Genomic DNA, 71,446 nt, shown 5'->3' on the forward strand with positions numbered 1-71,446 from the left:
AGGGATAGCAAACTTCCCAAAGTGTTTTTAAGAGGATAAAGGAATCTGAAAACGCCGAAAGCAGATGACTTTCGGTGAGGAGGAGGCTGACTTTTGAAGATGATGATCTTGAGGGAAATTTTGCTGATGGTTTCAATGGCCGACCGCAATCATGTTTTGACCAAGATGATCGATTTTATAACCAAGATTACTTTTCTAGAAATAGAGGCCGTAGAACATATCGGCCACTAGTTACTCATGACAACAGGTGGTATGCCGAGCGGCCAGAGATCAACTATTTTTCCCTTTGACTAAAACTCAAAAGAGATGCATGCAAAGGGAAGTGGTGGCCGCAAGGTAGCAAGGGTCAGAAGGGCGGGAAATTAGACGCCCAACTGAGGCAGATAACAAAGAAGCTTCCATAATAAGCTAGAGAGGACTTTCACAAGAATTCAAGATAACCTATGGAACTTGAAACCATCGGTGACCAGTTTGAAAACGTTCTTAGCTTTCCAAAGCTTACTCATCTGCGGTTTACTGAAGGAGAGGTTAAGGTCTTCAAACATCTCAACCCTCCATTTAAGTTGGATGAATGGAAAAAATGAGAAAATTCCACTAGAAACATTAAGCCCTTGCAATCTTTGGGCTTCCGAGGAGTCAAGATTATATTATCAATACAATAATAGCAAATTCTGATGCAGATCATGATCTGGTTCGGCAGGGTTTCCATAGCCGATTCATTACACCTGGTTTGAAAGCTTTGTACCAAGCACATTGCAGAGGAATCCAAAAGAAGGATGTAGTCGCTCAAATTCCAGTTTCAGAAGCTGACTTTCATTTCCTTAGATGTTTTCATAGAAGTTACTCGGTTGAAGAAACCTATGGCATAACGCCAGAAGAGGTTTAGCTCGCAAGGGAACTTGATGACTATTTAGAGAAGAAAGACTTCGCAAATGAAGAGCAAGCGACGGCCGATGCCAAAGCTAAGGCTATTGAACAACAGAAGGAAACATAGAAGGTGGCTAAGGATAAAACACCAAATGGTAAAGTCCCCACCATAAGAGTACTGAGAGGACAGGATCCGCCATTCTCAAATCAAGATCTGGGGATGATGAAGAAATATCATAAGATATATTCAGCATTAGACACTTATGGCCTAACTGAGGAGGGAAGCGCGATGATGAAGATGTTGGAAAAGGTTCTGTCTTCAGAGTCATACCTCATCACTGAGGATTCTAGCATCGGCTTAAAGATTAGTTATCAAGCAATGGTGGAGAACTGTAAGTTGGAAGCCAACACTGATAACTTGCCCATTTCAGATTCTGACCTTGCTTACCTTCACACTTATCATAAACAACATTCGACTTCTGAGATGTACGGATTCACGTCCGCCGAGAGCAAATTATTGGATAACTTGTCTAAATACCTGTGGGCACGTGAAATTGAGTGGCAAGCCGAGACATAAAAGGCAGCCACTAAGCTGACAACTAGAGCTATTGAAGAGTTAAAGAAAGAGCAAGCCAGTCTCAATCAGCAAAATAAGGATGAGGAAATGGTAGACGGTGCTGCCACAAACAATGGCAAGCAAGATGATTTTGGAGACGATGGAGATGAGGAAGTTGACTATGGTGAAGAGGAAGAACAAGGTGATTATGATAATGAGACTGGAATTGACTATGACATTGGAGACGATACAGCTTTTGATATAGAAACGTTATCCTCATTTTACAAAGGTGAATCAGCATTTGGAAAAGGAGATGGTAATACAATGGACATTGGTTTATGTCCTACCTTCAGAGCTCAAAGGTCAGCCAAGTCAGTATAATGAACTGATCAGCGACTTTGTTGCCAATCAACAACCTCGATTTGAGATTGATGAAGTTGATGCCCAGTTGAAGGATGAGGAAGGCTGTGTGGTACTCACAAAACCAACTGCCAAATTGGCTCAACATTTGAAGCCGTTGTACATCACGGCTTACATAGAAGGATATCTGATATCGAAAGTTATGGTAGACAATGGCGCAGCAGTTAATGTGTTGCTTAAAGCTATCATGAAGAAATTACAAAGAACTGAATTAGATTTGCTCCCTTCAGACATTACAGTGAGCAACTTCTCTTGAGGTAAGAGTAGGCCAAGAGGTATCCTCCCACTTGATGTCACCATGGGGGAAAAGACAAACATGACAACTTTTTTCGTGGTCGACTCATCGGCTCATTATAGTGCATTGCTTGGCCGCGATTGGATTCACCAGAACATGTGTGTACCTTCTTCCCTACATCAAATTTAATCTTCTGGCATGGAGACAAAATTGAGGTCATTCCAGCAGACAATAACACATTTCAGGCATCCACTAATGTAGTGGAATCAAGGTTTTACGAGGAGGACATTGGATATTTTACTTTTAATGGACGAGATAGCAAGGGCCGACCTACCTAAGTTATGGCCAAGAAGATTTTCAACCTAGTGAGTGAGGATGTTTTGCAAGACGCAGAGCGTCCAACCCTGGTTGACCTATTCAAGCAAAATATCAATGTCGAGAGACCCAAGGTCTCTAGAAAGGAAGGCCGCAGTCCGATCTATTTTAGGACTTTTGCTGGCCTATTGGGCCGACATGACTACCAAGTCTAACTCGGCCATCAACTTGATGGAATATATTACAAAACAAGAAGAAGAAGAAGAACTGCAGTTAGAAGATATCAGCCCAGCCCCGGCTGAATTAGAAGATACTGAAGCCGAAACTCAAGATCCCGTAGATCAAATTAACTTGGGAGATGATGATAACCCTCGGCTGATTTCTATCAGTAGACTTTTCGAACCAGAACTGCGAATGGCAATAGAGGCATTATTACGAGAATACAAGGATTGTTTTGTATGGGAGTACCATGAAATGCCTGGACTGGATAGAAATTTAGTAGAGCATGTATTACCTCTTAGAGATTATTGTAAACCTTATAAACAAGCTCCTTGGCGATGTTCCGCCGAGGTACAAATCGAAATGAAAGAAGAAATTGAAATATTGTTACATGCCAAATTTATTAGACCTGCTAGATATGTGGAATGGGTTTCTAACACTGTACCTGTAAGAAAGAAAAATTGCAAGATGAGAGTATGCGTTGACTTCAGAAACCTAAATTTGGCAACTCCAAAAGATGAATATCCTATGCCAATGGCTGATCTCTTAATTGATGGAGCGGCCAAACATGAAATACCATCTTTCATGGATGGTCATGCCGGCTATAATCAAATATTTGTAGCCGAAGAAGATGTACATAAAACTGTCTTCAGGTGCCCAGGCTTTATTGGCATCTTTGAATGGGTAGTGATACCTTTCGGTTTAAAGAATGCCGGAGCAACTTATTAAAAGGCCATGAACGCCATTTTTCTTGATTTAATTGGCAAAACTGTGGAGGTGTACATAGATGACGTAGTTGTTAAATCAAAAGCCCAATCGGGGCATCTAACCGATCTTGAGCAAACATTAACGTATGCGAAAACATAAACTCAAAATGAACTCCAAGAAGTGTGTTTTCAGAGTCTTAGCGGGAAATTTTCTAGGTTTTCTCATTCACCAACGGGGAATTGAGGTCGACAAAAATAAGGCTAAAGCCATTATCGATGCACCTGCTCCTTCTAACAAAAAACAACTACAATCATTCCTTGGTCAGGTTAATTTTCTTGGACGATTCATCTCTAACATAGCCAGTAAACTTCGGCCTTTCTCTTCTCTACTTAAGTTGAAAATTGGAGATGAATACAAGTGGGAGCTAGAACATCAAAAAGCTTTCGACGAACTCAAGAAGTATCTAACACAACCCCCAGTGTTAGTACCTCCACAGAGAGGAAAGCCACTGAAGCTCTATATCGAGGCCATAGATGACTTAATTGGGAGCATGTTGCCTCAAGACAATGATCAAGGAAAAGAGTTTTATGGAAGAATTACCATGAACAGTCACTTTTACAATTTTTTACCATAACTTTCGCATATGAACTCCGACTTAAGGGCATCTCCAACAATGGAGTCAAAAGCCAAAGCTATTTGCAAAATTTGACTCCCCTAAAGTCATCACTATTCATTCTTATTTTGCATCTCCAACCATGTTTAGTCAAAAGCCAAACTCATTTAATAATTTAATCATTTTAGTCAAAAGCCAAATTCAGTATATATATATATTTACTTTTTAATGTTTGGAAAGAATTAATCTGGGCCTTTCATTTTAAATAGAATTAATGAAGTTGAATCTGGGCCGTTCGATTTCTAACCGTTAGATTTCTTCAGCTGCAATTGCAGCACATGCAGCTGGGGCCCACCATTTCTCTCCCCTCACAGAAATGGCTTTCGTTCTACAAAGTTGAGTCATTTTGACTCGGCTTTTGGCTCATGAGTCAAAATGGCTCCACATTGAGCATGGTTGGAGATGGCTCACCCAAAAAGCCAAAGCCATTTTGACTTATAGCTCAATGGTTGGAGATGCCCTAAGCATGTCATGTGTTAACGGACTCGGTTTGACGTCTTCTACAACTTCCGTGAAGAAAATTTTCTCAAATTAGGAATAAAACGAAAAGTCAACTCTTTTTGGTCCACTGAAAGTTCGAAACAATGTAAAAAGTGAAAGTAATTGTCCTTTACCGTCTAAATGACTAGCAAACTGGTAAATTTAGATACGGGATGTAACATCCTTCTATCTAGATCCTAGCAACAAAGAGTTCAAACAAGTCTTAACACAAAGGGGAATTTTTTGATTGAGAGAGAGAATAGGAGTCTGGGAGGTGTGTTTATGGTTATGGTTAGCAAAAAACTCGAATCTATCTCTCATTTTACTTCTATGTTTTCTATTTCAAGCTTGGTAACTCCATTCATTAAAGAATGTCACAGGCAAAGGTGGAAAGGAAGGGGATGATATATATATATTTTTTCAAGCTAGTTTATTTGTGTTTAGTTTTTTTTTTTTTTTATATTCCATTTTTCATTTTAAATTTCATAATTTATTCTTTCTATATTTTTGATTTTTGTGCCTTAGAAATAAAATGAGCATTTTCTTACGATTATTTCACTGTGTGGCTGCCATGTACATGGTAAGTAAGAAGTTAACTAAAAATTAGACGAAGTTATTCATTGGATGTAGCATGTACACTTAACTACTATCTTCACCTAATTAACCTAAAATTGCGGAAACTAGATCTAGTTTGTTTTACAGATGCTATGTCTACCGGGCTCAATTTAAGATGGAGGAGTGGAGCTCCCTCTTAGGAATCCATCATATACTTGGGTCGCCACAAAACAAGCACCGAAAAGCAAGGTCTTAAAAATCGATAATTTCGCCGAAATATCGGCGAAATTTTCGTTTTTTCAACCTCCCGATATTATCGGGACATACCACGAAAATTTCGTGTTTCAAATTGTGTTCAAATCCATATAACATCAAAAGTTTAGATGTATTAAGTTAAATGTCAAAAATCTTTATTTTGTCAGCACATATGAATTTATCTTATTTCACTACAAATCCATATGCAATGAGTTTGCTCACCATTTTATTGATATAAATACAAGAGATAATTGATCAAATAAGCATTTCTTAAAGCTTCATTTCAAATTTCCATATTTTTATATAGATTTCTGTTGTTTTTTTCAAATATTTACCGAAATCAATATATCCTCGATATTTCCATCGAAATTTCCGTTTCCGGGACCATTGATATTTCCTCGAAACTCGATATTTTGGTCCTTGCCGAAAAGAACATATAGAACCACGGAAATGTAGTATAAGCAGGAACCACAAGGGTAAACTGCTCGGGGGGAAAACCGCGGAACTAAGCCGCTAAGGGTAACGCTCCGAAGAGCGAAAGTAGTGATAGCGATTGAAGACGAAGATACATCGGTGGAATCGGTGATACTTAGAATCATGTAAAGGGATGGATGGTGGACAAGAGACAGAGAAGAGATTAAGAAGATGGAGAATAAGTGGAGGAACAACAAGAGAGAAAGGAACTGGGAAGAGTGAAGGAAGGGTGGAGAGTGATGGAAAGCAAGATAGGGAGGGACCATAACAAAGACAACAAGAGGAAACAAAACCACACACAGAAGAAAAACTAGCCGAAAGAGGCTAGAAGCGTCTTGGCTTGGAATTGAAAAAGGCTAGCCTAGCTTAATATTTTTCTCTCTACGGCTTTGCCTTTAGCTCCAACTCTACTTGGTACCTATATTAAGGTATTTATATTATCTTGATAAAACAAAAAGGACAAAATACAATCATAACACTTCAAAAAAAAAAAAAAAAAAAAGTCTCAAATAACACATGGAGAATGATGAGAAACAAAATTCTTGGGTGCTACAGCTCACTTACGATGAAGCAGCCCGTACTTAGAATTCCTCATTGAGATTAAGACCAAAAAAGAAGGTTAGGAAAGAAAAAAAAAAAACAACACGTGTCAGAATAGAGAAGCGAGTAAGAAGAGAGGAGCGAGTAGGTACGTGGTAGTAAATGGGCGCACTTATCCTCCATTACCCCCAATATTCCCGCGTGTAATGTGCAACACACACTAGACTCGCCACCTCGTGCGCTTCGGGTCGGGTTTAAAGTCAACTAGTCTCCCTTCCTTCCCACATTCATTCTTCAACGAATAATAGTAGATGCTCCATCATTTTTTTTTCACCCACCATTATTATTATAGTCTTCAGGTTTAATATAACAAAGTCGGAGACCGAACACATTCTGTTTGGTCTGGAACTGGCAGCATCCAACGGTTTAGATTCATCCTGACGTGCCCCAACACAACACTTTCTTCCAACTTCTGAAATTGCCTTTGCATGTCGTCTACCCGTTGCTTAAATTAAATAAAATAAATATAAGCAAAAGCAAGTCCATCAAACCAAGTAATGATTCTCCTTTTCTGGGTGTTTGCTTTACCCTATTGCCATTCCTTTCTTTACTTCAAGACTAGACCCCCTTTTCTCTTTTCAAATTGAAAAGGGAACTTTCCCTTCCCTTCTTCCACAATCCATATGCTCCTCAAAGTTGCCACAATGATCAATCCTGTAAGTCTCTCTCTCTCTCTCTCTCTCTCTCTGTATACTTGGGAGCCTGCAAGTGTTTACAGCTTCTTCAATCATTCCATTCAACACTACTCTACCTACCCAATTGATATCAGCACACCGTTTTTCCTTTTGGGTTTTGACAAGTTTATATTGGTTTGGAGTTTGAATTGTATTTTGGGTTGAATTCTGGTTGACCATGGCGTCCGAGTTGAGAATTCAAGTTTTTTTTTTTTTTTTGTTTAGCTGAGATTTTGTAAGTAACAGAAGGGATTGGAACTGGAGAATTTGCCAAATTGGAGACAGAATTATTGTGTTCTTTTGGGTCATAGTTGCACAACATTAATTTAGTTGAATTGATTCACTACTCCAAATTCTACTATTACAACAGAACTATTTCTCTCTGTTTTTGCTAATAGAGAAAGCCTGTTTGCTATATGTGAAAAGCTTGTGCCAAGAGAAAGACTCACAATTTGGAATTTTTTTTCCCAGCTGACCAAATTGTAATGGTCAATTCTATTGGTTCAAACGCCAAGAGTTGGAATTCCCACCTAAAAATAAAATGCTGGAATATTCAGGTTCAATAATTAACAAGAATTTCTTTACAAGTTAATAATTTTGCACCAGCTTAGTCCAGACTCTTGGTTTGTGGTCCTGATGATAATGTCCAATGGAATGCTCTTGATGAGATCAAATGTGGATACTTCTAAGCCTACTGCTCTGTGTTTTTGTCAGGTGTCTGTACTGTCAGATCCGAAGAATAGATCATTCTACTGCAGTCTCTTCATTGTACTTTCATTGATTTCCGGTGCTTATTTCATTGGTAGTGCGTCCATTTCTCAGGAGTACAAGGAAGTATGAAAGCCTTTCCGTTTCAGTATCATCTGCTTAACTTCTTTACTATCACATAATGTCATATTCGTAAATTATGTGCTTCTTTTGCAATTTAATTAAAAAAAAAAAAAAAAAACAACAAAAACATAACTTGTGCATCCTATAATTGAACTCATTATTATAAGTAGACAAATGTCTGAATAATTAGAGTTTACTGTCTTACATTGATTAAATAGTTCCGCAAATTTTGTTTGCAGAAATTAACTAGATGGAAAGTTATCTACAATATGCAGAATACAAATCTTGGTACTTGCAAGGTGAGCGTCTTACAGAACAGTTAAGTTTCCTTTTTATTATTGCACTTTTAGCTTACTTGTATGTTTGCTGATTTTTTCCCCTTTTTTTATGATTAGAAACGGTGCCAGCCGTCAGGGACTGAGGCATTACCGGAAGGAATTGTTGTCAAAACATCGGACTTGGAAATGCGGCCTTTATGGGGCTCCTCTATGAAAAATGTATGAGAAGCTATTGCTCGCTCCTAATGAATGTTAGAATGAAGACGTTAGTTCATTATATAGTTTATTAAAACTCTATACTATTGCTTGTTATTTTGTTGCTAAAGTGTTAAATGATAAGACCTACTCATCCCTATTTTTATTATGAAATTTTGGTAATTAATTGGTGTGTTTCCAATTTATTTCGGTGACTTCTATATATAATTAACCAAGTTTGTAGATAGCATATTATATTCTGCAAACTTCAATGATGATAAATTTGTTGTTGACATGCTGTAAACTCTTGCATGGCCTGGAAAATGGTCAGTCTCTAAAAATTTGGGTAATTGTAACTTGAGTTGTCTATAACGATTGAGTATGTGAATATATGTATTGTTGTTGTCATCTTCTACTTCTTCCTTTTCTTTTCTTTTCTTTTTTTCCTTCAATTTGATCTGAATCTGACCAACTTCTTATACAAGTAAAGTCAACAGCGTAACTCAGGTCATTTGCATCCAAAAACATTCATGTACAAAATTTTAAAGGTCTTGTCATATGTAATGGATTATCACATTTTATTTTATCTTATTTTTTCTCTAGAATATATGTAGACGCATGTTGTGAAGTTGTCATCATCTCTCATTTAGTAGCCTCAGATTTCAACTTGAGCTTTTTTTTTTTTTTTTCCTTCGGGGATCAACTTGATTGCAAATTAAGAAACATAACTCAGTGTGTAGCCTTAAACATGTGGAACATGGAATTTATGCAAGTGGTTAACTTTCAACTGCAATTGCGATCTTCAACTGAAAATTTATAAACTATGTTTCTTTACTATGGCTGCAAAAGCTTTTAGACTTCGTTAAATTAAGCAAGCTTGCAATTTCTTGTTCGTTTAGATTTCGTGGTGCATGTTGTGCGTGTATATGAAATTCTCCATTGCTCTCTTGTATTGTGAATGCTGGGATTGACTGCCTAAGAATTGCAATTTCTTGCGACAGAAAAACTCAACGCCTTCAATGAGCTTGCTGGCTATTGCAGTTGGAATAAAACAGAAAGAAATAGTGGACAAAATTGTTAGGAAGGTAATTGCCTCGACTTTCTTGATTATGACCTTTCACTCGAGAATTATATTTCCATCTTTGTGTTAAATATCTGTTGTTTGACTGTAGTTTCTATCAAGTGATTTTGTGGTAATGCTTTTCCATTATGATGGTGCTGTGGATAAATGGAGGGACTTACCTTGGAGTGATACTGCCATACATGTATCTGTGATGAACCAAACAAAATGGTATGTTAATCCTTTCACATAGTTGCTTAGATATGGAGCAACCGAAGAATAAGTTGGCAATTTTTGCATGGGAACAATCTATGCAATGTTTTTTGTTGAAACAAATACTGTGTGATGTTGTAGGTGGTTCGCAAAACGTTTCTTGCATCCAGATATAGTGACTGAATATAAATATATTTTTCTCTGGGATGAGGACCTCGGAGTTGAGAATTTTGATCCAGAACGGTAGGCATAACCAGCTCACTTTTGAGAATGATCTTAGCATCCCTATTGAGATCACTGTTATATTTCACATTATTTCTGTCTGCTTTCATGCTTCACAGAGAGAGAGAGAGAGAGAGAGAGAGAGAGAGAGAGGGAGTGGGTGCGTAAATTAAGTTTAATCTTGAGAGCTACAGAAGAGAAAATTAAATTTCCTGAGAGAGAGAGAGAGTGGGTGCGTGCATGCCTGCATAAATTAAGTTCTCCTTATTAAAATGAGAGGAAAAAAAAAAAAACAACTAGTCAATATCAAATTCTAGGTTTTTTCAAGGTATAAAACCATAAAATAAATGTTTCACTGATGTGGTATAAACACATATTGCATTGCATCTTAAAGATGTTGATTTCATGTAGATATCTATCAATTATTCGGGAAGAGGGACTTGAAATATCACAGCCAGCACTTGATCCTGTCAAATCGGAGGTGTATCATCCAATCACTGCACGTGCAAAGAAATCAAAAGTGCACAGGTTAGTGTAATATTTTGTGGAAAGTGAATTGTATGGTAAAAGGACAGTGTATGTTATAAAGAGGCAAATGAACTTCAGGTCCTGTTTAGTCCATAGGCTATCTTTCAAGAGAGGGAAAAAAGGAATAAAAGAAAAGAAAAGGGGGATGTAAAGCTGATATTTTGGCATTTGTTGGTGCTGTTAGGAATTAAGAGAAAATTTCTTCTCTGATACTTCTCCTCTGTCTTGGAGGAATTTGCATTGGTAGATTGTCTATGCCTAATCACTAGGAAGAAACATCTAATTACATCATCTATGACTAATTACTTAGTAAGCGCCTAATTAATTAATGGACACCTAATCCCATAATCAAAGCTTAGTTTACAGGATTGTAATGGATCAATACTGTCTAATAGATGCTTTGGGATCCTACTTTCTTGTATGAGATCCTTGGTCAGCTCTACCAAGACGGAAGAACCACTGTATCTCACTAATAATGTGAACACAAAAGGCAATCTTTTGACTACTTTGAGATCCAATAAGAAAAGGGAACCCTATAGGATTACTACACCATAAGATGATCTCACTAATGGCATGAATTGCGAAAATCAATTTAGAGTATCGAGATTACTCAGCTCCCTCATAGGTCCACGGAGTCTGATTTCTACTGGTCCTGCAAGGAGCCTCATAATAGATACGGCAAAGGCTAACCTAACTTCGACTTCTTTCAGCCAACAAGTCATATTCAAATTTAGTGCTCCTTTCAGGAGCAACAGCTGTATTCACCAGTCTGAATCGAAGGTTGTCCTTCTTGAATACATTCCACTCTTTAGTAGCTTTATAAAAATCATGGACATTTACTTTATTGTAAATTTATGTGATGTGCCAATTTAGAGTCTTAATGGCAATTTATTAACTGTCCATTTTGTTGAAGTGCGTCGGAACTGCTGTGGGCCCAGTGTCATGGATTTTTATTTTTTTTTTAATTTCATATTATTTTAGAGATCATCTAGTGTATTTGAGGCTCACAATTTTGAGTGTCAAACAAATAATAGTTAATTGTGAAATTTCTCATAGATTTTCATTGATGCATTGCAAACTATTTGTAATGTTGTGCTTCCTTTACTCCGTCGAGTCGACTGTTACTAGGTTTCTTTCATCAATTGCCTTCTACCACCAGTAGCCACCATTTGGAGTTCTTTTCATGACTTATACTATTCTTCTTGATAAACTCTTTTTTGCTATTTTAATATCAAACGATAGATTATAACGATTTACTTATTTATTTTAATTTTTGGGTTTGTGGGTGAGGAGGGCAGAGGTACTACTGCACAACTATCGTGTGATTGACTTTGATCCATATTTTTTTTTTCTTACAGAAGGTTTTATAAGTTCAAAGGCAGTGGAAGGTGCGATGATCAGAGCTCTGGTCCTCCATGTATAGGGTAAAAAATCTGTGTGCTCTATCACCTATGTTGATATTTATGATCAGTTATAATATTGCTGCAAAATTTTGTTTTCTGTATTTGATATAAACTGTTACAACAGTTGGGTGGAAATGATGGCACCTGTATTCTCAAGTGCGGCTTGGCAATGTGTATGGTACATGATTCAGGTACAAAAACCCTGGAAATAAACAACAGTATATGGCAGAATGAATGAAAGAATTAATTGGTTAAAAATTCAATAGCAATTAAGACCAAAGAATAAATTGTAGTACAAAGTACAAACCACCACCATTGAATGAAAAAGTATGTCATGGAGAATTCAGTTCAGTGAGTCAGGAGCCTGGCAATCCTGCACATAGTTACCATTGTATTTTAATGTAACCAGGAAATTGGCTGGGAGCACTTAGAATTCGTAACAAAAATCTGTCTTTTTTTTCTTATCGTATCTTTTTTTGTGGAACTTAAGTAGTTATAACTGATATTTCCTCACAGAATGACTTGATCCATGCATGGGGACTGGATGTGCAGCTTGGTTACTGTGCACAAGTAATATTCCTGCCATAAAGTTTCCATTTGTAATTGTCTTGGCCATACTTCTGACACCTGAACAATTTCCTTCAGGGGGATCGAATGAAAAATGTTGGTGTGGTTGACTCGGAATATATAGTTCATCTTGGTCTTCCTACACTTGGTGTCGCAGATGACAATAAGGCAAGTATCATCGCATCTTTGCCTACTGATAAGGATGTTGATCAAAATTGATTACTTGGAATACTTGGTTTGATGCAATATGCAAGATGCACTTTGTTATATGAATAGCAAATACCTACTTCTTAGCTGGCAAGCAGCTGTAGTTTAAGCCCCTAAGCCTTGATTAGTATTATTAGACGAGATGCTAGGCCTATAGCCCTAGCTGCCCTCTTTAGATCATTAAAGCGGACTCCTTGTTCGCCTCCCTGTATCTCGATTTTTGCTTTTTTAATAAGAAGCTGTTTCTTCTCAAAAAAAATACCTACTGATAGGGATACATATCAACATTGATTGCTCAACTTGCCTATGGTCTTGATTGTTCAATATTGTTGCACAGGGTATCAATGGCATGGCTCATTCTCACAAAGAGGGCTCAAAAGCATTGGTGAGTTTTTAATTCTTTGGTTCTTTTCCAGACTATTTAATGATATAAAATGAATTCATCTTTTGTAATTTCAGGCACCGTCTGGCCTCCCTCAAGCCAGTAATAGAGCTAAAGTAAGCCTTCATATTTTGTACTGTTTTAGTAGCTTTCTTCCATTCATGAGCTTAGATTTTAATAATCTTGCGCTCTCGTCTCTTTGCATAGCCAATTAGCCATGTGTATTTGTAGAAAATTTTAATTATTCGTATACATGCAATCTGCAACCACTTATCTGGTAACTGTAATCTGTTGGCAGGTTAGGATGCAGTCCTTCATTGACATGCGGATCTTTAAGGAAAGATGGAGGAATGCAGTCAAGGAGGATAAATGTTGGGTTGACCCATATTAACTATTAGCAAACCCAGTTATCCGTAAATTCTATTTATACAACTTCCTTCATGTGAAAATTCGAGGTGGGTGACCATTATTATACAAAAAGATAGAAGACATCAGATCAAATAGCCGATGACAAATATTTTGGAGTTCGACAAAAGAAGTTATGATGTGAAATGACATCGCTTATTGTACATGCAGTATATTGTTGTATCCCTGGCTGGAATGACCAATCCATCAATTTTGGGTTGTGATTGCATCACATTTTGTTGTAAATATCACCATGTAAAATTTATTGATGCGTCAAAACTTTATGATGTAATGAATATTGTTGACCCAAGCAATGTTATTCTTTAATTTCTGTGGGGAATTTTCATGCATGTGAACTAGCAACTACATATAAAGCTGAAATAGCAGAGGACATAATATACCCTAATCATTGGCTTGGTTCACACTCCATGACTTCTAGGCTTCCAGGAGATGGATCGGATAGAGGCTAGTGATTCTTATTGGTGAGAGTTCGTTGAAGGAAAGGTCAGAAATAATCAGTTTTTGACCTTGTAAATTAAAGAAAGATAGAGCTAAGAGAGAAATTGAGAGAGAGCTGAGCATGAAAATTTTATGATTTTTGCTTTCATTGATTTCATTCTGTTCTGTGTACAGGTATATATATACATAGAGATTATAACTCATCTCCTAACCAACTATTTCTACATTCTTCTGGATACGTTTACAACAGAATTCAGTCATGCTTTCCATGGTTGAAGAGTATTAATCTGGTGTGGCAGCTTGTGCATCTTTTGATTGGTTTTGATTGTCCACAGTAGGTGTATGCTCAATACAAAATATGGGAAGAGGTAGCAAATGGACATAAAGCGAAAGGAGCTCTATTTAGTTGAATGATTAAAAGCTTGCTCTGGAGAGAGAGATTTTCATTTCTCTTAAAAGAAATAAATAATACATGAACAGTATTGCAAGACAAAGACAACGAAAAAGTCCGTTACCTGCTATGAAATCTGAACCTTAATCTCAAGAAAAGCCAACACTGATAGTGCATTTGATCGACTTTCTAGAACTGCTGTAGGTGTTGGGAGGAGTTTGTTTTGAGGTTGACTCTGAGTTCTCCTGAAGCTGTTGAAACATTAGCTGGCCACAGCCACTCTCGAATTGTACCTGTTTGATTCAGACAGCCTTATGATATTTGAAGCTACCAATTCATCTTCTTACAACTCGACTCTCCGAAGAATACTATATGATATTTCTTCTCTTGAACTCCCTCCCAGTGTCCCAGGTTGCTTCTTATCTCCTATATATTTTACAGAGATTCAAATTCGGCTGCTGATTATGAGCTAGCTAGACTGGCTTGGTAATACATCATATATGGAGTACTCTTGGTAACTTAATTGGCGTTGTACCCAGTGATTCAATTATACAGTCTGACATACGAGTCTCTCTCAAAAAAGAAAAGAGAAAGGTCAGGACCCAATAATAAAATCAAGCTATTTTACTTGAGTTTTGATACGAACAAATTTGAACACTTTCTTATAACAAAAATAATGAAATTGCTGATCTACAACGATTACATAGAAGCTAGCTAGGTAGCTACCTACATAGAGATGACTCTAGATTTGGGAACGTCAGTTGGATCTAAAAGGTCTTGCTTGGTGGAGTCGAAAGCCATGTTAGCTAGCCTAAGCAAACTCCCAGTAGCCAAAATTGCCTTGGGATTGATGTCATGCATAGACCTCGCATACAGGCTCCTACACGCTTCACTCGCCTTATCTGTGAGCTTCTTGTTCTGATTAGGGCACAAAAGGCAGTGCCCTAAAATCCTCAAAACTGGTTGGAGCAATTCGCATGGCAAGGGAACCCTCCCCATCCCTTCCTTATCATTATTCCCCAAACTACCCTCCTCCTTTCCCTCGTTTATTTTGTTTCCACTACTCTTTTCCACGTCCTGTTTGTACATTTCTCCGTCCTGACCAGCCCAAACCTTACAAAACTCGCAGAAATCTATCTTGGACTCGACTGGCATTTCGTATATTTTGGTGTAGTACAATTCCAGCGCGACCCCGACGATCCTAGCCCTCCGTGTGGATCTGACGGTGCCGTGAGGTTCCAAGCTGGGAGATATAACGGCCAAGTTGAGCCCAGTGGCGTTGCTCTTGACGGCGGCGGCCTTGGTTTCGTGGTAGAGGCTGGGGTGGGACACGTCGGGAACGTTGACGGTGACGGAATGACCGTCGCGGGAGGCGGTCTCGTGAGCGTAGAGGGCCAGGAGGACGGCCTCGAAGCCGGCGAGGGGGATGCGGAGGGGGACGCGGGAGAGGTAGAGGCCGGCGACGAGGGGGAGGAAGCGGAGGACGAGGAGCTGGAGGTCGGGATCGGAGGACTGGAAGGTGTCGTAGAGCCAGCGGCAGAGGTTGTTGTCGCCGGCGCCGGAGTCGGGTTGTTTGAGGAGGGAGGAGATTTGGGAGGATGTGTGGGGGTCGTGGAGGAGGGAACGGGCAGTGGTGTAGGAGGTGGAGGAGAGGGAGGGGAGGATGGCGGAGAGGGATTGGATTGCTGCTGCTTGGGGTTTGGAGGAGGTGGAGGATGAGGAGGAGTCTAATGAGGTTGAGGCTTTGGTGGTGGAGGTTAGGGCGGTCGAACTGGTGGTGTCTTCTGGGATGGTGGTGGCGGTGCTGATGGTATCGTCTGTGGTTGCCGTGGTGGTGTCTCCAGCAATGGATGAGGTGGTGGTGGAGGGATCGTTAGACATTGAATTACTCGGGTAGAGAGAGAGAGAGAGAGAGACAAAGAAAGATATCAAATGTAGGAATGTTTCTTGAAACGAATGGGAAGTTATGGATGCAGAGATAATTGAGGAAGTTTGGACGGAGAGCTAATTGAGGAAGAAGTTATGGATGGTGATAGCATGCATTTCGAGCTAGCGACTTTTTTTTTTTTTTTTTTTTAGAAAAATAAGAAACTTCAATAATCCAAATGTAGAAGATATTTTTTTGACGGAACCAAATGTAGAAGATGGTTTTACTTGTACCAAAGCATAATAACCAGCATGCAGTTACAAATATTATGAGTCAAAATGATCTAAACTCTAAGTACAATTAATCGTCTTTTTTTTTTTTTTTTTTCTGAGCTACAAAATAACAACCTAATCCAAGAGTCTCGATATCTTCTTACAACCAATCTCAAGAACAAACTTACCCCATTTCGTACAGAATCCAAAACCACTAGGCAATGGTGTATGCAGCCTAGAGTGAGAATGTTCAATTAACCTTTCTCAATTTCAACAGCTTCAAACGGAAGATTTAACGGCAGTGAGTTAAGTGTAAGATAATGGTAAATCTGAGTGAGTTCAGTGATATTTTTGAAAAGTCAGTGAGTTAAGTGTCGAATGGGTCAGTGATCATTGGTGATTTTTTGCCTTTTAAAAAATAAAACCTTTATTAGCGTTAGTCATCAAATATTTGTCATCGATCGAGGTACCTAATCTGAATGGAAAGATAGAAAAATTTGTTAAAGGAAAAACATATTGTGTGCCTTCATCAAAGCAACTAACGAAGAGGGAATCAAGGAATCAGTGATTACCATCAATCAGCACAATTACGGATCAATCAGCATTTAGTATCATTAATGTAATCGATATTTCCGTTGTAATTCTATCCCTATATAAAGGGACTATGAAATGAAATGAGTAGACCAATTCCAATTGGCATTTTACTTTAACACGTTATCAGCACGCTCAGAGCCAATAGCCAAGAAAAAAACTCTAGTTTTCTTGTTTATTTCCGTCGAAAAAAAAACCCAAAACCCTAAAGAAGAAAAACTTTTTCTTCTTTTCTGCCGCTTTCAAAAAAAAAAAAAAAAAAAAAAAAAAAAAAAAAACAAAACTCTGCAGAAGCAGATCGACCTCCCAACCAAGAGAAATTGCTCTCTGCACCGCCACTACCTGCACAACCCAGCAGCCCCGGCGTCAACACCATCGGCCCCCATCCTCCAAATCCCCATTTCTCCTCCCCGCCGCGAAGCTCACAGCCGGCCAGACCCAATCCAAACCAGCCTCGTCCTTCGTCCCCGCCAGCCCACACGGGCCTCCAGCCCAACCCAGAAAACTGCAGCAGCGCCTCCGCCCCTGCCTGCACATCACAGCAGCGCCTCCGCCTTGCAAGTCCGGCGTTTGCAGTCGCAGCCCAGCCTGCAATACACCGGCCTGCAGCACACCACCGAGCCTCTAGCCTGCGCCGATCCCGCCTGCAGCAGCCCGAGCGACTGCCCAGCCCCGGCGATCCGTCGCAGCCCAGCTTGACAAGCAGCCACCTTCACCGATCTGCTCCCACCGATCACCTATCCCAGCAGCCCACCGATCACCGCTCACCTGCTGCTGCACCCAGCGCGCCTCCTCTGCAAACTAGAAGAAGACTCGAAGGACTGAAGGAGGAAGAAGAGAAAGGAAAAAGAAAAAAAACCGGCCCAAAGAAAAGGGACCCGGCCAAGAAAAAAAAAAAAAAAAGAAGGGCCTAAGTATACACCCGGCCCAAATCAAAAAAAAAAAAAAAAAAAAAAAAAGCAGGCCCTGCAGGACCAGAAACGAAAAAAAAACAGAGAAAGAAAAGAAAAAAAGGAGAAGGTCCAAAGTAAAGATCAGGCCCAGAAAAAAAGTGCTAATTCTCAGCCCAACAAATCAGCAGGCCCAGCAGAACCCGAAAAAAAACATCGCTACGCATGCCTGCATCAACACGCGCGTGCGCTAGGATCGTTTTATTTACTCAAAATCAAGTATGTTTTCTTTTATTTATTTAATCTCATACTATGGTATATATAATTAGGATTGTTGAGCATGTTTAGTTAAATAATTTTGATCATTTTAAGCATGCCTTATTATTTATGGTTTATATGATTATATTTAAGCATGATTTATAATTATGTTTAAGCATGCTTTATATTTTATTGTTTATATTTTAATATGAAATTTTGAGCATGTTTTTATTTTTTTTTATTTACGCTTATATAAATTATGCCTACGCATGCTTTGTATTATGCTATTGTTTACATTTTATTTTATGCATGATATATTATTGCTATTATTATGTGTAGTATATAATTTGTTGTGTATTTGTGAAATTTGAGCATGCCATGTAGTTTATTTTTATATATGCTATGTTTAAATATGCTATGATTAATTTTTAGAATGCAACATATAAAATCCGTTTTGCCATGATAATGAAAATTCATGCGCATTATCCATACACACTTACTGTGATAAAGTATTTTCACATAGCATCGAAAAAATGTGACCATTACGAATCTTGGTCTTGAAATCTAATTCATATGTTTGGAAAATAATTTACGTGGATGTCTTTATGACTGCGTAATTTATATATTCTCTCTTGTTTTATGTAGATGGCTGATCCAACTCGACCTGAGTTTGACATCTTGGACTCAGAAGGACTTGAGTACCATCGTTGGGTTTCCGATATGGAAACTGCCTTTGTGGCAAAAGACTACACTGCCACCATTACTGATCCCAAAGATGATGAACTATCTAATAAGGTGAAAGCAGATGCCTTAATTTTTCTGAGGCGACATATTGATCCTAGCCTACGCTGGGAGTACCTTCAGTTGAAGACACCCAAAGTACTGTGGGATGCCCTTAAAGGACGTTTTGGGAACATTCACGATACTTTGCTCCCAGGACTGGCTGTTCAGTGGAATGGAATCCGCTTTCTTGACTATAAAAAGGTCAATGACTTCAACAAGGACATGTTGCGCTTAAAGGCACGTCTCAATTTCTGTGGAAGGGAAATCACAGAAGATGATATGATCTCAAAGACTCTTACCACCTTTCCTAATTCAGCTTTTATACTAGCGAACCAGTATCAATTGGATTATGACAACAAAAGAATCACAACCTTCAATAAGTTGATAAGCCTACTGCAAGTGGCTGAGAGACAAAATAAGATTCTCTTGAATAACAATGCCAGGCCCACTAGGACAAAGAAAATTCCCGAGGCTAATTATGGAAAAATGAAAGGTGGAAATAACTCCAATGCAAGGGGGTTTAGACGTGCTGATCCCTACCCACGTGGCAACAATGCACCACGTGGAAAGGGACATGGGGATCATGGAAACAAGATGCCAAAGGAAAGAGTTGACAATGAACCATGCTATAGGTGTGGATTCATTGGGCATTGGTACAAGAACTGCCAAGCAAACAACAGAGTAGCAGCCAATTACAAGAGGTATAGAGAGTCTAAAGAACAAGAGGCTCACTATATGGAAGAAGGAGGTCATGACCTAGACGTCAACCTTACAATTGCAGACTTCAATGGCAAAGAGGAACTTGCTAAGTCAATGGATGCTCTCAATCTTGACTGATCTGCTTTATTCATTTTATTTTCCAAAGACAGTTATGAAGGCATAATGCCTCATTTTTAATTAGACTACTACTTGGTCTTAAAGTTTATTTCAATACTGGTTTGATGAATTAGAACAAGACCTTGATTTGATTATCGATGGCTTATTAATAAATTTTGAATTTTATTCTGAAGCACTGAATTTATTCAAATTTATTTACTATACACATATTTACATGGTTCCAAATTGCACTATAAAGATGTAAAGCAATACATCTAGATAAAGAAAAAATTATTTGGATGAAAAAAAATTATCATTCTACATAAATACAAATACTCTAAAGAATATGAGATACGCTCTGTATGCACCAAGAGCTAATCGAACCTTGTTAATGTTTCAAAGCAATTTGTGCCAACGATTATCATGTAAAAACACACCGTGAGAATGGAACTGAATACCTTGATATTACCTCTAATGAATGTGGAAGGAAATGCATCTTAGAGAAACTTATGAGTCAATCTAGTGGACTGTACCTCACTACGATTCGGATCATTGAATCCTATGTTGTCACCAATAATGAAATATGGGACTCTGACTCATAGAGGCTTTGGCATGACCGCCTAGGGCACCCCGGTCGTGACATGATGATCCGTATTTTAAAGAACTCATATGGACATCCCTTCTTTCGAGTGAAAAATAAAATGGGACAAAAATCCGTCACACTGCAAGGTGTCGGTCCTAGTACTGCTCAAATACAGTCATTGCCTTCTGAAGTACCAGAAGCACTACCTCCCTCCCATTATGCCTCATTGACTATTTCAAATGCATATCACTCGTTTTGCAAAGCCTGCTCTTTAGCAAAAACAGGATCGAGACCTTCCTATGCTAAAGATACAAAACAAAACATTCCATTCTTACAAAGGATACAAGGAGATATCTGTGGACCTATCCATCCAGAATGCGGACCATTTTAAGTACTTTATGGTTCTGGTGGATACTTCGACACACTGGTCACATGTCGCTTTAGTGTCCACAAGAAATGCTGCAAAACTCCTAGCATAGATTATACGTTTAAGGGCTCACCACCCTGATCACCCTATCAAGTCTATAAGGCTTGATAATGCTGGAGAGTTTACATCAAAAGCATTTGATGATTATTGCATATCCATTTGGATCGATGTAGAGCATCCTGTACCCCATGTGCATACACAAAATGGTCTCGCAGAAGCCACCATCAAAAGGCTACAGATGGTGGCTAGGGCATTGGTTATGCGCACCAACCTGCCTATATCTGCATGGGGTTATGCAATATTGCACGCAGCTTTACTTATTCGTTTCAGACCCACTGCTAGCTAACCATTTTCTGCGTACCAGTTGGTAACTGGATATGAGCCTGACATTTCACACTTACGCATATTTGGTTGAGCAGTTTATGTGCCTATTGCGCCCCCACAGCGCACTAAAATGGGTCCTCAGAGACGATTAAGTATTTATGTTGGATACGAATCCCCAACAACTATCCGCTATTTGGAAACCCTTGACAGGCGATCTCTTTACCGCTAGATTTGCGGATTGTCACTTTGATGAGACAGTCTTCCCGTCGTTAGGGGGAGATAGGAAAAATGATTTTCCAAGGGAACGACAGGAATTGTCGTGGTTTGTCCCCACTTTGTCTCATTTTGATCCCCGCACTTCACAAAGTGAAAGTGAAGTGAAAAGAATAATCGATCTTCAGAACGTAACAGATTCGATGCCTGATGCGTTTACTGATATCGCAAAAGTGACGAGATCACATATACCAGCTGCAAATGTGCCTGCAAGGTTAGAAGTCTCCAACAAGGGGCATGGTGTCGCAGATAGAGGCACTGCAACCGCACTTAGTGGAGGTGTGGTTGAGGCCGTGGCTCCCCAAGGAAGAGGGGGAGGCCACTTGGTTCGATTGACACTCACCCAAGGAAGAAGAGGGCGAGTAAGGCACAAACCAATCATCAATGTATAGAATCCCTCTCATGAGATTGCCTCTGATTATAGTTATGTCCATGAATCAATACTGGAGGACGCTCCGATGTTAAAAATGATTCCAGAGAACAAAGAAATCTCAAAGGATTATGAGAGTGCGTATGAGTTGATAGAAAGATCTTCCATACACATTGATGATATATACTGTCGCTCAAGGAAACATAGAGCACGATGATATCGAACCACGCTCTGTTGCAAAATGTCAACAAAGAGCAGATTGGCCTAAATGGAAAGAAACAATCCAGGCAGAATTAGATTCTCTGACAAAGAGACAGGTATTTGGTCTGGTAGTGCTAACCCCACCAAGTGTAAAGCCTGTAGGACATAAATGAGTCTTTGTCAGAAAGCGTAATGAGAAGAATGAAGTCCTGAGGTACATGGCTCGCCTTGTGGCGCAAGGTTTCTCACAACGCCCTGGAATTGACTACGAGGAGACATACTCTCCCGTAATGGACGTTATAACGTTCCGCTACTTAGTCAGCATAGTAATTTCCGAAGGACTGGAAATGCAGCTCATGGATGTGGTTACAACATATCTCTAGGGGGATCTAGATTCAGAGATATATATGAAAGTGCCTGATGGCCTTACATTACCCAAGTCAAGTGACTCTAAACCACGGAGTGCGTTTGCAATTAAGTTGAAACGCTCACTTTACGGAATGAAATAATCCGGGCGGATGTGGTATACCCGTCTAAGTGACTACTTGATTGGGAAGGGATATAAGAACGATGAAGTATGCCCCTGCGTATTCATAAAGAAAACAAGTTCCGGATTTGCAACTGTAGCAGTATATGTCGATGATATGAACATAATAGGTACTCTTGATGAAATTAGAGAAACCGCGAGCTATTTGAAATCCGAATTTGAGATGAAGGATCTTGGGAAAACTCGATTCTGTCTAGGCCTTGAACTAGAAAACCGAGTTTGTGGAATACTAATCCACCAGTCTGCATATGTCCAAAAGTCAGGCAATTTAACATGGACAAAGTGCATCCTGCTAGCACTCCCATGATCGGTCGAAGTTTGGATGCAAGGAAAGATCCATTTCGTCCAAAGGAAGATGACGAAGAAGTGTTGGGAGCTGAAATTCCCTATCTAAGTGCAATAGGCGCATTATTGTACTTAGCCCAATGTACTCGACCAGAGATTGCATTCTCAGTGAACTTGTTAGCTAGATTTAGCTCAGCGCCAACGCAGCGTCACTGGAATGGTATCAAGAACATCTTCGATACCTAAAAGGAACCATTGACTTGGGACTGTTCTTTCCCTACAGAGAGACAAGAGGGACCGCAGATGGAACTGCAATCCCTAAAGGAAATGTTGATGGCGAAAGCGCCACTCCCTACACCGAAACGCCAAATGACGTTTTGGTTGGTTTTGCTGATACTGGGTATCTCTCTGACCCACATAAAGGTCGTTCCCAAACTGGTTATGTATTTACCAGTGGGAACACGACGATATCTTGGAGATCAACCAAGCAAACCCATGTGGCTACCTCCTCGAACCACTCAGAGATCATTACTCTACATGAGGCGGTTCGTGAGTGTGTACGGTTAAGAGCTATCATCACACATATTCGAGGGACTAGTGGTTTGAGTTCTACCACTGAAGAGCCGACTTGCATTAATAAAGATAATGCAGCTTGCATCGAACAGATGAAGCTAGGGCATATTAAGGGTGATAATACAAAACACATATCACTAAAGTTTTCTACAATCAGCAACAACAGGCCCTCCTCAAGATTCAAGTGAATCAAGTAAGGTCTGAGGAGAATATGGCAGATTTGTTCACCAAATCATTGCCTAAGGCCATATTTGAGAAACATGTGAAAAGCATAGGAATGCGAAGACTTTCCAAGCTCCCCTGATTAATGTAAGTATCAGGGGGAGGTGTAGACGTCAGGGGGGGTCTAACACACATATGTCATCCTCAAATGTAAAAGGTGCGTTGTGCTCTTTTCCTTCGACCAAGGCGTATTTTTTGTCCCACAGGGTTTTTATTGTTACTTGGCAAGGTTTTTAGTGAGGCAACAACTCATGCACCATTTCGCTTTGACTTGGCACAAGGGGGAGTGTTAAAGGAAAAACATATTGTGTGCCTTCATCAAAGCAACTAACGAAGAGGGAATCAAGGAATCAGTGATTACCATCAATCAGCACAATTACGGATCAATCAGCATTTAGTATCATTAATGTAATCGATATTTCCGTTGTAATTCTATCCCTATATAAAGGGACTATGAAATGAAATGAGTAGACCAATTCCAATTGGCATTTTACTTTAACAAAATTGACTTTATTAATACACTAAACCAATTAATATATATATTCTTGTTATCTTGTAATTAAGGTTTTCTTACTTTATCAATATTGCAATCCACCTTTAATTTCATTTAACCACCCGTTGGGCCTCTAAATTTAATATGGGTGCGTCTATTGCCATCCTACTGATTTCTTTTCTCACCCTACATTCAATATATTTAGCCTAAACTACCGATTTCACCCGTTAAATAAAAAATAATAAATAGAAAAGAAAAAAAAAACTGCAAAGGCTACGCTTCCACAGATTACATGTAATCTGTCCTTGCAACATACCCCAACTTTTATCCTTTCATGTTTCTCTCTCTCCCTTCTCTATATGGTGATTAAGTCAAGGTGAATGCATGAGGGGATCAAGCTTAAGAGAACATATACATACATACACTATATACTAATTAATATAGCAATACACCGATCAAAGATACGTACATGGTGCTCTGGGAGTTCAATGAAATATTGCTATGATATTATATATGACTGATCAAATCTGGAGGCCCATTAATTACCGCTTTGGCATTCAATTCCTGTTGTGGTTTCTTAGTTTCTTATATTATATGTGGAAGTTGAAACTTAGAGCATGAAGATGGAGAAAAAGAAATGAGAGGAGAGAAAGAAAGAAGGCCAATAGGAAACTGATGAAGACGATGCTGCTTGTTTTGTGGAGATTGGATTCAATTTTTTTGTTTACTGAAATCTTTTTACATTTTAGCTGCAAATTTTTTTTTTTTTTTGTTAACTATAATTGGGGGAAAATTTGGAAGTTTAGATCAAAATATTGGATGGTGTAAAAAGGAAGTGATAGGGTGGAAATAGCTCACCCATTTAATATTTGTATCTCTCATACTCATTAAACCTTCAATTCACTTTTTTTAAATATTTAAAAAGCTAAGTACACCTCCTTAATTTTATCAAAACATCTTTGAACAATTAAATTTGTATCTTCGATCAACCTTGCTAAAAACTTCACTATACAAAACAAATTATAGGCAAAAGAAAGCTCTCGAAAAGTCAAAGCCAAACGGAAACCTAAACCTAGGTTTTACGAGCAGTGCGGTGGCGCCTCTTGGCTTCGATCTACAACAGGGCTCTTCGGCATCACTCTTCTAGACGAGGAGAACAAGACTTTGAACTCAGGCGAGACGGTGGTGCGTTTGCCAAAAACAAGTCCGATTTTGGTTTCTTTTAGGCTCAGTTTGAGGTCGACGGCTGTGATCGGCATCATGCTTGCGGAGGCGACTTTTCCTGTCAAGGTATTGCTTTCAATCGATGTGAATCGGCATCTTTGAGCTGAAGGAGTACGGCTCGGACTTTACAGCGGGATGTGTTTGTATTGTAGCGGCGGCGTCTCCGCTTCCAGCTTAGACCAAAGGCAAGGTCTTTTCCAACTCTCCTGATGGTGGAAAGCCGCTGGCAGCCGCCGGAGCGGTGAAGGGCAGGGGCTGCTTCCCTGTAGAATTAGATCTGCCCGACTTAGGTGTTGGGAACGAAGGTTTGGGCAGTGGGCTTAGGCCTCTGCCTTGCTTGGCTGTAGAGCTGCAATTTGGTGAACTTGGCCTAACCCAATTCCCCTTTTTCTCTCTCACTTGCGTTGGGTGTGATTTGGGCTCTTCGGGAAGTGGCATCTCTCTCACTAGAGTGTACTGTGGCTGTGTTAAATGTTGCGACGTACACCAAGAGGGTCTTAGGCGTCAAGATGTTTAGGATAGTGGTTCCATTTTAGGACAGTATAGGGTAAGGGAGTTTTTAATTTCTGTATTTTAGTTTTCTGCAATTCCTTTAGGATTTTAGTCTTTTTGGATGTTCGTTTTTGGAATTTAGACGTTCTTTTTCCGAGCATAGATACAATATGAGGGGTATTCGGGCCCTTCTAGCTTGGCCGAGAGAGGTCGTATGATTTTCATCAATGAATATGTCTTTTGTTGCCCTAAAAAAAAAAAAAAAAAAAAAATCTGTATCTTCAACAATCCGTGCCCCTGGTAGCTATGCCACAAACAATATAAACTTGTTCCAATATTGTGTTCAATCAAGAAACATGAATTTCAAACCTTCCTTCCCTAATCAGCAGACCATGTATTTTCCCCTTGTTACCTTCTTAAGCTGATTTACAAAATGGGTAAATTCCTCCTATGGTACCTGAGGTATTGCTACTTGGACAGTTTGATACCTGATGTATTAAAGGGGACAGTTTGGTACTTGAAGTTAGACTCCTTTTGACACTTTGATACTTCTGTTAATTTTTCTGTTAAATGTAAGGATAAAATTGACATTTAGAATATATGTATAAAAACATAATAAAAAAACATGAGTTTGTGGGTTGATTTTCTTCATAATTTTATAGGTATGAATTAATGCTTATGAGTTATGTTGAAGGTGAAATATTCGAATTTTATGTTTAAGAAATATAGTAATCATATAGTGAACACCCATGAGAGTACTCCATTGAAACTAGTCTCGTACAACTAAATATAGTAATCATAACCCAAAAGCATTAATTCATTTTCATTTTCTCCTAAATGACCCAAAAAATGATGAAGACCTAAAATAATACCAAATAATATCATCGCATTGTGTTTATAAAGAGGAGGAAAATCCAAGTTTTGGAGGAAAAATCAGTGGATTCATAGAGAATAGTACAAAAAAATATCTGATTATTATATTTCTTTAACATAAAATTCGAATATTTCACCTTCAACATAACTCATAAACATTAATTCATACCTATAAAATTATGAAGAACGGCAATCAACCCACAAAGTACAAACTCATGTTTTTTTATTATGTTTTTATACATATATTCTAAATGTCAATTTTATCATTACATTTAACAGAAAAATTAACAGAAGTACCAAAGTGTCAAAAAGAGTCTAACTTCAGGTACCAAACTGTCCCCTTTAATACATCGGGTATCAAACTGTCCAAGTAGCAATACCTCAGGTACCATAGGAGGAATTTACCCTTACAAAATCTAGGTTTTAGAACATTCTACTATTTCCCTTGACATTAGGTTTTAGGAGGTCCAACTAGAATCAACCCTTGACATTATTGTCCCATAAGAGAGACCATTGCAGGGACTAGAGCATTATTCAGGTTTGCAATATATATACGCAAGTAGCAAGTAAGAAGTATCAAAGATTGATGCAGCCGCGGAACCTTCCCTCTTGTTACATAGAATAAATAAGGATTAATTCATGTTTACCTACCTGAACTTATGGTCATTCTTCATGTTAGTCCCTAAACTTTTAATTTCATCAAGAATACCCCTGGACTCCTAATTTTCATCAGCCGTGTCCAATTCTTGAAACTCCATCCAAAATTTCCGTCAACTGATGACGTGGCAGGAGACAGAAGGGCTAAAATGGTCAATTTACATTTCATCTGCTTTTTTTTTTTTTTATCTGAAGGGGATCATTTTCCTTTTCTTTTTTATATCTTCGACATAAGGACCAAGCTCCACATCTTCTCTGTCTCCGACACCAAGGATCTCCAGAACGTGAACCTCACTCTTACAATTCTCTATCACCGTGAGGTGAATCGCCTCCATCAGATCTTCAAAACCCTAGGGATCGAGTACGACGAGAAGGTCCTCCCTTCGGCAACCACAGGAAGGCCTCACTGCCATCTGCTTGTGAAGCTGGCATCAGAGTCGCGGTGGCGGAAGTGCTCGAGCGGCTTTGATGGTGGCAGTGGGTTCATGGACGACTTGGGTTGCCGGTATTTGAATTTCGTTGGTTGGGATTTTCTTTTTCTGTTTTGTTGCTGGGTTCAAGAACATAAATATCTAAAATTGATGGATTCAATTGTTACAATCTGGATTCAATTGCTGGGTTTTCTTCTAGCTAGATGGCTTCAATTATCTGTGAATTTTTGGTGTTGTGGTTTCCAATTTGGTAGTGGAGATGAGAGATTGAGGAAAGCATATGGGTTTAGAAACTTGCTGCAATTCTGAACTGAATTTAAGAATCTGTCGAAGAAAAATGCATGCTTTGGAGAGATAGGCTTGAGATAAGGCCATGGGATTAGATAGATTGACCGTAATATATAACTTAGAGAGGCTGCCAAATCTAGCACCATTCAATTTCCGATTCGATCGAGTGCGAGATGCGGAGATGTCCGTACACTAGGTCTGGGCAAGCTAAACTTGGCCGGAAAACCGAACCTGGAAGCCGTCAGAGTCATTTTGCTTCAGATCGAAGGGACTGGTCGAGGTTCATTTTCCAGGTATATGATGCAGGTGTATACAGAGAGCTTGTGTGATGGGGTTTGATCTGGGAATCACTCAACCAGAAGATAGGATATTGGGAGTCACTCACCAAAGAACAGAGCATAGTCTGAAACAAACTTTTAATAATGTTCATCTGCCCAACAAGGCCAATATTACATGATATATATGGAAGACACAACTTAATTGAAATTCAAGTTTCAATAGGACTCTCACTATGACCAAAGATTACTTGACAACTTTCCATACGCATGACTTGTTTTAGAGACTAGGAATTAAATTACTGTTGCACTTCCAATGGATATTAATTAGATTGAGCTGGACTCTTAAGTGATGCATCAATCTTCCCTTCCCGAAAAAAAACTCGTCCTCGAGTTTGGAATTCACCACTCGTTCCCATGTAACTTGATCAAGCTCTCGCAAGTCCTTTTCGCTAATCCATATGGCTTCAGACTTAGGCAGATTCTTCTAATGAACTAAATATTGTGTGTAAGTACCTCGACGAGTTGAAATGGATCTGCTATCAAGGACTTCCAGTGAATTAGTCTCCTTAGGTGTAGAGGAGATGTCAATGTCTTGAAGAGCTGTAGTAAGTGAATCTGGTTCACCATAAAAAGGATAGAGATCTGAGATGTTGAAAGTTGGACTGATGTTCAGGCTTGCTGGTAGTTCAAGTTTGTAAGCATTAGGTCCAATTTTCTTCAAGACTCGACAAGGACCAATCTTCTTCTTCTTCAGTTTGTGATAAGTACCAGTTGGGAATCTTTCCTTCCTCAAATAAGCCATCACCAAATCACCTTCTTGGAATTCAACATGGCGTCTATGTGCATCAACATTGCGTTTGTAATTGTCATAAGCCCCTTCCAGATTCATTCTAACTTGTTCTTGAACTTCCCGAATGTGACTACTAAATTCTTCAGCCTCCATGCTACTCTTGCCAATATTAGTAACAGGAACACGATCCAATATGTGACTTGGATTTCTTCCATATACAATCTCAAATGGAGCCTTGTGAGTGGAGCGATTCTTGGAACTATTGTAGGAAAACTCAGCATGTGGAATCACAAAGTCCCATTGACGAGGACTATCACTAGCAAGACATCTCAGGAGATTACCCAATGTGCGATTCACAACTTCAGTTTGTCCATCAGTTTGTGGATGACAAGTACTAGAAAATTGAAGCTTGGTGGCCAAAAGCTTCCATAGAGTCCTCCAAAAATGGCTCATGAATCTGGTATCACGATATGAGGTTATGGTCTTAGGCACGCCATGCAAGAGAACAACTTCTTTGAAGAAAAGATGAGTTGTGTGTGAGGCATCTGTGGTGTTTTTACATGGAATAAAATGAGCCATCTTTGAAAATCGGTCTACAACCACATAAATTGCATCATTACCCCGCTGTGTTCTTGGCAAACCCAATACAAAGTCCATGCTAATGTCTTCCCAAGATTGGCTAGGAATAGGAAGGGGTTGATAAAGCCCACTATTTTGCTTTCCCCCTTTCGCTTGCTGGCAAATTAAACACCGATTAACATACCTCTCCACATCACGCCTCATCTTTGGCCAATAGTATCTCTCTTGAACTGCAGCCAAAGTTTTGTCTCTTCCAAAATGCCCACCTCGGCCTCCCCCATGCAACTCACTGATGATTTGAAGTCTTAGAGATCCTTCTGGGATACAAAGTTGATTGCCTCTAAATAAATACCCATTCATCAACATGAATTCTCTACTTTGGCCAATGTCACATTCAACCAAAACTTTGCTAAAGAATGGATCAGAATTATAGTATTGTGGAAGCAAATCAAACCCAATAACCTCATAAGACAAAGTGTTAAGCAAACATACCCGGCGGCTAGGTGCATCAGCTGCTTTGTTTTTTGCACCAGACTTATGCTTAATAACAAATGTATATTCCTGAACAAAAGAGACCCATTTAGCATGCCTTGAATTGAGCTTCTTTTGAGCACTGAGGAAACGAAGTGCTTCATGATCAGAATATAGTACAAACTCCTTATGGATTAAGTAGTGCCGCCAGAATCTCAAGGATTGCACAATTGCATAAAACTCCACATCATAAGTTGAATAACGCTTCTTGGCGTCATTTAATTTCTCGCTGAAGAAAGCAATCGGACGTCCTTTCTGACTTAGGACAGCCCCAATTCCCACATGAGAAGCATCACATTCCACTTCAAACACTTCTTCAAAATTCGGTAATGCTAGGATTGGTGCTTTAGTAAGCTTCTGCTTAATTAAGTTAAAGCTATCTTCAGCAGACTTTGTCCAAGTGAATAGACCAGCTTTCATACAATCTGTTAGAGGAGCAATTATGGCACTAAAATTTCGAATAAAACGTCGATAGAACGTGGCTAGCCCATGGAAACTTCGAACCTCAGAAGTAGACTTGGGAAGTGGCCATTCAACAATTGCTTTAATTTTCTCATCATCCACTTTAATTCCTTCTGAACAAACTATATAGCCCAAAAATGCTACATTATTTTTCATGAAAGAACACTTCTTCAGATTGGCATACAACTTCTCCTTTCTCAGAATCTCTAACACTTGGCGAACATGATGTAAGTGTTCATTTGGATTCCTGCTGAATATGAGAATATCATCAAAATAAACAACCACAGATTTTCCGAGAAGAGGCTTCAATACCTGACTCATTAGTCTCATGAAGGTGCTAGGAGCGTTGGATAACCCAAATGGCATGACAAGCCACTCGTAAAGCCCATCCTTGGTCTTAAAAGCAGTTTTCCATTCGTCACCCGCATAAATCCTTATTTGATGGTAGCCACTATGGAGATCAATCTTGGAGAATACTAGTGCCCCATGAAGCATATCAAACATGTCCTCAAGCCGTGGGATGGGAAACCGATATTTCACCGTAATTTTGTTAATAGCTCGACTATCTATGCACATTCTCCATGAACCATCTTTCTTTGGTGTGAGAAGAGCAGGAACAGCACAAGGGCTGATACTAACCTGAATATATCCTCTCTTTAAAAGCTCCTCCACTTGCCGTTGAAGTTCTGCATGTTCCTTAGGACTCATCCGGTAATGCGATAAATTAGGTAGAGAGGCACCGGGAACCAAATCAATTCTGTGTTGAATATCCCTCATAGGTGGTAGGCCAAATGGTAACTCTTCAGGGACAACATCTGAAAACTCCTCCAGCAAATTATGAATACCTTTTGGTACTTTCAAATCCTCTTCTTCAGTTGTGTCAGGATAAGCCATGATAGCATAGGCAATACCACTTTCTCCACATGCTTCTGCAAATTCTTTTATGGACAAAAGATTGATAGCTGCCTCCTTGGGGACTGTTTCTTTAGATGGAGTTAAAACATACCTGACCCCTTTGAGATTAAGAGAGTATGTGTTGTTGTAGCCGTCATGATGAACCTTTCGATCATATTGCCATGGCCGCCCAAGTAAGATGTGACATGCATCCATGGGAAGAACGTCACACCAAATTTCATCCTGGTACTTACCAATAGAAAATCTCACCAAGCACCTTTCTTTAATTGGAACTTCACCACCTTTTTTGAACCAAGAAATTTTGTAGGGTCTCGGGTGCTTTTCGCATTTCAGTTGTAGCTTCTCAACCATCCCTCTTGCCACCATATTTTCACAGCTTCCTGAATCAACTAAAACCACACACTTCTTACCATAGGCAGTACAATAAGTATGGAAAATATTTGTTCGCAGCCAATGATCTTCCCCTTGTGACTTTGGTGCAGTCAAAACTCGTCTTATAACAAGGCTCTCAGCTCCACTATCAGGTTCACACACTTCTTCAAGAATTTCTCCCTCTCCATCAGTGTCATAAATTGGCAAGTCCTCGCACTCTTCATTGATCATGTTTAGACGAGCTTCTTTACTTTTCTTTGGACATTCATAGGCCATGTGACCCTCCAAACCACACCGAAAATAACTGACATCTTTTTTCTCGCGACCTCGCCAGCTACTAGCACGTTCAATGACATTCCTTTTATCTTCAAAGGAAGTTTGATTGAAGGATCTTGGTGCTCCTGATTTTTCTTTTGAAGTTCCGCTCCCCGGAGTTTTCACAAAACGCTTTAAAGATAGCCTTCTCAATTTTTCTGCTTTCAAGGCCATCTGATAGCACTCTTCCAGCGTGCGTAGGTGATGCAAGATGATCTCATCATGTATTTCTTGTTTCAAGCCACTCAAATACCTTGCAACTAGTTGATCATCAGTTTCTTGTAATTGCAGCCGCCTCAACAGCTTATAGAATTCTTCTGTGTAATCAACCACACTTTGGTCTCGCCTTTGACGAAGATGATGAAACTTAAGATATAGAGTTTGGTTGAAATCAGGGGGCAAAAACATGTCATCAAATTTCAATTTCATTTCAGCCCAAGTATTGACACGACCCAATCCCCTTCTTTCCCGACGTTGCTGATACTCTTGCCACCAAGTTAGAGCAGTACCTTGGAGCTTTGTGGCCACAAACTTCACCTTCCGATCTTCAGACATATCTTTCCATTGGAAGAAGGTCTCTAAAGAGGCAATCCAATCACAGTAGGATTCAGGATCCAGCTTACCATAGAAATCAGACACATCAACACGAATACTTTTATCCGCATTTTCTAACGCCTTTGCAAGGCGCTCCATTGCCCAAGCAGATTGCAATTGTACTTGTTCCGACGTAGTCGTACCGAAACTTGAGTCGTCAGAGCCTCCATGTTCTTGTTCTTCTGGGATATTGAATGGGTGCTGAATGCCACCACCAAAATTATTTCCACCGTCTTAAGCAGGGAGCCGCCTCAAGATCTCTTCCATCATTCGGTGCAAATTCTCATTGGATCGCCTCAACTCATCTATCTCATCACGTTGATAAACATCATCAACTGGAGCTGTTCGTCTACGACTTCCACGCCCCCGTATCATGATGACTAGAAAGAAAACGCACCCACCAAAAGTAGGCTTTACAGCGGAAACCCGCTCTGATACCACTTGATGCAGGTGTATACAGAGAACTTGTGTGATGGGTTTGATCTGGGAATCACTCAACCAGAAGATAGGATATTGGGAGTCACTCACCAAAGAACAGAGCATAGTCTGAAACAAACTTTTAATAATGTTCATCTGCCCAACAAGGCCAATATTACATGATATATATGGAAGACACAACTTAATTGAAATTCAAGTTTCAATAGGACTCTCACTATGACCAAAGATGACTTGACAACTTTCCATACGCATGACTTGTTTTAGAGACTAGGAATTAAATTACTGTTGCACTTCCAATGGATATTAATTAGATTGAGCTGGACTCTTAAGTGATGCATCAATATATAACTATATACGCCTTTGTTTAACTCGATTTGTTTATTTCTAGGATCAAATTCACAATCTTTAATCTGAAATCTCTGTTTCCGTTGATAGAATGAGGAATTGAAATCATGTCCATGTGCCGGATATAGAAAATCGGTGGGGAAGGGGATAGAGAAGCGCGCAGTGGTCGACTGAATTTTGAATTGAAGACTGAAGGACTGGGTTTTGGAGTGTGAGAGATTGAGACTCTCAGTCTGAGAGAGAGTTAGATCGCAGACTGCTGAAAAAAAAAACTGAACAAGACTTGATATTGTGGCTCAGAGTCTCAAAATCTTGGAGGAGATGTTGTGTTCATATAGAAGAAAGAATTTGTCAAGAAATCGTGATTATGTATGAATACAAGACTTGATATCGTGGAAGATATTATTCCTATAAGTCCTTATTTTCATTTTAAAAACATTGGCTTTTTTAATTATCGTTTTTAATTATTATTTATTTATAATTATAATCAAATAACGTTATTATTGGAATTTCGCCCTTCTGTCTCCTGCCACGTCATCAGTTGACAGAAATTTTAGATGGAGTTTGAAGAATTGGACACGGCTGATGAAAATTGGGAGTATAGGGGTGTTCTTGATGAAATTGAAAGTTTAGGGACTAACATGAAGAATGGCCATAAGTTCAGGTAGGTAAACAAGAATTAATCCAATAAATAACCTCTCATTTCCTTTTGTCCATGGAGCAACAAAATGGCTTGTTCTAGATTCTTGCACCACAATGGAAGAAAACGAAAAACAAGTCAGAGCAGTCGCAGAATCGACTTGCAAGTGCCTGGAGTTGAAGAGGTGCAGAAAGGTCCACAATGGAAGAACTCAAGAAAGAGACTGAGAGTTTAGGTTTTATGACATTGAGAGTAGTAGTTGATGGTAAACTAGAAAACAGGGCAATATATGGTCCAATTTCTTTACTTCTTCGAATAATGCAATTGTTATGCATGGATTTGAATGGAGCCTCTGAGAAACCAAGGCTTAAAGTTATGAAGCAATTAGACTGTATGAATCGGCGGGTCGTAAAAGGATTGCAGAACTCTTCTTCGACTAAATTAAATTTGAGGGGTATGTGTTGGTGGGTGTCGGTCAGTGGATTAATAACGGCTATAAGATTTGAAAACTGAAAAGGACAAAAGATTACTAGTCGTTGAAAAGCATAGGCACCGCTCCTTCTCTACACTTTTAAGACTAAGTTCAAGATACCATTCTCATTTCCTCATCAATATTCCATTCCAGGCTCTCTCTCACCCATCTCATGATCCAAAATCCCTTGATAGCTTTGCAAACCCCAAACGGAGGAAGCAATGATAAAAGCTGTGAAGAAGCTCAAGTTGTGGCCTAGAAAGAAGAGAAAAAGAAAGACTCGCCCTCCTCCTCCACCCTATGATCCTCCACCACCCCCACGACCACCCCGACATCAATGTCATTGTTGCTCCTCGTACACCGCCTCCTCCTCCTCAACAACTCAGCCGTCCGCACCACCTTTACCACCATGGATGGAATATACTGAGCATACCCATGAGATTGACAATCTTCTGGCGCCTGAACTACAGCGTCCTGCTCCAGAGCTAGCCTATCATCCACTTCCAGTTCCAAGCAAACAAGAAAGTACTGCTCCTGCTTTAAATTCAACCTCAACTTACCAGCAATATATGGTTCCGGTTCCAGATCCAGATCCTGTGTATGGCGTACCAGTTGCACAAGCCCCCATAGCAGCAAGGCCGAGATCTGCTGGCTTCTTTGGGTCTGTTGTTGACTATTTGTTTGGCTGCTTTTTTCCATGTTTTCGCATTCGTGAGGTTATCAAGTAATGGAATTTTACTCGGGTTTTTCCGTGCAATATGTAATACAAGGCATATCAATACTATGTGAACAGTATTTACTGGCTTCATAATGTTTACAAGTTACCTGTAATTAGATATTTGGCGAAACAGAAATGAAGCAAATAAAACAGACCAGCTACTATTTCATAAATATTGAAGCTTACGTGCTCTCTTACAACAATACTACAAAAATACAGATACCCTTCAAGTACCATAAATAATTGATATTTCACCATCCAGGACTTGATTGCTAGTGCCACCAGCCAATCTCTTTGTTCTCAATCCGTTAGCAGAGCAATTGAAAATCCTTGTACAGGGATCCATCACCTTGATATATATTCCTCTAGTAGCCCCATGGCAAAAACAAAAAATTCCAGCCAAAAATTACAAGTATAGGGAAGCTGCAAAGACAATGTCTCTCTTGATTTTTGAAACAGCCTCCTCAAATTTTGATTCAAGATCAGTTTCTCCAATAGAATTGGCTGCGTGTATAAGTTGCTGAAGAACTTCCTCTAATCTCCTGATTGCCCTGATTAAGCTACCCTCGAAAACCCCTGTAACTGACATTATCTCATAAAATTTTGACCCTTTTGCCCAAGCAAATGCAGCCTCCATAATATCAGGCCGAAATGAATTCACAAAGCTATCGATGTCAATTTCAACCTGCAGTATATCCAACAGAAAGAGGGAACATTTCAGTTGCGTATATAAGAAGAAGGTAAAAACCATCCACTTTGCAACTGCATAGAGAAGCCAAGCACGGAATCCACCTAAGCACAAGTGGGACTCAACAGCATAGGAATTTCATTTGAAGGTCCTTAGCAATTTGTCATATGCCCAATTTACTATGCTTCCACATAAACTAGCCATTTCATCTCAGATAATACAAATCATGTTGGTGTTGATACATACTCTAAAGAAGAGAAATCACATTTTGACAAACTTCACTAAACAAGATGCATGCATGTTACCTATGCTACTGAAATAATGACAAACTACATTGAAACAACAGACAAACTGAACAAACATCCGACTTCTATTTCACAAATAGGACTTCGAACTTTTTAGAGGCAAATAAATCCCTGTTATCACAAGCTGAGAAAAAGCTTAAAACAACAATTTAACTTCACCAGAGAAAAATGTACCTTGCACTCAAGCTGAACTTCAGCCACCCTCCGAGCAGTTTCTTGTAATTGCAAGAAGAGCAGGTCAAGTTCTTCTCTTGGTTTTGTAGCATCTTTTAGTTTTTCCCGCCAAACAAAACATGAGAGAAGAGATACCATCTCTTCTACCTTTATGTCCTTGAAAACGCCATTGAACATGAGCTCTGTGAGGGTCAACTCATCTGCACTACTGATTTCACAAGCAACCTTACCCTTCAACTGCACAACATCATCGCTAGTAACATATCTGCATTCCAATCAACCCAATCATTTTAGTATTATTTCAAAGACTGAAAAAGTAAATTGTCATAGTTGCCTGAGACTTTCAAATCTCGTCTACAGTATGAGAATTGTAATTTTTGAATTTCATACTAAATGATAAGCAAACAACAGTGACAAAACATCGGTGCGGGAAAACTAAGCAACTCTGTCATAAAAAGTGAGAAGGCCAGAGGAGGTGAAGTGAAGGAAAAAGAAGTAATTACCCTAGCCTCCGAAGAACCCGTTTTCGTGCCTTAAGTTCATCTTTAAAAGCCAACGCAGTTGAAGAGCGCATTGTTTTCTTAATTGACTTGATCTTCGCTGCCAATTCCTGCTTCATGTGAAAAACCTTGAGCTTTTGCTCAATTAGTGGTGATTTTGCAATTTCATGCCTGTCAAACAGGTTCTCTAAAGCCTCAATCCTACGAGCCACTTTTTTGTACGAACTACTTTGAATCTGAAGAAAGAAAAAGGGGAGGTGTGCTCAGTAATAAAAAAAGCAATCTTTAAAATAAAGAGGATAAAAAAGTTTGCAGTAGCGTACCTTCATGTCTTCTTCAGGATCTAAAAGAGGAATCTTCTCTCCAAATCTTGAAAGAGTTTCAAGAACTTTCTTCAGTGTGTTTTCTCGAGCTTGTAATGACAAAAGATCATTTGGTATGACCATACAAAGTCGACTCATGCTATTAATCTGTTCATATATAAGACATAATATATGTTATTAACTGTTACCGTATGTTAACAAAGTTAAATAGCACAGGAATAAAAAAGATGCAAGCAGTTTTCGTAAATAACCATAAACAATTCCAAGTTCAGTTGATAATTTGGAAGAGTGATAAAGGCAAGAAAAGCCAAAAGAAATGGAAATTTGATGCAATAAACAGAAGAACAGTATCAAGCATTTGACCTGAGAGATGGAAATCGAAACAACAACAGGTTCTCCCAGTTCTTTCAAAGGAACAATTTTGAGTGTTTTTTTTGCAACTCCATTTGTGCCGACCAGACACCTAGTCAAAACATCCACTGTGTAGTTTGAATCTTCAGGTCTCTTAACTGCATCGTCTGGAAAACACATGAACCATTTAGTGACCTAAAATCCCAAATAGTAACAGACTCTAAGCAATTGAGAGTTCTAACCTTCAGAAACAGTTTTCACCCGTTGAAAATTAAGTATAACACCCCATGTGACATGGTCCTCGGTAGAAAAAGAAGCGGAAGCTTCATCACTCTTGGTGCATTGGATTGACACAAGCCTACCAGGTTTCAGAAATGGTAAGCAGTACTTTGGAGAAATCACAATCTCACGAAGATCCTGCTTTAAACTCTTGTATTGCTGTACTAGATTGTAATAATTCCTTACACTATCTTCTTCTTCAATTATAATTGAATCCCTCTCTTGCTCAAGCTCCTTTGCTTGTTTCTGCAAGAATAACATAACTCGCAAATCGATAATCCGTATGCTAACAATACAAAATATAAATCACTTCCTAACTCTAATAGATTTCTTTAGTTGTTAAGAAACTTTGCGAAACAAACAAACCACAACCAAGTTACAAATAATGGAAGACCAACTGCAATTAAAAACTATTAGCCTCTGCATCCAGCAACTAACCTCCAGATTGGGAATGGCACGATCAGCTTGGAACTGATAGAATGAGTTACGAAGTAAATTTTCTGGATTACCATCTTCAGAGCGCAATTGATTCAAAAGCATGTTGTAGCTTAAATGAAAGGCACTGGAAAACAAAGCAATAGGTAAGGAAAAAGCAATTCCAAGAAAATGGAAAGAGGAGGATTTCTCAGAATTAAAAAAAAAAAAAAAACATATTTTTAGGGAAAAATATAAATATATATTTAAAAAATAAAAAATAAAACTCTCAGTGAAGGAAAGGGTGATATCAAGACCAGTCAAACTATTGGTTTGATCCAAATACAATGTGTCATAAGAAGATGGATTTGGTTTTTCAACTCAATTTTCAGTTTTGTACTTTTAAACCATTTGAACGGGGTTTTAAAGAACATCTAGATCCCTTGGCTATCCAGTCCAACGGAAAGCCAAACACATGACTAGTCTAAACACACTAGTCCTACCTTTAGCCTGTTGGATAAAAAGTGTCCTAAAGGTCTTATGCACATATAATTCCAGATTGAGAACATATACCTGTTCAAACTATCAGCATTTCCTTTAAGCATCATTTTGGCAGTAGATGGCTCTAGCTTCTCATCTACCATAAGTATGCATATCCCACGTTTATCAATACCCCGGCGACCAGCACGACCACTCATTTGTATATACTCACCACTGGTTATCCATCTGAACTTATTACCATCAAATTTCCGGACATTGGTAAATACAACAGTTTTCGCAGGCATGTTCAGTCCTATGCTGAAGGTCTCTGTTGCAAACAAACACTAAAGAAATATATTTCAATGTTTATACCACTTTGTCTAAAACATATATCTGTAAATACATATGTATACATCATTAGGCTGGAAGAAAAGAAAGTATACAATTTGATCAACAGTAAAAGCAGACAAATATTGATTTTGGCTGAAAGTGGCCGAGGGGTTTAGGAAAAAAAACTCAAGACCTATCTATGATAAAGCAAGCAAGTTTGGCTGGTCTATATATACTAATTGAAATCACAGGGATGCTACAAGTAATCCATACCTTGATAAGACCTTCCTGAAATAATATCTCAATCACTTCCTTTAGAATGGGAATCAAACCAGAATGATGCACACCTATTCCACGCATTAAAAGGGGTAACATAGTGGTAACCTGTTTAGAAAAGTATATTAAGAAATGAATATCAATATGAAATAAAACAAACTTAATATCAGGGTTCACATGATATATTTTTAAACACAATATTACACTACCAAATTCTTATTATCTGAACACATATAAAGAGGAAACCGTTAACTTAACTCTTAGGTAATTTTATTTGTGTTGTATTTAAAGTAATAAGATGAAACAACCATTGAGTGTGTTAAATTTCATATTCTTACCCAACTATCTAAGTCATAATATAACTCACATATTTGGAGGGAGTAGAGCACAGAAACAGAGAGAGAGAGAGAGAGAGTAACTCGACACTCTAAGAGTAAATGTTCAAAAGAGGATATAACATCACATCGTCTAAACCCAACACAGAGCCATGCTTTGAAAGACACGTATCTTGGAAAGGAAGGAATGACAACTTGCCTGGGGTAACTTCTTATCGTCATCTGAAAGCATATCCATAGCACTCCAGAAGATGGCTTCTATGTTTGCTTTCTCACTGTCCCCATTTAGGTCCAACTTTGCCATCTATATGACCAAACAGACAAGAAAAAAGTTGGAAGTGTAAAACTGGTATTCAACAAACTGATGAAGAAACTAGTAATGATAACAAAGTTTATACTAAACTATTGTTCCACTTGACCATGAATTTAAATCAAACAAATTCCAGAAGGTTATCAAAACAAACAGTATCACTTCTGAATGGATAACCATAGTAAATATCATGTGATTTTTCATCCAAAAGTTTAAGAAAGGTTTAAATGGATAAGCAGGTCATAATACATCAAATCTTAAACATGCAGTCAATAGGGTTCAAGAGTTCACTTTGCAAAAGAGTAAGCCACTAATAGTCGGGCAATGTATTAGACTGGGGCATGGTAGAACTCAAATGTCATTTTAAAAATAAACATTTCCAAAGGGGTTTGTACCTGCATTGCAAGTAATTCACATTCCCTTTTGCTAAAGCTGAAAAGTATGACAGGGTCATACTGACGCTGAATTATCATTTTCACCATCTTGAAGATATCGCTTTCTTCAGCGGCCTTGCCGATGACCAGACCCTTCTGCCACTTTCCATTTTCCTTCTTCTTAGCAGCGTCGGAGGCAGGAGCAAGTGCATTAAGAGCTTGTTGAAAGCTGTCCTCACGAAACTTTCCTTTTTCATCAACTACCAAGTACAGACCATCCCCTCCGGAGGGGAAAATATAATGCTGAAGAGGAGTGGGCCTATAATCCGTATAGACAATGTGGCAAGGCTGTCGATGAACCTTTGCGAGCCAATCAGCAAATTCCTTGGCATTGGGCACAGTTGCTGAGAGGAAGACAAAGCGAGCATTCTTTGGAGCCATAACAATGCTCTCTTCCCACACCACACCTCTCTCGAGATCCCGCATGTAATGCACCTCATCAAAGATTATCCAAGCCACCTCTCGCGTCACCTCTGATCCTTTGTACTGCATGCTCCGCCAGATTTCCGTGGTCATCACCTGAAATACGAAACCAATTGACAAGTCCATTCTCATATGGGCAATCCCAAAACAAAGAAAAAAGAAAAAGGGTATGCAATGTGTATACCAAGCACGAGGCGTTGGGGTCGATTGTTACATCTCCAGTCATCAACCCAACATCCGAAAACTCCTCTTTGAACTCTCTGTACTTTTGGTTGCTGAGAGCTTTGATGGGTGCGGTGTATATCACACGTTGCTTGTTACGCAAACACAACGCAATCGCGTATGACGCAACAACGGTTTTTCCAGCAGATGTGTGAGCAGACACCTATCAAAATGGGGGATTCACATTCAAAAAAAGCATACTCGTAATTCGAAAAATTCAATGCCAAAAAAAGAAGAAGAAGAAGAATTAGTTACCATGACGGACTCGCCATTTTCAATGCATTTGATGGCTTCGGACTGAAAAGGGTCGAGAGTGAAGGGGAATTTCTTGGCGGGTTCGGAAGAAGAAGGCGGCGGCGGCGGCGGAGGAACATAACCCTCAGGGTACGACACGTCGTGCACGCAGACCATCTGTTCATTGTTGACGATTTCAAGAGTGTTCTTGTTCTCCGACTTGGCTACTTTGGGTGGAGCTGCTGCAGAGTCATCTTCCTCCGATTTTCTCTTCAGGGTTCCCATTAATTAATCACTGACGCGAAAGAAGATAGAGAGAGAGAGGGGGGGGCCTTTGCTTTCGGCTCTGGGTTTAGGGTTTAGAGGCGAGGCTAACCTACGTCTTTACAAAATTATCTAATTCTATTGCGGAAAGCAGAAAACCTGGTCGTGTGACCGTGTCCCAGTTCGCTGCGTTTCAGTTTTGGACACCGCTTGCAGATGCCTTTTTTTTTTTTTTTTTTTTTGGGAATAACGATGCCATTTTTCCTTAATTAATAGGGGAAACTGGGAAGTGCAGTTATCTTTTTACTTTCATTTTTATTATGAATAATATCTAATAAATAAAAACAAAAAATTTCTTGTCTGACAGAGCTTCATGGGCTCATATATTGAATTTTAGGGAATCGAAATTGGGAGAGAATTGAGTTGTATTTTCATTGATAATAGGGGCTTTTTTATAGGGGAAATGATCATTTACCCAATTTCAGCTTAAAAATTACCCACTTGCTCCATTAACAGTTTTTTAACCCCATTTACCCAAAACACTTTAAGGGATTATTTCCCTAATACCCAATTAATTCTTTTTTTTATTCTTTTTATTTATTTTTGGAACTTTTTTGCCCTCTCCTTCTTTCTCACTTAGAGAGAGAAGTCATCCTCCACCTTGCTATGCTCCGGTGACCAGTGGCCGACCGCGGTCTCCGGAGACCAGTGACCAGAGTCCGGCGTCCAGTGACCGGAATCCCGAATCCGACTGCCGGACTGGTGACCGGATTCCGGCGTCTGATTTTATTACCCCCCAATAATCATATTATTACCCCCTAATAATCATATTATTGCCCCCCAGTAACAAGTTCATTAGGGATCAATAATTAGTGAAAAATGAATATGTTTTTAATTTGGAATGTTTTAGTAGGTTTATCCAAATAAATAATCTTATTATTGCTCCCCAATAATCTTATTATTGCCCTAATAAACATTTTATTGCCCCCCCCCCCAGTAATATTATTATTGCCTCCCAATAATCTTATTATTGCCCTAAAGTGAAATGCATAAACTCCCAAAACCAAAATGAATACACAGACACAATTGATCAATTTATATGTTCAATTGTATAAGTTCATTTTTTTTTTCTTTTTTTTTTTTCCTTCCCCATTCTTGGAACTCAAAAAAAAAAAAAGCTATGGGCACCCAGAAATTGCTTTGGGCACCCTCTGGAGTGTGAGGTCGGTGCAGGAGTGGTTGAGATCGTCTCTGATGGCGGACATCCAAGTCGAGAGAATCGACGTCGAAGCCGGCATCAAAGTAGTGATCGAAGACGTGGCCGGGGGCGTCGATGTGGGTCCCCGTGTGGGTGGGGAGCTTCATCTCCGAGCCAGAACGGAGTCAAACGCCGGCATGTCGGGGAGGAGATCGGGGGTGAATGAGTCCCTATCGCCGGTTTCTGCTATAGTGGTGGCTGATGTCGAAGATTCGGCCGTTTCTGTGTACTTCGCGGCGAGGGGGATCAGGTTGGTGGCGGTGGCGCCTGAGGAGACGTCGACGGGGGTGGTGCCCGGAATGGAAGGGTAGGCTGTGGTGGCGTGGGAGAGGGTGGCCTGAAGGGAGAAGAGGAGAAGGAGAAGGATTGGATTGAGGGGAGTCGAGGGAGATAGAAAGAGAGAGTATGGGGGCAAAACTATCATCAAATATTAGATTTGGTAAATGGGGTTAAAAAACTCTTAGTGGAGCAAGTGGGCAATTGTTAGACTAAAATTGAGTAAGTGGTCACGGCCCCTTTTTTATATAGAGGATTACAAGTAAATAATCTGCGTCTTACAAGGTAACTGAATCATACAATGATTGGAATATCTCCATAGATATCGGTAAGACTAACCCTATTACAACTCAGACAAATAATCAAAGTTTGGGCCAGACACACGAACTAGGTGTCCTTAAACACTCCCCCTTGTGTTGCCCAAACTTGGTGCTCCTCTCGTTGCCTCGTCAAAAACTTTGCCGAGTAACAAAAACCCAGTGAGACAAAAATAACCTCGATTGAAGAAGAAAAATAGTACAACACACAATTCACATTTCGAGACCATGTAGACATCTCCCCCTGATGTCTGCATCTCCCCTTGATGACTACGATCATGGGAGTTCGGATAACTTCAGCAAACGATGCTACCAACACGTTTCTCGAAAGTGGAATTAGGCAATGACTTAGTGAACAAGTCTGCTACATTGTCCTTAGATCAAACCTAGTTCACTTTGATCTTGAGAAAAGTCTGTTGTTGCTGATTATGCTTGGTGTTGTCGCCTTTGATGTAGCTTTCCTCTATTTGTTCAAAGCAAGCAACATTATCCTCATAAATGCTTGTAGGCTCATCTGTGGTAAACTTCAAACCACAATTGCTTCGAACATGCGTAATTATGGATCCAATCCATATACATTCACTAACCACTTTGTGAAGAGCAATAATCTCTGCATGGTTTGAAGATATAGCGACTAGAGTCTGTTTTATAGACCTCTAAGATATCACTGTCTTACCCATGATGAACACATAACCAGTTTGGGAACGACCATTGTGTGGGTCAGAGATATACCCAGAATCAGCAAAACCTTCCAAAACACTAATGTCGTTTTGGAATGGGGATCGAAGATGCAGGCTAGTGTTGGCGGCGTTCCTGGTGTGTGATGGGTCTGAATCCATCATCTCTCTATAGGGATAGAACAAGTCCAGATCAATCGTACATCTCAAGTATTGAAAGATATCTTTTACACCAGTCTAGTGGCGTTGCGTTGGCGCAGAGCTATATCTAGCTAACAAGTTCACTGCAAATGAGAAGTCTGATCTTATACATTGAGCTAAGTACAATAATGCGCCTATTATACTCAAGTAGGGTACATTTGTCTCTTGCACATCTTCGTCGTCATCATTTGGACGAAGAGAATCCTTTTTAGGATCAAGACTACGGATGATCATGATTATGCTTGAAGGCTTAACCTTGTCAAAACGCCTAAGCATCCATCAACACAAAGCTCAAGTTCCAAACCGAGACATAATCGTGTTCTCCCAAGATCCTTTATCTCAAACTCGGATTTCAAGTGTTTAGCAGTTTTCCTCAACTCTGTAAGGGCTTCCAATGAAGATCATGTCACCAACATGAACCGCAATAGAATCCGAAACGTACAGGCATTTACATATCTCTTCCCAATCAAGCAGTCACTTTAGTGAGCATTTCAACCTCATTGAAAACGAGCTCCGTAATCTAGAGCCACTTGACTTAGGTAAATGAAGTTCACCATGAATCTTTATGTATATTCCGTATCTCGATCCTCATAAAGATACGCAGTGACCACATTCATAAGCTGCATATTCAGTTATTCGGAAACTACCAAACTGACAGGGTAGTGGAGTGTAATGACATCCATTCAGGGCGTTTTGTGAGAAGCCATGAGCCATAAGGCGAGATTACCATATCTTTTTCTCATCACGCTTTCTAACGAAGACCTATTAGACAACAGGTTTTATGTTAGGAGGTGTCAGCATCACTGGCTCGAAAAACCTTCATCTTCGTTACAGAATCCAACTTAACCTGGATCGTGTCTTTCCATTTAGACCAATTTCCTCTATGTTGGCATTCATTTATCAACGAAGCATGGTTTGATATCATATGAATCAACAACTCATACGCTATGAAATGCGCAAATACATCATCAATCATGATGGAGTTTTTATCCCAAGTCTCATGTACACTAGTATAATTTTCAGAGAGCTCTATATTCTCAAAAGTAGGTTCTGACGTTGAGGCGTCCCCCAATGATAACCATAATCCGGAACATTCTCATGAAACAGATTTTGAGTGTCGATGATCAAATGATTGAGTTGTGCCAAAGTATCCTTCGAACCCACGGGTCTCCCATGCATCCTAGCTGGGGCCATGACCTATGATGCCAGAGTGCCACTCTCTATGGCGTTGGTGCCATGCCTACCTCCATGTAGGGTGGCGTTACGTCCTCTCGTAGAGACATTCATCCTTGCAGGCATGTTTGTAGTAGATATGTGCGATCTCGTCACTTTAAGCGGGGATCATGTTGAGACATAGTGGGGACAGACCACGACAATTTCTATCGTTCCTGCTGAACATCAGTGTTCTTATCTTCCCCTAACGACAGGAAGACTGTCTCATAGAAATGACAATCTGCAAAGCTAGCGGTAAAGAGATCGCCTAGCAAGGGTATTAAGTGGCGGATGATGGTTAGAGTCTCATATCCAACATATGTGCCCATTTGTCTGTGAGGACTCATCATGGTGCGTTGTGGCGACGCAATTGGCACATTTAATACCCTTTGCGACGAACATATTCATGTCCAAAGCAAGTGTGGAGTAGAAGATCTTGATCTTCAAGACCAAGCTTAATTGAATTTCTAAATCATCTATATAGAGATAAGAGCCCTAAAAGAGTAATAAAGCAGCTCGAGAGGTTTAATCTAAGGATTAACCAACTCGAAGAAATAAATTCAAAAGTAGCAAGACTTGAAGTCAAGCTAGACTATCTTAAAGAAGAGCAATATCTTTCCGATATTGAAAAGAAGTTAGTTTGAACTGAAAATCTTACTAACAACATCCACCAGCAAACAACTAAATCGAGAAACACTCAAGAAAACTTGAGAGAGATCGATTTTAGAAACTCTTATATCCAGAATAGGATGAATCAAACAGTAGACTAAGGGATGTATTGTATATGGAATTAGTGGAACTTTTTGTTAGAAAAATTATATGAAACTACTGTATTTATAGTCTCATATATCAACCAGGTAAAAGGAAATAACAGAAAGTTAAGAAAAACCTTTTTGACGATGATCGAGACTAGAACTATGTTATAATATTTCCTTAAAGCAAAATTGCCTCCCTCGTCAGTGCTTGAAAGGTAATTGGTAATTGGCAAACGCCTCCCAAGAATTCAACGATCAAATCTTTTCTAGAAGAAGCACTACTATCTAGAAAACAAAGGAACACAAATTGTGTAGTACTCTCTCTTGTATGGATTTTAATTGAAGAAACTTTGATACAAAGGATTTCAAGAATGGATAATCTAATGAAGGAATTAATTGAAGTTTGTTTTATAGGAGTCAGATATTTGTTCGTGAAGAATGTGTTTACTAATTTAAAGGCATCAGTTGCATTGTTTCAATTTGAAACATTGTCTTAGTTCAGTAGGACTCCTTTAACAGATATATTGTAACTTCTTAATGACAGTTACATGGTATTTATCTTTCTATAACTTCCATTCCATAACATATAATATTTAATAATCAAATATTAAATTTCTAACAAGCCCCCACATGAATGGAAATTGATCAATGAAATGTAAATGAGTAATGCAGATATTTGAGAGAGTACGATCGGACAAGATATCATATCAAGATAGGTAGCTTCTGACCTTGAAGCTTCCCTAGTGACATACTATCGAGTTTACTAGCTAAATAGTGAACGCGGTGTCTTGAACTATTTAGCCATTCATGTAAACTAAGACAATAATAATCACATAATATCTTTCGAAACACATTTGGTTCTACAGATGTGTCCTTCCGACCATGGACAATACCCTGTATTCATTATTTCTTCAGAGAATCCAGCCTCAAAGTTCTCATAGAAACAGCCTCATTTCAAACTAATATAGGTGACTTCCTTTTGGCGAGTATCTTGCTATACTCTACTAGGATTCCAAGTTGAGGAAGTCATTAAAACAAATCTTATCCTACCACAATGCAAGCAACACTATCCCATTAGATTTAGGAGTGAGTAGGAAAAGTATCTCCTCAGTGTTATAAGTCATACACAATTTAGTTGTCCCTTTGAACCTAGCTAGATCTTAGGATCTCCAATCAACTAGATTGGGTGTCCATCATGATGACTTATAATTATAGGCTTTAATCTCATTCCTTTCAATGATCAATATATTCTCGAGTCAAACCTTTAACAATTTGGATGTAATACCCCCGAATTTCTATTATTAATATCGGATAATGTCCGGAAATTAATAAGTTGCTTATTCATGCGATTATTAGTTTTGGGTGTCTTTCGTTGTCTTTGGGGTAGAGTGAAAGTGTTTCGAACGAATAATTTCTCGACACATTTTATTTTCGAGGGGTTAAAAGGTTGACTTTTTATTCGTCGGGTTTCTCCAAAAATTTCCTCCACGAAGGTTGTAAAGCGCGTTGATACGAGTTGGTAAACATGTTGCACGCGTAAATCGGAGATTGTATGAAGAGGTTGTAGTCAGCGGAAAAACTTTCTATTTTTGGAAATTCCCTATAAATAGAAAAAAAAATTAGAAAAATGTCAAAAGAACCCTAATTTCCAAATCCGGAAACCTGACCCATTCTCTCTCTCTCAGCCGCCGACCAAACCATTTTCTTTCTCCGACGGTATCTTCATCATCTGACGGCTGATATGGGAACCACTGGTACCGTTGGAAAACTCTCTTCCCCCTCTTCAAGTTTATGGTGGTTTGGTTGCTTGATTTGAACCGTAGAAGGTGCAGCAAAGGCAGTGGCTAGGCTGTTTCAGGTTCACCTTTGGAACTCACATTTTCGGCACCTCCAGAGGCAATTCTTGGGGGGGGGGGGTTTGAAGCTTGTGAGATGTACATCAATCCCTCCAAGTGGCTTGAAGCAATTTGAAGTGTGGAGGCTGAATCGAAGATATGAAATTCTAGGGTTTTAATCGGCCTTTTTGCTTTCGAGGTAAATTTCGGCTTCTATAGTTAAAATTGGACCTTGTGATAGTTGAAAAAGTTGTTGGGGCTGTTGAGATGAATGTTCTAATGTAGGTTTGGTGACCCAATTTAGGGGTTGTCGGCGGCACGTGGCCCACGCGCAGTCGCCTGTGGCGGCGTGTCCGGCCATTTTTTATGCTTCTATTTTCTTTGTTGTGTCACACTCGATGATATGAGCATGTTGATATATTATGGAGTCATGTCGTGACCATTTGAAGCATGCTAGGTTTAACGTAGTTTCGGTTTTCTCAGTTTGCGATATGTGAGGATCCGATCTTTAGATTGTTGTATAATTTTGAAAAATTGATCCCAAAAGTGTTCCGGAGACCTTAGGAGGTCTTGGAGAAAATTTTGTCTTGATTGACAAAATCTTCGGTTTTTTGTTCAAGTGCTCGGTACAAACCGTAACCATTTTCGTTTTTTAGTTGAGTACTAAGTTGAGGCTTGAATTTACTTAGGTGATTGATGGAGAATGCTCTGTACGTTATCCCGGCTGTGAGAGAAGATGCATGATGAGCTCAAAATGAGTTCCCAAAATTAACCCTGTCGACAGTTGTTAGTATATAGCAAGTAGGGATCGTTCTATCCTTGAGGGTGCTCCTGTCATTTATACGTCAAGAAAAGAATATTAATTATAGAAATACAATATTTAGGAAAATTACAAAGAATTAAGAGGGGATTTCGAAAGTTTGTGTCTAAATCTAACTACTAAATATTATACAAGTGATCAAACAAATCTGAATCAAAGTAGAAGTAGATGAATGGAGGAAGTAGAGACATAATTAACAACCATTAACACATTAAGCAGATTATCAAACATAATTTCGAATCAAACATATCATAGAAAGAAATCAATCAAGAACAAACCATGAACGCATGCATAAGTTCTTATTACTTTCCTTAATTAGATTAACTAGATGAACGCACCATAATTAACCCTATTAATCATGCAAAGCTAGTGAGTGATCAATTCCCCAACAAAACACAATTAACGCATTAAAAACATGTGGAAGTTTGATTGATTTAAGCAAAGACAACAAGTTAGAACGCTAATCTTATCATGCAAAGCTCATTGTTGATTTACCTAAGGAATTATAGATTTTCCACTTAGCAATTAAGATCTAGAACGCTAGCATATCTTAATTTGGATACAATTACATGCTTATAATTCTAAGTTGCGCACCAAAGAACATAATCACATAAAAGGTGGGATTGAAGCACAAAATCAACAAACAATCATGACATATGAAACCAAAAATTATAATCTGAAAAACCTAAAACAAAACATGCTTCATGGTTATTGGAAATCAATCTTTAACATCCAAACTTTAATCTAACAAGAATTCGAAACATCCAAAATAACAAAACAAAAATCTGTTTTGAATTACAAGAAAAGAAAACCGAAATTAAACTAGAAAAGGACATGGTTACACTTTTGAAGATCTCAAGAACGCAAGAAAGTTTCAAAGGTGGTGGAGGCAAGATGAGGACCACGGCAAGGAGATGTTGATGGAGCTTGATCACGGCTTCTTGACTTGAAGAGAGGATGACGAAATTTTGAGAGAGAAAAGGGGAGGATTGCGTATTTGATTCAGGGTTTGATGATATTTTGAATGAGAGAATGTGTAACGTCCCGAACCTGAATTCACCGGTTTACTAGTCATTTGGATGGTAAACGACCTTTATTTTCACTTTTACTGTCGTTTTGGTACTTTTAGGGGGCCTTAAAAGATGACTTTTTGTTCGGGTCAAAATTTGAGAAAGCTTCCTTCATGGAAGTCGTAGAGGACGTTAAACCGAGCCCGTGCGTATGTGGTACGTAAAAATCGGAGTTCGTATGCGTAAGTTATAGCCTAAATACTAAAGTTACTGTTCACGGTAACTTTCTATATATATAGAAAGTTACCAGGGTAAGTTTCCATTTTGGGAAACCTACCCCCTACCCCGACTTTCTCTCTCTTCCTCTCCCTTTTTCCCCGCGTCGGCCTATTTCCTTCTCCCCTTCGTTTTGCCGCCGTCCGGCCACCAATCGGTGAGCCCAGGGTGACGGTCGACTCCTCTCTTCCTCTCCTATACGTCTGTGGTCGTGGGTCGTCATGATTTGGCCGGAGAAGCTCGAATTCAAACCAAGAACATTACTGTAGCAGTTTGTTATTTTCGGCGATATCTTCCGATTCCGGCAGTCTCCGGCCACCAAACCGGCGTCGAAGGTGCGGTTTTCTCCAAGGATCATTTTCCCCCTAGCCTTGAACCACGATTTGCAGTGTAGAGGGAGAATTGATCGAAACCCGATCCTAGGGTTCTTGGAATTTCTGGGTTTTCTTCACCGGCCAAATTCGATCACTTAAAGGTAAAATTGGAACATGTTGTAGTTATAAAATCGTTGGGTCTGATGAGTAGGTGGTGCTGCCAAAATTTGGTGGTCATTGGAGGTGGTGGTCATAGGCGCGTGAGCCCCACGCGCCGCCACTGTGGGTGGCTCGTGGAGGCGTGTAGGGCAGTGTTTTAATTCCAGTTTTTAGCCCATTAAATTCTATAAATGTTGTAGAGCTTGTATGTGAAGTTTGGTGATTTTTGGAGAAACTTGGAATTAATTATGAATTTTCGAAGTTTAGGGTTTCGATTATCGAATTACGAGAAGGGGACCGTCGGATATCTCTCGGTTCTGCATTGGAACCTTTAAATTAACGAATTGGTATTAGTGGTATAATTTGGGTTGAATCCGAGAATAATTAGAGAGATGTTATATGAGGATTCGATTTTGAGAATCGTATTTAATTAGAATAGTTATTCACGGAATATAATTGTGTACAGGGTGACGTACCGAGCTATTGCTCGATGAAGGAACTCGTATGCGTGATCGTCGGAATAGTATTGTGAGTGGACTTTTGTTTTAAATAATGATGCATGCAATTATTTTGAAATTATTGATTTATTTAATTATCGTTTTAATTATCGAGCATGATATTTTGTCTTGGATTATAATTTGACATTGATTTTTCATGAGTTTCGGATATGAACTTATTATGCTCGGATTTAGATTTATGAGTTGTTTTTGAGAATATGAATTGATTTTTCAGAAATTGATTATAATTATTATTTGAAATTCTGATATTGTGATTTTCGACGAATTATTTTTCCGAGGTGATTTCCGGAATTCCATATTTATTTTCATTCGTCGATTTGAGATTTCTGAAAGATTTTCGAAATGGGATTTCGATGGAATTATTTCTTGTTTATTTATCGACTTTCGGTTTTGGCATTAGGAATGCCTCGATGATGATTTTGAAATTGGTTTTGTTTCGAATTATGGTGATACTCTTGGCGTGTGGGACACGTCGTTGGAAATTCATTTGCGAGAGTTGGGGAAGCCTTATGTATTTATGGATTTATGGTTATCGGATTTTCCTTTTGCCATACTGTGGGTGACTATTATCATTGCTAGCATTGATCTTCCGCCTTTGTGGCGAGGTGATGGGATCACCGAAGCCCGTCCGCCTTTGTGGCGCTGGTTACTGTCTTTGTGACAGTAATGCTGAAGCCCAGTATCCTAATCGCTACACATAGTGGCGTGTGGGTATATAACGGGAGTATATGGGAGTACTTTAGCCTGGGAGGCTATCACCCGAGCCTGAGTGGCTTATCCGTATGGCTATCATCTTCCCCTACTCATTATATTATTGCTGGGCTAGCGGGGTCTAGTCCGATTCCCTTAACCAGCGGGGCTGGTCTTATTTTCATGAGTATCAGAGTTCTTTCCTCTTTGCTTGGTTGTGGCTAGCGGGGCTAGTCGGTTTTCTTGAGCTGAACTAAAATTGTTGTGTTTCTTTAAATTGTTGCATGCATCGGGTTTTTAAAGAGATAAATGTGGGAAAGTATGAAATCTTTTTCTTTTTAAATTGTTTATTTTTGTCCACTCACGCTAACGTTTTCATGTACTTTCCCCTGGGCCCTTCGGTTTCAAATGCCCAGTTTGCAGGCGAAATTAGTTGAGGTCGGGCGTACATGGAGTCGAGGCATAGCCAACAGCATTGCTTCCGCGTACTCATTCTATTTCTGTTTTCTTTGTTACCTAGTGGATTAGTATTGCTCTGATAACCTATGGGATTAATATTGTTTTTGGGTTGAGACTGATATTTGTGAAATTGGAGTTGTGATTTGGGGAGCAGATGGCTCCAGGAGATTAAGGATGGATGATTTAGAAGTGTAAATATTTTCCTACAAATTTTGAGTAGCGTACTTTTAGGGGAAGTTCCGCCAAATTTTTGGTAGAATTTCTTCTAAAGTGGGCCCCGCAGGGCCACTTCGGATTTCGGGGTGAAATCCTGGGGCGGGTCCTGTCAGAATGTGTGAAGTGGTCCTCAAGCATAGGGGGGTTTATATAGGGGGACGGCCAAGCTTCATGATCCTTCTATTAATTTCCCATGGAATTAATCTGATTATGCCACACAGCTTCGACCAATCACGTAGCGCCACGTCAGCTTTGTTGTGTCATCCAACCAATCAAAAAGCTCCAAAATAAATCCCTAATATATTTTTGCCAAATTTCCAATGATTTAATCTGATTTTATTCACATTTTTCGGCCAAATATCTAGGCATGAACCTAGACCATGTATCTGGACGCATTTTGGACCTTTTCTCCCTTAAATCTCTCTATGGCTTTATCCTTAATGTCCTCCCCTTGATTTTCTCTTGATTTTCACATTAATACTGCAGATTTTAATTCCTTAATTTCGGCCAACATATCTTGAGAGAATTGAGGGATGAATCTGGACTTGTTTTGAGCCTTTTCTTGATGCACAATCCCTTGAAACTCTCCCAAGATTTTCTCAACCTATTCTCCTTGATTTTCACATTATCTCCTTCATTTCCCATGACAAAAATCAGATTTAATCTACCAAAATATCTCCAACGTCATCTTCAAGCCATGTGGTCTCCTAATGTCTTCAAGTTTCCTAGCCTCATCAGGATTCCTGCGTTTGAAGTTCATTTCTACCTAAATACAACAAAGTAAGTTAGAAATGACATTGTTAAAGGGATAACTAAGTAAAATGTAGGGAAAATGATACTAAAAACATAGAAAATATTACTCCGATCAACGCAGAGGGATTTTGAGATGAGTAAATCTCACTGTGTTTCGGTTGTTAAATTAGTTATGTTTTAATTTAGTAGATTTAATTGTTAGCATGTAAAATCGTATTTATCAAAATAAATATTTGTTTTGAAATATATGAACTTGATCGTTAATGGTTCATGGGTAAGTTAAAACAATATTTTGTTATTAAATGATTTTCGAGTGGTGTAATTTGTAAAACTATAGTTGGTATTAGTGGCATCCCTGAGTGGATGACTACGTGTGTGTGTGTGTGTGTGTGTACTTGAAATATATATATCTTGGTGGAATTGGACATTTTGTTCACTTTTTTTGTGCAATGTGATTTTGAGGAAAATAAAATTAAACTATGTGCAGGGATTACTATTTTCTGAATTGATTTTTTTAATGTAATTAGTGAACTAAGTATTATGCAGGGATTACTATTTCTTTGTATTATTTATCTTCATATAATCTCCTTAACTAAGTTATTCTTCGTATTATTTATCTTCACATAATCTCCTTAACTAAGTTATATGCAGGGATTACTATTTTTTTTATATTGATTAATCTTCTTATAATCTCCTGAACTAAAAGGGAAAATTTCAAGAACAGTACATGAAATGTTGGCCATTCCGAAGTTCGGTGTATCAGGTTTCAAAGAATTAACTTCGGTACATGATGTTACAATCCCAACCCAAAATAAGTGTATACGGCCCGTTAGTCAATGTAATTTTAGTCAAATTTGTAAGGGCAAATCAGTCTCTTCATGAATTAACAAAAAAACAAAAAAAATTGCAGAAGAAGAAGAAGAAGAAGAAGGAGAAGGAGGAGGAGGAGGAAGAAGAAGAAAAAGGAAGAAAAAGAAGAAGGAAGAAGAAAACCAGATTTGGGTGTCCAAATCAAATCAGGGAGGGAGGGAGGAAGAAGAAGGAAGAAGGAAAAGGAGAAGGAGAAGAAAATTAGATTTGGGTGTCCAAATAAAACTTGATATCGGAGAGGGAGGAAGGGAGGGAGGGAGGGAGGAAGGAAGGAAGAAGAAGAAGAAGGAGGAGGAGAAGGAAGGAGAAGGATACCCAGAATTGGGTGTCCCAGAGAGAGAGAGAGAGGTGAAAATTCAAAATTACCCTTTGAAAATTGAATAATTGCATAGGTTTAACGGTGTTATTGACGTCATGTACTAAAAGTGAGTCGGGATTGGAACTTCATGTACCAAAATTAATTCTTTGAAACCAAATACACCGAACTTCGGAACGGCCTATACTTCATGTACTGTTCTTAAAAATTTTCCGAACTAAAATATATGCGGGGGTTACTATATTGTTTGATTTATTATTCCGGTCTTCTATTGTGGTTTGAGTTTACTCATACGAGCTATGAAAAGCTTACCGGGTTTGTTGTTATAATCCGGTGCACTATTCAATGGTGTAGGGGTTCATCCTGCAGGTTAGTGTAATCGTGGTTAACGTAGGAGTTTTGCTGAAGCAACTGTAGGTGCTCGGAAGCTAATTTTGTTGCTTTGACATTTTTCAAACTTCTGTTTGTAGTAAGCTTTGAGGGAGCGTTTACTTATTATTTTGTTAACAGCAATTTAATTCGTAAACTTGTGTAATGTAATATATGACTCTAAAGAACGAGTTTGTATTGACCTTGTGAGTTAGGAACTTAGTAGTACACTTGTTTTAAAAAAAAAAAAATTTCTGGTACTTAGGGTCGATGTTCGAATCGTCACGCTCGATGTATTGTGTTTATTTATTTGGTTTATTAATTGTGCTTTGAAAAATCGGGGCATGACATTGGATCCACTCGGTTGACATATTTTGAGAATAGAGAATATCGATAATTAACCTGCAAACCTCCACATTTCACTCATACTCTGGGTAGTTTGGTCACTGATATGTTTATTATTCTAGTGATTACAACTCTTGTACCTTCTCTCCAGAGATTTATATAAGGTCTTGGCCAGAAACCTTGACATTAATCAAATTGAATTCATTGGTACACAATCAATCTTTATTACCTAATTTACTATTAGTCAATCAACATATCAAATTTTATACATAATTGAATTTCAATCTTATTGAACTTTCCAAGTGCAACTACATTCCTTTATTCAATTGCACTTTGACATTTAATCAAATTGAAATTCTTGTCGACTAATCCTTTATTAATTAATAAATCTCTCATACAAATATTGCTTGAATTTCAATATGATACATATTTCAATCTTATTTAAAATATATTCCTCTCATGTATTTAAATCCTATTGAAACTCCAAATACAACCCACATACAGATGATCAACCCACGTCAAGCAACAATGAGCTACGGTATTGATCTAAAACTCTCTCGGCAATGCTAAAATCCGATTCAGATGCAACGGTAGAAATGAGAATTGTGAGCACATCACTGGCTAGATGAAAAAGTATAGGATCTCGGATTTGCTCCATTTGCCACTAAGAAAGTATATCCAACTCTTGCTTTCTTTCTAGCCTTGCTTCATCCAAATACTTGCTCAATTTTGTAAGCGTTATCAAAAGCCTACAAATGATCAATTATCAACACATTATGGCAGCAACATACATATTACTAAAAACACACTATCAACTATGAACACATACATATGACCAACTATCAACTTGAATCATTATGATCGAAGCTCAAGTAAGCTATAATCTCCTCGTGCTTGAGAAGAAGCCAAACTGATTGAGTAACTTGAATCATTTGGATCGAAACTCTTCTCCACGTATGCATTAAATAGAGAGGACAATGTGTCATTAAAGACCACTAATTGTGAAGAATTTGGACCATAAAGCTTGTCATAAGCCAACTCCACAAATTGCATCTTAACCTAGGATCCATCACAACTGCAATTCCAAGAATCAAGCTATAATTTGACCAGTATTTTTCAAACTTCAGATTCATCTCCATCCGTCTCATGAAACTTTCGTGATCCCTCATGGCTTCTTGTATAATATGCTAAACAATGAACATCTTTGGAAAGAACAAGTTTGAAGTAGGGTAGTTTGTTCCAGAAAATAAGCACGTTACTTCATAAAAATAGCCCAAAAACTTGGTGATCGTCTCTATTTTATCCCATTCATCAACAACAGGACACAACTTGAAATCATGGTCACTTAAGCCCAAATTCATCAAAGCTCGATGATAGTAGAGAGCACTATCAAACATTAAATATATAGAATTCCACCTAGTAGGCACATCTTGCCTCAAGCCTCTTCTACTACCTCTCAATCCAACTTGTGCAACACACTCTAAAAATCTTTCTTTTCTTACCGAAGAACCTTTTATGTATTTGATGCAATCATGTACCTTTATCACAGAGGGACCAATTGCTTTCAATCCATCTTGAACTATCAAGTTTAAGATGTGAGCACAACACCGAACATGAAAGAATCTGCCATCCATTAAGAGCAATCCTTTAAAGTTTGACTTCGTCTTCAATTTTTCAACAAAGGAATCATTCGCAGTTGCATTATCTAAGATAATTGAAAACAAATTCTTTTCAATTCTATACTATCCTATCAAGGTATTCACCATATTAGCTAATGCAACACCATTGTGCGGAGGAGACATATGACAAAAATTTATAATCTTCTTTCGCAATCTCCATTCCGAATCAACAAAATGTAATTGTCAAATACCGATAAGTTGCTAAAGAGATCCACAAATCAATAGTCAAACATATTCTCCCTTGAACCAAATTTAACAAAGTTTAAAGCTTCACTTTTTCACCCTTAAATAACTTCAACACATAGGCTTTAACGGTATTTCTACAAGGGAGTTTAAATGAAGAAGAGATATTGGAAAATATGTCTCTAATACCTTCATACTCAACAAAGCTGAAAGGTAAATTATGTCTGATAATAGCTTTTATCAATAACTCATAGAATCTGTCATACTGAAACTTAATAGAACGTGTGGTAGATTGTGGTTAAACAACATTACTATCAGTGGAAGTATAACACGAATTGTGATGACGTAACATACTACTTGACCCTAATGTCGAATCACATTTGAGTATTGCTCCACATTTCTTGCATTTTGCACGCTCAATCAGATCCTCAGCCAAAGGAATTTCCTCAAAAGACAACCAACATTGAGAACTCTTCTTGCTCAACTGTAAAACCTCTCATGCGATTTCTTCTAGAAGGCAAATTATCTCCTTGTACATTTCATGTTGCATCTTCTCCTCTTTCCTCCATAGATGTAAATTAGGACTCATCATTTATACTCATCTACAAACAGTTCAATAGAAATATAAATGTTGCCTATTATACCATCTGTAGATAACATAAATATTCAGTGACCCAAAAACAGTCATTTTATACTAGTGCAAGATTAATAGTATGTTATCATTCTGTAGAAAAATTGACCAGATGTTTAAAATCCTAGAGGCAGAAGTCGACCCACTACACAAAGATGACACCTTTAAATGACAGGACCCGACCCAGGAATCACCCCAATTACCTGGATACGAGCCTGCGGGGCCCACGTTAAGCGAAATCCTACCGAAAATTCGGCAAAACCTCCCCTAAATATGGGCTACCCAAAATTTCACAAACCTGGACATGATTACAACTTTAACTTCTACTCAACCTACGATATCATATTTACAATCCAAGCACATATATTACATCCGGAAGTTCAAATCCCAACATAACCTCCATAAACAACAACAAACCGAACAACAACATCCATCAAATTTAAAAGAAAAGGTTTATCAGAGAGACACTAAAACTAAGCCGATATCATACAAGGTAGGTTAAGTAATAACCTACGAACAAAAACGGAAGCACTGATTTCCAAGTCCTTGAGCCTGGACGCGATCTCAGCCAATCTGAAATCTGGGCATTTGAAAACGAAGGGCCCAGGGGAAAACATTTAAAAACCGTTAGAGTGAGTGGACAAAACTGAAACAAGTTATGAAACAATTAATTGAATGCTTCCCCATTTCTCTTGTTAACAAAACCAACATGCAGCGAGATTTCACAATGTTTCCAACCCATTCCTTTTCAAGAAAAACTCATTCGATGACTAGAAAGGACTGCTGTCTAGTCATCTCATGCCATCTGAGAGGGACTGCCACCCAGATGACGCATCGGTAGGGACTGCCAACCGGAATAGGAGGCGGTGGATAGAAGGGACTGCCAACTAACCATCTCATGCCATCTGGTAGGGACTGCCACCCAGATGACGCATCGGAAGGGACTGCCAACCGGAATATAGTCTGGAAGGGACTGCCAACCAGACTATTACCTAGAAGGGACTGCCAACTAGGTAATATACGCATGCGCCAAAGATAACCTCCGTGTCAACTGTTTTCTTTAAATTCTCCTCTTTTCACAAAGATCACAATTACTCAAATAGTATACAAATAAAAACTTAATACCATGCTGCATGCATTATTTAAATAAAAAAAAAGTCCACTCACGGTGAGTTTCGCAGCTAACCCTGCTGCCTGCCCGTGTCCTCCTCGCTCGAGGGATCAGTACGTCCTGTAGCAAAAGGACAGGATATAATTTAACCTCGATAAGAAATTAATCTAAAAGTCAAAGCTTAATCCTTTGGATATTAATACTCATTACTTAAAAGAAATTCCCTCTAACAACCAATTCTTCAATTTAGGATGCAACTCTCGAATTTCGGAATTCCTTACAATTTCAATTTCTTAACTAAAACTAACCACCAATTTATAAATAATTCTCTTTTCAAAATTTCCACATTCTTTCTTAACTTTCCCGATTTCCATTCACAAATCCAACTCTAAATCTCAATTCCTCTCTAAACTTTCTTTTCCAAACCACAATCTCAACACCAAATTCCTCAACACTAAAAACATGACAACAAGTTCTCAACCCAAGATAATAATCTTAACCACCTTAGAACCACAACCAACATCAAACTCCAAGGAAACTCATTAACCAACAACCTTAAATCCAACACAACAATTCATAGACTACAACCAACAGTTCCTATACCTGCAACAACAACCAAATTCAAGTAGAAATATCCAGAAAATTAAACAAGAACCTAAGAATTCGAGAGTTACTGTTCACGGTACTGTTCACAGTCTCAAACACCTTCAAATCTTCCTCCACCGATCAAAACGAGCTGCAACAAGGTTAGGAACACGTTCAGCACTTCCCCAACAACCAAAACCCCCAAAGAATCCGGCCGGAAATCGCCGGAAACCGAAGATCAAAGCAAAAACCAATTTTTCCCCAATTCTGCAATTCTCTTCGAAAGTCAAAAATCAATGATACCCAAGGTGAAAAACTTACATATCTAGGAAAAGGAGGGAGGAAGGATCATGCCAAGGTGAGCGGTGCGCACTGGGGTGGCCGGACGACGTCAATTTTTGGTGGAGAAAGGCCGGCGGCGAAAGAAAAAGAAAGGGGAAGGGAGAGCTCGGGCTTGTCCCGATTTTTCCTCAATCTGTCCCTTTCTCTCTCTTCCTTTTCTGTTTTTATTTTCTTCTTTCCACAATTAGAAACTCACCAAAAAAAAAAAAAAAAACCATGCTCAGAATAGTAATTTCTATTTTGATCATAACTTTTCCGTAGAAACTCCGATTAAAACGAACTACGTGTCCACGAACTCGATTTTACGTATTCTACGATATTCTCAAAGAAATTTCCTAATTTACCGGACTAAAGAAAAGTCACTTTTCGGTCAACCTCGATAAAAAGTAACTAGTAAAAACTTTAAGGTACGGGGCATTACAATCTCCCCTCCTTATAAAATTTCGTCCTCGAAATTGTACCTGTCAAAGAAAAAGATGTGGATATCGTTGCCTCATTTGCTCCTCTGGTTCCCAAGTAGCTTCCTCAATCAGGTGATTCCTCCATAATACCTTAACCAAAGGTATAACCTTATTTCGGAGTACTTGCTCACGACGATCAAGGATCTGTACTGGTTCTTCTTCATATGTTAAATCTTCTGTAAGTGTAATGGGTTGAGCTGGTAACACATGTGAAGGATCAGTTATGTACTTGCGAAGCATGGAGACATGGAAAACATCATGTACTTGAGATAGTTGTGGAGGTAAAGCCAAGCGATAAGCGACAAGACCAATTCGTTCCACAATCTCATAGGGACCAATATACCTTGGACTTAGTTTCCCTCGTTTACCAAACCTTACCACACCCTTCCAAGGAGATAACTTCAAAAATACCCAATCACCAACTTGAAATTCAAGATGCTTCCTGTGTTTATCTGCGTAGCTCTTCTGTCTGCTTTGAGCCATCTTGAGTCTCTCTCTGATCACCTTAACTTTATCTGTTGTGATCTCAATAATCTCAGGACCAATAAGTTGTCTTTCTCCCACTTCATCCCAACACAAGGGGGTCCTACACTGTTTCCCATACAAAGCTTCGTAGGGAGCCATACCAATACTCGAATGGTAACTGTTGTTATATGCAAACTCCATCAAAGCCAAGTGCTTATCCCAACTTCCTTTAAATTGTAGAGAACAAGCCCTCAACATATCTTCCAAAGTCTGTATAGTCCGCTCAGATTGTCCATCAGTTTGAGGATGGAAAGCAGTGCTAAATTGTAATTCTGTTCCCATAAATTTGTGAACCTTCCTCCAAAACTTTGATGTGAATCGAGCATCACGATCAGAAACAATGGACTCGGGAACACCATGAAGCTTTACAATTTCGTCCACATACAACTTTGCCAATTTATCCAAACTAAAGGTTTCCTTAACCGCCAGAAAATGAGCTGATTTGGTGAGTCGATCTACAATCACCCAAATACCATCATTACCATCCTGCGTACGAGGTAACTTGTAAATAAAATCCATGGTGAGATGATCCCATTTCCATTCCGGAATTGGTAAAGGTTGCAACAACCCCGACGGTTTTTGCCTTTCCGCTTTCACTTGCTGGCACACAAGGCATTTACTCACAAAAGCTGCAATTTCTCTTTTCATGTTTGGCCACCAATAGTACTCTTTGAGAGTCCGATACATTTTTGTACCCCCAGGATGCAGGGCATACGCGGAGTTATGAGCTTCATCAAGTATTTCTCGTTTAAGTGCTTCAACGTTAGGAACACAAAGTCTCTTCCCAAACATCAATGTCCCATCTCTTCGAATAGAAAACTCAAGTTGCCAACCACCACGTACACCTTCTTTAATCCCTTCAATTTTTGGATCAAGAGGCTGGGCTTCCCGTATTTTATCAATGAATGCTGGTCTCACATGAAAACTAGCCACCAGAGTACCAACCTCATCAACCAATAACTCAACCCCCGTAGACCTCAACTCTGACAATAGGGGTACTCGAGTGGCCCTTAAATATGACAAGGTTACGGATGGGTTCCTACTAAGTGCATCCGCCACCACATTCGCTTTACCGGGGTGGTACTCAATGGTACAATCATAATCTTCAATCAATTCCATCCATCTTCGTTGTCTTAAATTTAAATTCGGTTGTGTAAACACATACTTGAGGTTCTTATGGTCGGTGAAAATCTGACATCTGGCTCCATACAGATAATGCCTCCACAACTTAAGAGCAAGTACAATAGCTGCCAACTCTAAATCATGTGTGGGATAATTCAACTCATGTGGCTTCAACTGTCTAGAAGCATAAGCAATCACATTACCATGCTGCATTAAAACACAGCCCAAGCCTTGTCTAGAGGCATCGCTGTAAATTACATACTCCCCACTATCATCCGGCAAGGATAGAATTGGAGCACTAGTCAGCCGACTCTTAAGTTCTTGGAAGCTCCGCTCACAATTTTCAGACCAAATAAATCTGACACCCTTTCTCGTTAACTTGGTAAGAGGAGCGGCAATTCTAGAAAAATTTTGCACAAAACGTCGATAGTAACCAGCAAGACCCAAGAAACTACGAATTTCTGTTACATTGGTAGGTCTTTCCCAATTCAACACTGCTTCCACTTTTTGGGGATCAACACTAACACCAGCAGCTGTAATGACGTGACCCAAGAATGTCACTTGGTCAAGCCAAAACTCACATTTGCTGAATTTAGAATACAATTGGTGTAGCCGCAGAGTCTCCAACACAACATTCAAGTGCTCCGCATGCAACTCTTCACTCTTAGAATAAACCAATATGTCATCAATGAACACAATCACAAAGCGGTCAAGATATGGGCGAAACACCCTGTTCATGAGATCCATGAAAGCAGCGGGTGCATTTGTCAACCCAAAAGGCATAACAAGGAACTCATAATGACCATAACGTGATCGAAAAGCAGTTTTGGCTACATCCTCCTCCTTAATCTGTAACTGATGATATCTAGACCTCAAATCAATCTTTGAGAATACTTTAGCACCCCTCAACTGGTCAAACAAATCATCAATGCGGGGCAAGGGATATTTATTCCTTATAGTCACCCTATTTAGTTTCCGATAATCAATACAAAGCCTTAAGGTACCATCTTTCTTCTTCACAAACAACATAGGTGCACCCCAGGGAGATACACTAGGTCGTATAAAACCTTTATCAGTTAACTCCTGCAACTGTATATACAACTCCTTCAATTCCGTCGGTGCCATTCTAGAAGGTGCTTGAGAGATGGGTGTTGTACCAGGAAGTAAATCAATGGTAAAGTCTATCTCTCGCACCGGGGGCAAACCAGGCAATTCATCTGGAAATACATCTGGATAATTACCAACAATCGGAATCTGGCTAAGGTCCATAACTTCTGCATTTGTATTCACCACATGTGCCAAATAAGCTTGGCAACCCTTACTCAACATCTTCTTAGCAGTTAAAGCTGAGATTATGCAAGATGGGAGAACCTCCCGTTCACCATAAAAGGTGACATTTGGCTTACCCGGACTTTGAAACAACACCGTACTACAAAAACAATCCACTAAGGCATGATGCATCCGAAGAAAATCCATCCCCAGGATTACATCAAACTCCACTAACTCAAATGGAATCAAATCCGCCTCTAAACAAACTCCTTCTACAAACACTCCACAAAAACGATATACCCATTCAATTCTATGCATTTCTCCTGATGGTAAAACAACATGCCATTCTCCAAGAAATCTTTTCTAGAAGAAGAACTACTAGCTAGAAAACAAATGAACACAAATTGTGTAGTATTCTCTCTTGTATGGTTGAATGTTTTTGAAGAAATTTTGATGCAAAGGATTTCAATAATGGATAATCTAATGATGGAATTGAAGTTTATTTTATACAAGTCAGATGTCTGTTTGTGAAGGAATGTGTTTATTAATTTAAAGGCATCAGTTGCATTGTTTCAATTTGAAACATCGTTTTAGCTCAGTACGACTCTTTGAACAGATATAATGTAACTTCCTAATGATAGTTACAGGGTATTTATCTTTTAGTAAATTACACTGTAGCACCAGACTAAAGATGTAAACACAGAAAACCCACCTTCAAATAGATTTATACAAATAAGGACACGAGCTTAAGCCCAAAACTAAATGAAGCAGGTCTGGCTCCGAATTTTAATGAAAATAAGCAAAATGCTCAGTTTTCATCAAAATTTACGTGCATGCCACTAACTTAATACCCAACACCCAAAAACGCAAATCCCAAAACCCCCAGCGACGGAGCAAACACAGTAGCAGAGTAAGTTTTTCTTCAATTTCGAACTTGGTTCATGAATTTTTCTTCGATTCCATGTAAAAGCTGTAGCAATATGTTAATCCAAGCTCAAATTTCAGATTTCACAGGCCTAAATCTGCAAAATCTCTGAAGCAGTAGCAGCTAAGATTCAAATCCGTGCTCAGCTCGAATCTGGCTCCAATGAAGGTCGATAAGGTAAGCCCTTGTTTCAATGGTATTGTTAGTTGGTGCTTATGTGAGTTTTTTGGTACTCAGTTTGCTCTAGAGGATCTGACAGTCCCGAAACCATGAAGAGGTTTGTTGTGGTTTCGATGTGAGGAGTTTGAGTTTGTGCTGTTTGCTATTTCCAATCGGGGATGGGTGTAGGTTGATATCCCTTGGTGGTTTCTCAGAAATTATCTGTAGGGATGTTTCAGGCAACTTCTAGGTTCTCCGTTCATGAATATAACATATTGCATGTTTGTTTCTATTTTGTAATACAGATATGTACAAAGTTTTGATTCAGTGATCATCTTTTTATACTTTTCAACTACATTGAAGCAACATATGTAGAAATTTATGTTTCACTTGTGTTGATATGGAAAACTAATAGTTTTGATGAAGGTATTGATGCTTTGTGTGTGTTGTAGACTTGTAGCATTATATTGAATTTTTGCATTTTTTTTATACAGGATAGGGCCAACAACCCCAATCCGTCAATCAAATGTAGCCTTGTGCACATTGTCACATATTTCTTTCTTGCAACTATGATGTACTACAGGAATTGATATTTTTCTGTTAGTGGGGATTGTTAAATGTTTGCATTTTATTTGGTGAGATTTTAATTGCATGTAGGGGTGGGTTCGGTTCCGAGCCTAAACCGAACCGAATTCGAATTTGGACTCGGTGCGGTTCGGTTCGGTTCGGTTTTTGTGTTTTGAGAAGTTGACACCGAAAACCGAACGGTTCGGCCCAGTTTCGGTTTTTTTTTTTTTTTTTTTTTTTTTTTTTTTAGAAAAACATATTTTTACGAACTTCTAATTTCTTAAAATAAAAATAATTTAATAATTGTGTTTTTTTTGTTTTCCAGGTCTTTTTTATAGTTCATTCTCTCTCTTTTTGCTAGCCTTTTAGGCCCTTCCTCACCAAAAAATAAAACTATGCATCAAACACATTGGTGTAGACTCGAGAGAATCAAGTCCATCTACTTACAAAAATTACTCCGGAAACTAGGAAATTAGGAATCAAGGCCATTGGAGCCTTTTCCATATAACAAATAAAATAAAAGAGCAACCCATTAACCAATAACCACCCACACAAGCAAAAGACATCAAAAACAAAAACAAAAAAGAGCATCCCTCTTCTGTCTCAAAACTGATGCTTGTAATCTCTGCCAAAGCTCCTGCATACATTTCAGATCACACAAACTGAGTCAATCTCTAAATCCAAATCAATATAAAACGCCACAGTCAATCTTTGTCCTATGTTTTTGATAAATAAAAAATATAATAACTTTCTTTGCTTGAAATGGGAAGTGACATGAACATGCATGAAAACCAAGATCGAAATCAAAATATTAACACCCAGAAAATCAAAATCTTAAATTAAATAGAAATTAACAAAAACCACATTAGAATAGCCAAAGGCAACAAAAATACCCATACCCATAACAAACAAACCCTAGAATAAAGGTTGCTGATCTTGACATAACAAATAGAGAATACGTGTATCTGCATGTGCAGTTGTGCACACCGAATCATGAACAAAACATAAATATGCTAAATCCTTAATGAATGCAATCAATTAAAGGTGATGTTGCCATCAAAACCACCTTGTCTATAATTGATTCCAGTTCTTCACCAACTAACCTATTTAATAAAATTAAATATGAACATAGAGAAAGTAGGAACTTTATAACATAGAGCAAAAATTCTCAATTACATATAAAATAGAGAAAGCAGAACAAGTCTACATCAGTTCTCAAAACTTAATCGGATCTAAATGTACCAAAAAGAAAAACTCAATCGGATTCGGATCTAACCTTGTAAACTGGAGAACCTATTCCTGTTGAGCAATTCTCTCTAAGTCCTCTTCGTTATTGCCATATGATCAATCAAAAAAAACAAAACAGAGCAAAATCTTAAAAGATCATATCTTGAAGTTGAAATTGAAGAAACTGGAATCTAGGTTTGGCTTTTTACCTTTGCTTTAGCTGAACCCGAAGGTTTTGATGAGATTGTTGAGGAAATTCTTGGACTTGGTCATTATCTTCTGCATAGATATGCTATTGAATTAATGTAAACATGGCACAGGAAGACTGAGGAATTAATACATATTCTACTATCAGATCATATCATCGGTAAGAAAATGAGTAAAGGCCAGGGAGGATTCTCACTTTTTCTCGGGTACAAGAGAATCCATCTGTTCGTACTAAAAAGATCTCTGCTTTCTTTCTTGACTGCACCTTTACAACCCCAGATTCCCTGCCATTAAGTTCATACCAGCACAAAATCAAAACGAACCCAGAAGAAAATTGAAACCAAATATTCATCAAAAGCAGAAACTCAAAATTATAGAATAGAAAACACTATTGTTAAGATTCAAAATTCGAAAGCCACATGGTAAAGTAGAAATACAGAGCATGAATTTACAGATCAATAGCAGTAATCGATTATAAAGCCACAAACTTTGGCCATATGTTCAACCACACAATAAGCAAATTAATCATAGAAAGCAAAACGTACCGGAGCTGCTTGATGTCTTCAGCAGTAAAGCTGGATCTGCAACGAACACCTTCATCTCAATTTTTACGAATTACAAAACTATTAATATCAATTAGAATCAAACAGAGGTAAAAAGATCTATAGATATACAGATATAGAGATAGAGAGTACTTGAGAGAGAGGCTCTGGATCTGTAGAAGTGGCCTTGCGGTCATGATCTAGCTCTTTGAGGGCCTAGATGACCGGAGCGGCGGCGGAGACCAGAGACGACGAGAAAACTGAGAGGACTGACGACCCTTCCAGTCCTTGGCAGTCTCCTTGACGATCTCGAATTCTCAATGACGAAGAGAAAACTGAGAAGATTGACGAAGAGAAGAAAGAGAGGGCGAGAGGCCAGAGAAGAAAGAGAGAGACTGAAATGATGAAAAGAGAGGCGAGAGGCTGAAGTCGTGGAACCCCTTTAGGGTTTCTGACTTATAGTCAAAATGAAGTAAAACGACGTCGTTTTTGACAGATTCGGTTTTTTCGGTTCAGTTCGGTTTTTGACACCCGAAAACCGAACCGAACGGTTCGGTTAGGTTTTTTCATTTCGGTGCGGTTTTTGTTTGGTTCGGTCCTTTTCAGCTTCGGTTCGGCTTTCGGCTCGGTTTTTTTCGGTTTTCGGTTTCGCGAACCCACCCCTAATTGCATGTGGCACATATGATGAAAATACATGATGCACAATTTACACATTGAAGTACTACATTTATCTGATGTCTTGCTAACTTTTGACATGGGTGTAAATGTTCAAGGTGCTATATGGAGGATCTGTAAAACTTGAGATGAGATATGTTCTGATAATATCTTTTAGAAATTGAGGCACATAAAGATCTGTTTTTCTTTTTTCCCAGCATGTTTTCTTTATTCATGTTTCTTTTTTGTATATATATACTGGTGTTGACATGAATTATGTCATGAGAGCATTGCATGTATTGGTTCTAATCCAATGAACTTGGAAAAGAACTCTTTACTATGCAAAATGAGGTTTATATATTTCTTGTGGTTCGTGTGATTGTGATTATTATTTACTGCAGTCTAATGTAGGACATAGCAGTCATAGGTTGGTATTGGTTTTTGTTAGGTTGGTTAACATTTTGAGTGGTTGGAAAAATGTATGCAGGCTATATTTTACTCTATGTCATTATTGTACCTTCAATGGATGAGTTTGTATCTACTGTTGACTTGTAAAGGTTTTCGATTTTGGGTTTGCTGAGATATGTGTACTGTATGAATTGTTTGTGCATTTTTCTATGTGGTTGCCAAACAAGTTATGGAATTTTTTGCAATGTATTGTTTTTGTGTTAGGTACTAAGGGATATATGAAGTCAAGTGTGTATTAGAAAGACGAACTGATTTGAAAACTATATATATATCTCTCCCTCAATCAATCAATTGTAAACAATAACTATGAAGTCCTGATTAGTCGATGGAAAAAGCTACTGCCCTGGCGTGGAAGAAGACCCAATTGGATCAATTCCTTCGACGGCAAGGATTGGGCTCCCGTATCTCGGTCTGTTTGGAAACCCGATGTCGGCGCTAATCATACTCTTTTAGCAGAGGCTTTTCAGATGAACTCCTATCAATCCGAGATACGGATTACCTCATTCTGGGGGTCTATTCGGCCAACTCAACAAGCAGGCGGCGATCATGACGCAATTGCTCCTCGACCTCTCCAAATTGTTATCTTTTCTCGAGCGGAAACAAAATCGGATTATCAGGGAGTAGATCTTCCACTACTTTTTGCAGTTACTTTAATTACATTTCCAAGTCTATTGATTAGCATGCTTCTACATTTATTGGATGTAGTTTTTCCCCATTCTACCTTTGTCGTTTTAGTTTTTCTATGTCTTCAGCTGCTTGGTTCTTTGATACTTGGCTTGTTATAGTGATTATGATTTATAGTTCCCTAGGAATTTTTCCTACTACCCAGAAGATTGTTTACGATTTGAGACCCTCTGGGTTCTTGGCTTGTAATTTCCCAAGCCGCAAGGCTATAAATTGGAACCTCAGTGCCCCGAGACTCCTCACCAGTGCCTACCCTTCAGTCTTACTCAAGTTACTTTTCCTTCTGAGAATCATGGCCTTCACTTCCAACTCTCAAGCTAACCTTGCTACTAGCTATTTCCGACCTTTTCCCCCAAGACAGTACTTTCCTTTCCCTCATACCTACAATGGGAACGATTCTATCCCTGTTGTCATTCGTGAAAACACTATCAACATTGATAGGTTTGCAGTTCAAGTTGATATGCCCCCTCCACCCTTGGAATTCGATACCCATTACTCCCGTTTCTGTCTTGTTGGGAAGATTTTCGGGCCTCTGGTGCCAGCCGACATTGTTTTGAGCAAATGCACTGAGCTTTGGCAAAACCTCAAAGGGAATATCAACAGGAGTCACCTAGCCAACAACTGGTACTGCTTTGAGTTTGACAATGAAGAGGATGTATACTTCATACTCGACAACAGACCTTGGTATATCAGGAGCAGACTCTTTCGAGTCCAACGCTGGACCCCAGACTTTGATGCCACCACCTCCATTATTGATCGGATTATCGTTTGGGCCAGGCTTCCCAATCTTCCTTTACCCCACTGGAATGAGAAGTCCTTGAAACACCTGGCTGAGCACCTGGGTAACTACATCAAGGCAGATGATCATACCCTAACGGGGAAGAAGACTATGTTTGCTCGTTTCCATGTTGAGCTTGATCTGAGGTACCCCCTGAAGAGAACTGTTATCATCAATAACCTCGATGGTAAGCCCTCCATGGTTCTGGTTTCTTATGAGGTTATTTTTGAGGTTTGTTTTAGATGTGGCTTACATAGACAGAAAAATCATAGTTGCCCTAGGAAGAATGTTAGAGATTGCTTTTTCATGGTTGAGAGATTTGAAAATGAGCAGCAAGTCTATCCGGCTGAAATGGCAGACAATGAATTCATTAAACCATTGCTCTCTAATGATATTTCCATAGTGTTCCCGCAACCAATGTTCAACTATTTTGACTACAATGCTGAGCATCCTTCTGCTCAGACTGGTTCCGAGGATCAATGTGGAGAGAATGGCCCTTGGAGGGTGGTGTCTCGTAGGGGCAAGGGAAAAGGAAACTTCTACCCAAAGAGTGGTGGTTTTGTTGCTGGACCAAATTATGGAAATGTCAAAGGATCAAATGTGGTAATGCCTGGGGTCACCTTTAAAGATGTCACTCAAGGTAATGGCATTCTGAACTCGAAGAAGGTAACGGGGAATCAAAAGGAGTCTATTGCAACTGCTGGTAAGCAGAAGGAAGTGATTATGGTTTCTTCAGACTCTTCCCAAGAAGTTAAGCAGTATCTGGACGCTTTCGATCCACCCAAAATAGGCGACCTGGAGGACCTAGTCAACACTGCTGATCATGTTCCTGCTGCAGGGCCTAGTGGAGCTCCCCCTCTCTTTCCTAGCCCTAAAAAACGAACTAGACAAATGATTGAAATGATGGAAACTAGCGAGGATCAGGATCTAGGATCATCCTCTAACCTTGCTCTTGTACCATGAAGTGTTTAAGTTGGAATAGCCAGGGTAGTTCCTGGCAATGTTTTCTAGCTCAGGTTCAATACTATGTTGGCCTGTAGCTAGATATTTTGTTTATCCTAGGTACTAGGATTCCTGACCTTGGTCAGGTTAATAAATTGGTTTCCCCTTTTGCTTTCTACTTTGATAAGTTTGATTATGTGCTTTCCTCTGGCCAATCTGGAGGCCTTTTACTTATTTGGAATTCTAGTACTGTGAATTTGCATGTTATGGACAAGCATGACAGATACTTACATTGTTGTTTGCCCGACACTAGTAAAAACCTTGATTGGTTTATGACTTTTGTTTATGCTTACCCCCAAAAAAATTTACAGCGACAACTCTGGACTGAAATTAGTATACTTCAACCTCTAAATAATGAGCCTTGGGCTTTGATTGGAGATTTTAACAACGTTATTGCTGCTTCAGAAAAATCTGGAGGCTCTTCCCCTTTTAATTTGTACATGCAGAACTTTATCAATTTTCTTAATAATATACATATGACTTCTTTGACTGCTGAAGGATTGCCCTTCACGTGGTCAAACAAACATAGAGATAATACTGTGATTTACGAAAGACTGGACAGAGTCACTGCTAATCCTAGTTGGATTAGTTTGTTTCCAGATTGTACTCTTCAAAATCTGTCTATTGTGGGTTCTGACCATGGACCAATCCTTCTAACTACACTTTCTCGTCGAATTCCCAGTAGGAGACCTTTTAAGTTAGAAGGTATTTGGTTTGCTCATCCTTAGTTTGTTGAAATTACTAAGCAGATTTGGAATATGAATTGGGATAGGGGGGTCCCCATCAAGAACTTGTCAGCAATTTTAGGTGCTTTCTCTCATAGAATTTCCAATTGGAGTCGAGAGACTTATGGAAATCTTTTCAGAAATTTAGGAAACTTGCAGAAGGACCTTGAGTTTTATCAATTTCAGTTAATGCTTTCTCCTACCTCGTTGTTTTTGCAGGACAAAGTTGTACAGCTTACTAAATAGTTTTT

The 71,446-nt window shown here is 38.9% G+C and overlaps 5 protein-coding genes and 2 long non-coding RNA genes across 8 annotated transcripts; 3 read left to right on the plus strand and 4 right to left on the minus strand.

The window, feature by feature from the left end:
• Positions 1-6,679: 6,679 nt before the first annotated feature.
• LOC133743999 (uncharacterized) lies at positions 6,680-13,672 on the plus strand. 2 transcript variants are annotated; one of them, XM_062172097.1, is made up of 16 exons: positions 6,680-7,013; positions 7,503-7,588; positions 7,746-7,865; positions 8,102-8,161; positions 8,258-8,359; positions 9,337-9,420; positions 9,508-9,626; positions 9,750-9,851; positions 10,242-10,358; positions 11,717-11,782; positions 11,886-11,952; positions 12,278-12,331; positions 12,407-12,496; positions 12,873-12,920; positions 12,995-13,033; positions 13,216-13,672. In XM_062172097.1, exons 2-16 carry the CDS (start codon positions 7,517-7,519, stop codon positions 13,306-13,308), a joined length of 1,233 nt encoding a protein of 410 aa, XP_062028081.1. In that variant the 5' UTR covers positions 6,680-7,013; positions 7,503-7,516; the 3' UTR covers positions 13,309-13,672. The 2 variants fall into 2 exon arrangements, with proteins under 2 accessions (XP_062028081.1, XP_062028082.1); XM_062172098.1 differs by lacking the exon at positions 7,503-7,588 and having other exon boundaries at positions 6,688-7,013.
• Positions 13,673-14,051: 379 nt separating this feature from the next.
• On the minus strand, positions 14,052-16,104 carry LOC133706765 (uncharacterized). Its single transcript, XM_062132310.1, has one exon. It carries the CDS (start codon positions 16,051-16,053, stop codon positions 14,899-14,901), a length of 1,155 nt encoding a protein of 384 aa, XP_061988294.1. The 5' UTR covers positions 16,054-16,104; the 3' UTR covers positions 14,052-14,898.
• A 772-nt stretch (positions 16,105-16,876) lies between these two features.
• Positions 16,877-19,804, plus strand: LOC133745810 (uncharacterized). Its single transcript, XM_062173943.1, has 2 exons — positions 16,877-18,071; positions 18,696-19,804. The coding sequence occupies exons 1-2, from the start codon at positions 18,018-18,020 to the stop codon at positions 19,668-19,670; spliced, it is 1,029 nt and encodes a 342-aa protein (XP_062029927.1). The 5' UTR covers positions 16,877-18,017; the 3' UTR covers positions 19,671-19,804.
• A 15,060-nt stretch (positions 19,805-34,864) lies between these two features.
• LOC133744547 (leucine-rich repeat extensin-like protein 2) lies at positions 34,865-35,371 on the plus strand. Its single transcript, XM_062172640.1, has one exon. It carries the CDS (start codon positions 34,865-34,867, stop codon positions 35,369-35,371), a length of 507 nt encoding a protein of 168 aa, XP_062028624.1.
• A 126-nt stretch (positions 35,372-35,497) lies between these two features.
• Positions 35,498-41,939, minus strand: LOC133743495 (DExH-box ATP-dependent RNA helicase DExH9). The gene is made up of 13 exons (XM_062171450.1): positions 41,461-41,939; positions 41,168-41,368; positions 40,522-41,079; positions 40,016-40,120; positions 39,479-39,589; positions 38,969-39,219; positions 38,420-38,543; positions 37,945-38,227; positions 37,715-37,869; positions 37,352-37,498; positions 37,032-37,264; positions 36,529-36,793; positions 35,498-36,046 (listed from the first exon to the last, which is right to left on the minus strand). Exons 1-13 carry the CDS (start codon positions 41,722-41,724, stop codon positions 35,768-35,770), a joined length of 2,976 nt encoding a protein of 991 aa, XP_062027434.1. The 5' UTR covers positions 41,725-41,939; the 3' UTR covers positions 35,498-35,767.
• A 16,224-nt stretch (positions 41,940-58,163) lies between these two features.
• LOC133745879 (uncharacterized) lies at positions 58,164-60,031 on the minus strand. The gene is made up of 4 exons (XR_009863857.1): positions 59,860-60,031; positions 59,609-59,689; positions 59,010-59,073; positions 58,164-58,422 (listed from the first exon to the last, which is right to left on the minus strand). It is a non-coding gene; the product is annotated as an uncharacterized LOC133745879 (long non-coding RNA).
• Positions 60,032-65,302: 5,271 nt separating this feature from the next.
• Positions 65,303-67,283, minus strand: LOC133746105 (uncharacterized). Its single transcript, XR_009863963.1, has 4 exons — positions 66,888-67,283; positions 66,539-66,626; positions 66,185-66,414; positions 65,303-65,545 (listed from the first exon to the last, which is right to left on the minus strand). It is a non-coding gene; the product is annotated as an uncharacterized LOC133746105 (long non-coding RNA).
• Between the last annotated feature and the right edge of the window lie 4,163 nt (positions 67,284-71,446).

This window comes from Rosa rugosa, chromosome 4 (genome assembly GCF_958449725.1).
Source record: "Rosa rugosa chromosome 4, drRosRugo1.1, whole genome shotgun sequence".
In the NCBI taxonomy this organism is placed as follows: domain Eukaryota; kingdom Viridiplantae; phylum Streptophyta; class Magnoliopsida; order Rosales; family Rosaceae; genus Rosa; species Rosa rugosa.

What these genes read in the sequence shown, in the direction of transcription:
- LOC133743999 (XM_062172097.1), top strand. Translation starts at nt 7,517, where the DNA reads ATGGTCAATTCTATTGGTTCAAACGCCAAGAGTTGGAATTCCCACCTA. An exon ending in TGGACAAAATTGTTAGGAAG is followed by an intron (nt 9,421 to 9,507) that starts GTAATTGCCTCG and finishes GTTTGACTGTAG; the next exon opens with TTTCTATCAAGTGATTTTGT. An exon ending in GAGAATTTTGATCCAGAACG is followed by an intron (nt 9,852 to 10,241) that starts GTAGGCATAACC and finishes GATTTCATGTAG; the next exon opens with ATATCTATCAATTATTCGGG.
- LOC133706765 (XM_062132310.1), bottom strand. Translation starts at nt 16,053, where the DNA reads ATGTCTAACGATCCCTCCACCACCACCTCATCCATTGCTGGAGACACC.
- LOC133745810 (XM_062173943.1), top strand. Translation starts at nt 18,018, where the DNA reads ATGCCTGCATCAACACGCGCGTGCGCTAGGATCGTTTTATTTACTCAA. An exon ending in TTTTATTTACTCAAAATCAA is followed by an intron (nt 18,072 to 18,695) that starts GTATGTTTTCTT and finishes TGTTTTATGTAG; the next exon opens with ATGGCTGATCCAACTCGACC.
- LOC133744547 (XM_062172640.1), top strand. Translation starts at nt 34,865, where the DNA reads ATGATAAAAGCTGTGAAGAAGCTCAAGTTGTGGCCTAGAAAGAAGAGA.
- LOC133743495 (XM_062171450.1), bottom strand. Translation starts at nt 41,724, where the DNA reads ATGGGAACCCTGAAGAGAAAATCGGAGGAAGATGACTCTGCAGCAGCT. An exon ending in AATGCTGATAGTTTGAACAG is followed by an intron (nt 38,544 to 38,968) that starts GTATATGTTCTC and finishes TTTGTTTTCCAG; the next exon opens with TGCCTTTCATTTAAGCTACA. An exon ending in GTGCCATTCCCAATCTGGAG is followed by an intron (nt 38,228 to 38,419) that starts GTTAGTTGCTGG and finishes TTATTCTTGCAG; the next exon opens with AAACAAGCAAAGGAGCTTGA.